We start from the raw sequence: 60,441 nt of genomic DNA on the forward strand, positions 1-60,441 counted from the left end.
CTTGTAGCTGCTTCAGAGGGTCGACAACGCCAGCAGCAGGATTGGCTTTTTGTTGACGAGCTTTCGCCAAGAACGCCAGTCTTTCTTCATTCGAAATGGTCCTCATTCTTTCTGAAAAATAAAGGAATCAGAAAAACACAGGCTCAGGGAAAGTCATCTTGGATTCCACGGTGACCCGAGACCCCTCTTCTTCACTAGACGAAGAAGCACGAAGCTCAGGAGGAACGTAGGTCTCCAGAAACGAAACGTAATCCTCATCGCCACTACCAGAATCGGAGGTATCCGAAGAAAGGACGATAACCTCCACCTTTTTGACATCCTTAGACCTTCGGGAGCGAGTGGAGTTGGAGGTAGACACCTCTACCCTTTTCTTCCTTCGCTGAGGCGGAGTGCTTCCGGCAACAGGTTTTTTCGCATTGTTATTTTCCATCATAAAGATTCAAAACAAGTTGATGAAAACTCGAGTTTTAGCAGGTGATATTTATAGCCAATATTCAACATTAACATCGTTATTAACGGCAACAATAAATGCGTGGACGGTCGTAACCATCAAGTTTTGACTGTCTCGATAAATACCACTTTTATGTTTCCAAGGAGTCAAAATTTGACCCATTTTAGCTATCGAAGATCGCAAAGGAAGGCGGTACTAAAGGGAACAGAAGAGCAACACATAAAGGAAGGAAATTGCTTAATATCCAAATTTGTCGCAAAGAAAATACAACGGAAGCAAAGAAACAGAATGAAAATAACAAAGATCCCAAAATACAGAAGCAAATTACAAATACTGGAAAGAAAAGTACAAAACGGAAAGATGAGCAAACAAAGGACTTCACGGCATAGTAGAGCTCCCCAATTCACCAGCATCGGCAACGGCGATACGGTGCATTTCCTCCAATGCCCGTTTCACCCTCTTCGCCTTCACCATATTTTCTTCAATGGGCTTCAGATCCTCTCTTAGTACGCTTTGTTTGTCCAGGAGGTCCACCAAAGAATGGCGCCGGGTAATCAACTTAGCAATGTCATCCCTAATCTCGCCTTGAAGAGCCCTCTTCCTCTTCACCAGCGGCTTCATCTCCTTATTCAGCATCGCCAGACGATCATCCACTCTGCGCTCCTCATTGAAGCATATCCCCAAGATTTCCTCCTGCACACCCATAGTCTCTTTAGTAATTTCTATCTGGCTGTCAACAGCTTCAGTGACTTCGGCGTGGCACTCCTTCACACCTTCCACAGCGATCACAAAGGATGCACTATCCTTCAGTTCCTTCTCCAGACGCAGCACACTGTCAAGAAAACGTTTCTCTTCCTTGGTCAACCTCCAGCAGTAATCATTAAGTTCTTTGACAAACTCCGAGAATTCACCAAAATCGTCCATTAAGTCCTCCGTACTCAGGTTCAACATACGGCGGAGCCGCTTAATGACGGGGGAAGCAGGGGACTGACCACATTCAAAGGGAAGGCTTTTAGGAGACATACTGCAGAAGGAAAACTTTCAAGAGAGCAGGTGAGAATGTGACGAGTTGACCCTATCAAATGCTCCATTTTATAGAGAAAATATCCCATCGTGGTATCGGTGAATGGAGAAGCGGTTGATAGATATGGTCTAGGAGCACAAGAACGTGTGCCAGAAAGTGGGGAGGAACGTGATGAAATTCTTCCCGCACTACAGGTTTTAGAGGGAAAATTCGAATCCTACTCAAGCACTTCATTCCTTTGGACCTCGTGCTTGGGGGGCTGTGGACTGGGCAATGGGCTTAAGAGAATATCCAGTAAGCCCAATTAGAGTAAAAAGAATGATAAGCCCAAATCAACTAAACCCTAGAGCGTCCAATAGGCGATTAGAAGCTAAGGCGTGACTGGCAACCTTAAAGCAACGCCAAAGAGGGCGAATCCAATGCTACGGTAAATATCTTCCCCTTCCTGGTATCAACCGCTAACTTAAGAAAGAAGAAATAAACTTCTAGTAACTGCCATAGCTTGGAAACCAAGGCTCTCATCCCTACTTTCACGCTGCATCACCGAAGAAGATGCTAAGGACCGGATTTTCAGGAACCCTTGCTTGGAGAAGAAGACTAGAAGCTCTATAAATAGCTCCATACTTTCATTTGTAAAGGGATCGAATTCTGACTTATAAAAACTCCCAGGGTTGTTGGGATTGAACTGAGTGTAATCACACCATTTGATCAATAATACAAACCCCCTTGTTTTTTACCAGAACAATAACATAGGTAATACTTTTGCTTTTCAATTTTCATTTAAGTTTTAAAAAAAAAAACAAAACTCAAAACACATGGAGAATAGGTTCATTTTATTAATGACAATGAATCTCTTCTCCGTGTATTTTTAGTTTTGTTTTTTTTTTCAAAACTTAAACTGAAAATTGAAAAAGCAAAACTTCAATTTGATGTGAAAACTAGCATGACCCTAGTTTTGGAAAATGCTAAACAGTGCCCCTGGGGCACTAGTTAAGGATACAAATATAGAAGTTTTATCTCGTAAATTGTGCATTCAATGTTTTAATGATGTGAAAAGTTATTCTCTCTCATCATTAACTTTATCATTTGTTTCCTTTTTTAGTATGCTTAACTAGTGCCCCAGGGACACTCTTTAGCATGACCCTTTAGTTTTTTAGTTCTTAAAACTACTCCATCTGGTTCTTTTTTTTTTTTGAAAGGTAAGAAATTCATTCAAAGAATAGGATTACACTTGGAAATATCAGTTTGGATATTTTTCAGGATACACAAGGGAAAGTTATTAAACCAAGTTTTATTGGGCTCAATAGAGGCCCAATTAGCTAAGGAGTGTGCAACAGAGTTTCCAGAGCGTTTTACCCAATTGATGCTGAGGTTAGGGTTCATATCGAGCAAAACACCACACCGGCGGACAATTCGACCCCAGTAGCAGCGATTATAATTTTGTTTCTTCACTGCTTCAACGATTGTGAGCGAGTCCATCTCAATGATCATCAGTGTATCCGCGAAGTGTTCAACAACATCCAAGGTTGTGTTTAGCCCTAAAGCTTCCCCTTCAATCACATCGCTTGAACCTCGAACCACTTTCGTCATGGCTCCAACGCACTTCCCCACCTCCGTCCGCAGGACAATCCCTAAACCCCAACGGCCATCATCACAAGGATGAGCATCCACGTTCAGCTTTAGGGCGCCATTGGTCGGAGGGGTCCAGTTAGTGTTAGTATCTACTAAGGGTATTTCCAAATAGGTTTTCTATAGAATGTTGAATGTATTTAGTTTATTTTTTAGTCCAAATACATTAATCATTCAATGAATATAAAAAGTTAACTTTTTCTTATATTAAAGATAAGATGTAGTAATAAATTGAAAACACTTTTGAAAAACACGTTTATAAAATTAAAGAACTAGGTTAATTTTGTCTATGATAGCATATTATTCCATTTTGGTGGTGCATATTATGACTTATGTATTATAAAAACTTCGGTGGCTATGAATCGAATTTTTTTTGCCTTGAAAAAAAAAATTGGTTTTTGTTAACCGAATTTTTCTTGAATTTGAACTAGAAAAAACTTCGGTTTCTGCGAACCGAAGTTTTTATCAAGGGCAAAATTGAAATATTTAGGGGTATAAAAAATACACAGAGGCCTAGAGAGAAAACATCGTGGACAATGGGTAGGGTTGGATGGTTTTAGCGCCACCCGGCCCAAGCTATAGGTGAACATAAATGACACATTTGACCCAATGTTTTTAGACGGTTTGGACGGGTCGAGCTTGAGTGGGTTGTGGGTGTGGCCAGATGGATAATCGGGTTACTGGGTTGGTCCTTTTTCAGGCCCAATAACATTATTTTTGCATTATTTTAAACAATTACATTTATTTATTTTGGACAAGGTTTGTACTAGATGTCTTATTTTCACATTTATCAACTTTAAATTTTGTCCCTGTAATTTGAGCGAATTTTAGTTCTTGTCCCTATTATTTGTGTGAATTTTGATTTTCGTCCCTGTAATTTGTCAATTCAATGCCCATTGAACACGTGACAGTGGTTCAGTCAACAGATTATGGTCATGTCAGTATTTTTGCATGACATGGTCACATTAAGGAATAAAACGAAAGTAATTTGGAATTACAAAGGCAAATTGAAAGGAATTTCTTTTAGGAACTAAAAATCAATTTCGCTAACATTACAAAGACCAAAAGTACATTTTACCCTAAAAAATATATTTATTTATAACACAAATTTTTTTATTTTATATATGTTAGATTTTCCTAAAAGCTTAAACCGTTAGGATAGAGCCACATCAATGGTTTTATATTATTTCTAACAATATATTTCAAACAAACGTGACACAACACACGAAACTACACAACTAGTGAATCGTGAGTCCCGGGTGGAGGCACCGGTATCCTACTAATTTGGAAATGAATTTTGTGCAGTGGACTGCATGCAGTCAGTAAATCCAGACCGTGTGATCAAGATCAGATGGCTCGGATTTTAAGATCAGATTTTAATTATAAAATTTGGATTGTATAATCTTAATCAGACGATTTACATGTGACCGACTGCAATGGAGTAAGTATATTCTTGACTGAACCCTGTCCTATTTGGATAAAAACATTCAACCATATTATCGATGGAGCTAAATTATAGGCTAGTACGATTTACTACTTGGACTAAAATTACAGTATAATAAGATGTGGTTATTTGATGTCATTGAAGTGAAGTACAATACATACTTTTGTTGTTGTATATGTGACGACAAGTGACAAGCATGAAGCAACTAAATTTATTGTACTGTATTTTAATACGTATTTGATGAAGTCACTGCAGTTACTAAAATTAGAAATGTTAAATTAGCTTGTTCATACAATACAAGTTAGCCTCATCAATTGGTATGACGGAAACCCCTCACTTTAAGGTATACACTAGTACACAGTTGAATGAAGTTTTGTCACTTTTTTGAAGCATTCAAAGTCAACTACGTAGGTGGAGATAAGGACATTGACAACCAGTAGTGTCCTATTCAGTATTCACAATGGCAATGGTAAGGTAGCTTTGAATACCAACACCTAACTAGTCTCTTAACTAAACTCACCAACCTACTTTGCATAGAGGATAAGAGGGAGTTCTAAACTTCTAGATGAGTTTTCTTTGTAGTAATCTATAAATTTATTAATTTTGATTCAATTGATTTTGTAAACTTAAGTTAATAATTTAGGTGTGAAAATTACATTTGAAAACAAAAGTTACAAATTTTAACTTAAGTAAAATTTTAAATTAGCTTAGTTATGCAAAATTCATTTTAATTAGAAACTCTCAATCATACTAAAATTTGAAATCATAAGTAGGGGTGGTCATATCCGAACCAACCCGCACCACGAACACCCCTAATCATAAGGGTGGTGGACCATTGTAATCACGTAAGTTAACTCGGCTCAGAACTATAGACTCGTTAAAGTTCAATATCTGAAGACAAGCCTCGCAATCTAAACTAATTAATAATCAATGACTCGGTTACCATTTGAAGGGAACACATGTTGCACATGTCATTACTCGTCAATACATGTTGGACTTCGGATATGGCAGTAGCAGCTATCGGGGATATATTCAAGCTATAGGTTCAGGGAAAAAAGTTAGACCACCTCTCTATAAATGGGACAACCATGATACACTGAAATGTAAGTTATTCATAACCCTAAAAAGATTGGTTCTTGCCCATTGCACCATTGCTAACAAGACTTAGCAATTCTCTACTTTAGTTCACTCACCTTAAACGCTCAAGGCCTTGATAATAACACATTGCTAGCCAAGTCCATCTTACTTCATACATCAAGTACATTTGACGCTCACTGTGGGGCTGCGGTAAAAACAATCTCTATGACAATTCCAAAACTCATTTATGTATTCACATGGCTTGTAGCCAGCAACTACCACTTGTCGACGACAACAATGAGGCCCTAGTTGAAATTCGAACTAACGCACAATAAATATGACGCCAAAACAACACCCTGCAAGCGCAAGTACACGCAATAGAGGAAGATCAAGGAAATGAGATGGAGGTAAAACTAAATGACCCTCAACCTATATCTAAAGAAATCTTAGACGCTCCAGTCCCAAAAAACTTCAACCATCCATCATTGGAATCATTTGATAGAAAACATGATCCTCGTGAACACCTCACATCATTTAACATCCAAATGGCCATCATCGACACCATGGAGTCATTGAAATGCAAACTCTTTGCAGGAACCCTGAAAAGAGCTGCCTTGAGGTGGGTATATGCATTTCCCTCAGCATTCAATGATATGTTTCACAAATTTCACTAGGAAGTTTGTGCACAAGTTATTGGCCCGCAAAGGTAACAACAACCAACGAATCATTAGTCCCTTAAGGCCACAATCCACATCATCAATAGTAATCGAGAGATGTTTGCAGGTACTTTTTAGAACGGAATAAGGCAGAACACTTCAACGAATCATTAGTCCATAAGCATGCGACCAACGTATAGGAGATAATGGCTTGTGCAAATACTACATCAAGGGAGAAGAAAGCAAGGCTAAAAAATGAGCTAGAACTTACAATTTCTGAACACGAAAAGAACTCACATTTACAAGGAGCTTTTGCACACCATAATGTTGCTCACATGCACATAATGTTGTAAGAACTCAAATTTAACACTTTCAATTAACAGGCAAAAAGGACTTTTTTTTTTTTTTCAAAACACCTAGCAATCAAACCAACACAAACACTAAGTGAAAATTGCGGGTTTGAACCTGCACCCCAACATATCCAAATGTCTCTGCAGCCATTTATCGTTTGAGTTGTACTTACAGGACAAGCGCATAGGACATTTGTCTTTAAAAATAAGAAAAAACATAATACTTATTTAAAAGAGTGAAGGGGGAAAAAAAAAGTAACTGCTAAGTCAACTATATTTACCCACACAAAAAACATTTCAAACAACTTGATGCATAATAAAAGTGTTATTTGGCAGGTTTAAATTTTGCACCATTTATTAATTCAAAACTAAACCAAACCTAAATATAGACACAAAACTCAATTCTACCACCACACCTACCACATGAATAAATTTTCAAACCATGTGATTCATCTTCTCAAAGAGATTTTATTGTATACCATCCAACATTGAATTCTCTAGTCACAGTCACTATATCATGGTTACTATTCTCTCCGCCGAATTTAACTATATCGAAACAACAAAATAAAACCTTCCAGTAACATGAAATCTGAACAAAATTTGAAAATTAAGTACCCAAACTAATGTATATAGCTTTTTCTCCAAGACAGGAGCAAAAGCACAACAAAGTATATATGTTTTCCGTCAAAACAATTCCCCTAAGAGGATGTATAAGAACAGAAATAACTTAAGCTACCTCACAAACATAGCCACCCACCAGGAAAATTGGTTTCACAGCTCCTTCTAGAACTAAACATCTTCTCTAGAGAAGATAGGTGTATCCAAGCGCCAACAGCAGCAGGACTAACAACGCAGCAACAGCGATCCATATCCAGTAATTGTTGGACTTTTTCCGCTTCAGAATTGCTTTTGGAATTGGCTCTGGAACCTTTCCTCGGATTCGGGACCTGACACTGCTCTCCCTTGTGACCTTTTCCTTCACTGGAGCCGGGGCCTCAACAACATCATTAACTTTTTCTGGTTCGGTTGCCTCGGCTTCTGCAGCTTCCTGTTCCTCCTGGGGAGTGTTAACAGCTCCTGACTTCTTCTTTGCTTTCTTCTCACGGTCCTAGAAAACAATTTCATATTTTGGAAATTCTATCTCAGTGGAATAAGAAAAGGGACTTGAGCTAGTAAGTAGTATACTGTAATGTCATGTTATGAGAGAAAAATATATAGGCTTTGTTTGGATAAAGAGCTTAGTTAAGCACTTACGGCATCACATATCATATAATGATGAGTCTAATGATAGTTGTTTTTTTAATCTTTTTCCTAATAGCATGAGAGAATCTAAATAAAAAATTAACCAAATTAACAATTAGAACCTTAAGTTTCTTCTCAGCTTCCTTTTGTGCTTTGAGAGCTGCTTTGGCTGCAGCTTTCTCTGCCAACTTCTTCTTCCTTTCCGCAGCCAGTTTTGCTTTCGCGATTTCCTCTTCTCTTTTAATCTCTTTCAGCTTTGCTGGATCGATTTCAGGCTCTTTCACAGCAGAGATATCCTTATGAGGATTTTCAAATTCATAATCATCATCAGTTGCTGCTAAATCCTTATTATCGGACTTAGTTTTCAAATCCCTCCCTTTAGTTTTGGTTTCTTTCTGAGTAGACAAAGTTTCCACTGGAGAAGCCTTAGGCTCCTCCTTTGGCTGTTTTGCGATGGCTTTTGGTAATGCCTCGGATTCAGCAGGTTTCGGTTCTGCCAGCAGTGGTTTTTCATCTGGGTTCCTAATGCGCCCATCCCTGCTCATTTGACGCATATCCAATGATGACAAAATTCTTTTCTCATAATCATCCCTAAATGCTTTGCCACCGTTCCAAAGTGACTTGAATTTATTCTCCTGCAATCAGAGGAAAATTAAAAAAATATTCAACCACAAGTCATATCACTATTGTTCCGTAATACACTATTCAGTATAAAGTGTTGTTTATTAGCAGCTATAGCGATGCTATAGCATTGTGGCGTAGCGGAATTCAAAAAATTGTTATTTTCCACAATCCGCGATTGAAAACACTGGTGTAATGCCATCAGTGACTATTCGATAGCTCCATCCAGAGAAGGAATATTTATGTGGACTAACTAACCTCTGTCTGGTTAAGTTCATCAAGAGCATTAACATCTTTCTTAGCAGCCAGTTCACGTGCCTTAGTCAGAAGTGCACGACTTTGGTAGAAATGAGAATTCTGAAAAAAAATATACCAATTCAAATTCAGAAAATTACTAGATAATTACATCAGCAACAGCATCAACCATATTTAGATAAAACTTTCATCAAGGACAAGGATAAAATTATACTTTGCCAGGTTCATGACAATAGATACAAATATGCAGCATGCTATACAAGATTCTTATCGCAATTTCAACTAAAAATCGTCACAAGTAGTTAAGATTAAACGTGGTACGATAATGGATGAAAATATGAAAACTTAAAAACAGACGGGAAGTCATTGAATGCCACGCTTTCAGATGAATGAAGATATAGAAGTGACATCCTCAATATTTTGCATTCCATCTTTCAAAAATTTATTCATGCGATGAAAATGAAAAATAAGGGTTTCACCATTTCCTATACATATATTTGAAAGCAAGAAGCATTTTCGTAGTTAATAGTGAACATAGAAAACGTTAACCGGAAAGAAAAAAATCACAAGCATGCACCCTTAGGTTGAAACAAAACTGTTTTTAATTTTAGCTGTCGATAATACTCCTTTGAGACTAGACACTAGACAAAGCTCATAGTTATAGCAAAACATACCCCTTCATCACGCTGTTTCCTCAGCTTCTGAATGCTCTCAAAAGCTTGTTCCCTCTTCTGAGTAACAGTTGTCAGTTCTTCCTGGAGAGTCTGGATATCAGTGTTTATGGCTTCTATAGCATCATCAATTTGCTTGATTTTGGACCGAAGCGCCTGTCTTTCCTTCTTCACTCCATCCAAATCCCCACCTATAAGCTGCAAGAAAATTAAACATCTCAAACACTTTCTAACTAACATTACAGATAGAAAAAAATTTAGAACTCTTAATAAGAAACCGAATAACGAACTTACAACAAAATATGTCTTACCTTAACTTGGTCTTGGATGTCATTTTTCTGCCCCATAGTATCCTGTAACTTGGTCCTCATTGCAGCATTAGCAATAACTTTGTCCCTTGTCCCCTCAAGCTGTTTGATTTCTCGGAGGATTTGCTTTTCCTCCGTCAATGGAATGCTCTCATGCTGAATGCGGTATTGCAAGCTATATATCTGAATCCATAGAAACATATCGGTGAATGGAGAATACAATTTGAGATTAAATACAACACAAGTAAATGAGAGCTTTGGATTAAAAATCAAGTAGGAGACTCGGGACATACCACATCATTAAGTTCCTCCTCAGATGAGCATAAACCGCCGCGACCGGCATTATTCGTATTACGCAGTTTTCCCAGTGCCTGCTGCAGAGGCTCAATCTCTTTCATTTTCTCATCAAAGATATTCTGATATTGCTTGTGGTCACCTCTTAGAACCTTAACCTGAGAAATCAACTCTGATCGTTCCGACTGCAATGAAGAGTGAAGACCAAATATGCAATTATGTTAGATGTATATTGAGAATATAAAACTTTCATAAAAAAAACTGCGGTTGCCATGTCGTGTGCAATACACATTAATTTTTTTATTGCATATCAGATGATTGTGATATATAACTTCGCCAGTCGACAAAAATATGCCTTTTACGAAGTCGACAAAATATGCCATTTACGATTTATGGTTCAATGTTGAGGAACCAAAGCAATGCCTTTAACACCGGAAGATTACATCCCAAGGGCAGTACAGGGTACGACAAAATGTTCCCTTTACGGTTTATGGTCAACACCTCGGGGCAAGAGGCACCAAACGAAGTATGACGACAACACTGAAACACAAATTATTTGGCTCATTCGCATAAATTTACAATATTAATTGACAATTCAAGCACAGTATTTATAGCACGAATAAAGTATTAACGGTTCCATTTAAAAAACACTGTCGTTTTATTAAAATATTCCGACTATCTTATATCTACATTAACATGATAACATGATACAATAACAACGATAACAGTAACAAGGAAAATGGTTTGACTTTTAGGGTTTTCTTTTACAGTTACGAATCCGACAAGCAACAATGATGAATTATCACCAACTCACCCGCTTTGCCTTCAGCGCTTCAGTGATCTTAAACCGAGCTTCATTTTTCTTGCTGATCTCTTTATCAAGCACATCAATCTTAGCTTTAATGGCTGGATCATCATAAGGCCTGAACCTGACAAACCAAAACGAATGAATCTGCTTAGGAGCAGGCCATTCTTCAGCAGCATTATTAGGGGTATTGGAATCAGCAACATCGTTGACTTCCCCTTTCGCAGATTCATCTCCATGTGAGCCAAATTTGATGGTCTCACCAGCTCCAAGGTCTTTCTCCACCTTTCCATTCTCATTTTCAAGTGCAACAGGTTTTCCTCCTTCAACACCATTCTCCGTTGGTCCTTGAACCATCTCGAAACCTACAATCTCAACCGCCATAACTCCAACTACAAAATCCAAATACCTGAATCCAAATAAATAAATAAAAACAAATATAATTATACGATATCAATGTATCAAAAATTCATCAACATGTATAATTCAATAGTTTGATCCACAATTACTCAAATACTAAATCATGAATCATAGATTAATTAAAATTTCATGAACATTAACAGTATACTATCATAATCAAACAACCAAAACACACATGCAGAAAAATCCAATAGTAAAAAACACAAACCATATACAAAACAAACCAATATAAACAATGATGAATGAACAATTGCATCAAATTGATCACAAACAACCAATCCAATCATAGCACATGACATGACAAAAAGAGATCTAAACTTAACCATCTTAATCTCAAACATGCAAAGAAAAAAAAAATCCCAAACATCACAATCCAAATAAAAAATTAATTAAAAAACCAATTTTTAGGGTAAAAATCACATCTTTATTCAATTATGATCAAACCCAACATGCAAAAAACAAATCTCAGAAAATTGAGACAGAGACATAAAAATCAAATTTTTTTAAAAGGGTATGATCTAAATAATGAATCACACCATCATTGATACATAAAACCAAAAACAAGTAATTACTTTGATTCAAAAAACCAGCTTAAGAAGCTTAAAAAACAGAGGAAAAACAGAGAGAATTCAAATGAATAGAATACCAGTGTATAGAGCTAAGAAGATTTGTAAAGAAGAAGACCCCTTTTGAAAAAGGGTCTCCAAATCCAATTCAGAGTTATAAAACAAAGTGAGATTGAAAAATGGGTCAGATCTCGTTATGTTTTCTTCTTCAATAGTTCCTCCACGTGCAGGTTTACTCAGAACCCGTTTTGCAGAGAGAGAGAGAGAGAGAGAAGATACAACGTTTTACAGTGTCTCTATTTATATAAATACTATATAAACAAAAAAAAGGATAAAGATTTTTTCAGGTTCGACAGTGGATTTCGCTACCTCGATTTCTTCGAAACAGTAAAAACGTAGGGCTAACGTTTTTTCTTTTTTTTTTTTTTTGGAACACAATGTAACACAAAATGTTTGTTATTTTGGAAAAAATGGTTTTATTCTGTTTTTATATGGATTTTCTTCATTTGGGTAAAAAGGTAAAATTGAATTAAGAAAGAAGGGTTCTGGGTTTTGCAAATTTTAGTTAATGTTAACTTTATCTTTGTATATATGTTTTGTTTTATTCTCTGAATGAATGATAAGCTTTGTTACTTTAAGTAGAAATTTTGCTGTTACTGTGGATTTTGTGTTATACCATTGACTTTTGGCAAATGCAATCGGTACAACAATGTTAAAATGGATATGTTTGAAAATGAAATGGATTTTTACTCCTTTTGGAAATAATTTGGTGAATTTTTAGTTCTTTAATTATAGGGTTGTCGAGATACGATTATTCGATTTGATATTTAGGAAGGTCGGAGACGATGAGTTCAGTTAGATAATTATAGGGTTTGGTAGAATGGATTATCTGGTTTGATGTTGATGAAGGTTGCGGACGATGTGTTCGGTGAGTCTATGCGAGTTGCTCAACGTTTTCAAACATTAGGTGGAATTTTAGGTATGTAGTTATAGGGTTGTCAAGTTTGATTATTCGATTAGATATTCAGAAAGGTCGAAGATGATGAGTTCAGCTAGATAATTATAGGGTTTGACAAAATCGACTATCTGGTTTGTTATCGAGAAAGGTTAGAGACAATGAGTTCAGTGAGTCTGTGTGAGTTGCTTGGCGTTTGGAAACATTATGTGAAATTTTAGGTATGGAGTTACAGGGTTGTCGAGATCTAATTCTACGATCTGATATTCATAAAGGTCAAAGGCGGTGAGTTCGGTTAGATAATTATAGGGTTTGACAGAACTGATTATCTAGTTTAATATTGAGAAAGGTCAGAGATGATGAGTTTGGCGAGTCTATATGTGAATTGCACGGTGTTAGTGTCGCTGTTGTTGCTCTTTTATGTTGGTTGGTCTTAGGGCTTATGTGGAGAAGCTGAAGTCTGACATATAGGTTAGAGTGTACTTAGTCTCGTAGTTCATCATATCCGACACAATAAATGTAACAAAAAAGAAAGAAATTGATTGTAAGCAAGTTGGTAATTATCTTGCTCTTTTTACATTGGTCTAGCGCTTATGTGGAGAAGATTAAGTCTGACATATATGTTAGAGTGTACTTAGACCCGTAGTTCAACATGTACTACATACTAAATGCAACAACAACAACAACAACAAAATTGATCGAAAAAATATTGGTCATTTTGTTGCTTTTTTACATTGATCGCATGTCTTATGTGGAAGTCTGACATGTAGGTTATAGTGTATTTAGACTCATAGTTCATCATGTTCGACATAATAAATGCAACAACAAAAATGATTGAAAACAAGTTGTCATTATAGTCCAAACCACCCGAAAATCTTATAGATTCGATTATTTGATATAATATTCATAAAGGTCGAAGACGGTGAGTTTGGCGAGTCTACGGAGTTGCTCCATATTGGTATCTTTATAGTCGCTCATTTTATGTTGGTCTATCAATGATTCAATTTGTTGACCTTGTCGCCTTTCATAACAACCTTGGTCGTAGGGCTAACGTGGAGAAGAGGAAAAATCTGAAACAGTATGAACTCACTACAAGAAAATTGTCACTTTGCGACACTTGCATTACGACCATTTGGCTGGAACCGTTGCAATGTGCTGAATTTTGAAATTTTGCAACAGTACATGCGACGGTTTTGTCAACCGTTGTAATGTTTTGGCTTAATTTGGGAATTCTGCGACAGTTAAGTTAACCGTTGCAATGTTTTGGCTTTTGCAAAAAAAGAAGAAAAAAAATCACTACCTAACACGATTTATCAAAACTAACTCACACTATCACAAATCCCTAAATCCCTAAAACATGATCTCCAGTGTCTTCAATCGTTCTCTTCACCGTAAATCCCTAAATCACTCTCGGCGATCTCGTTCTCTCCAACCTCTCCATCGATGTCTCCAAAGAGAAACCATTCTCTTTAACTTCATTATCGTTCCAATTCCAGAAATTGTTGCCGTGGAGAAATCGTTGCCGTCCTGATACACGTTCAGGTTTGTTTTCCCCTTCTTCTTCCTTCCCTTTGAGCATGCTTTCAAATCGTTGTTGGAACTGTTTCATCGTGGTCTTCTGTTGTGTTTTTTCTAGATTGTTTTTTTGCTTCTTAGGGACAATTTTTGTTGTAGTTTTGCTATGTTGTTGGTAGTTTTGTAGTTTGATTTATAGTTCTGCACTGGTGTGGTTCTTGTTGGGGTGTTTTGTGGTTTGGTGTTTTTGGATTTTGTTTAGTTATTGGCCACTTCTGTATCAATTTGTTTAAAGACTTGTTTCTTTGCATTTTGTATCTATTTTTGTTTCGGTGTTTTTTCTTTCTATTGTGAAGATATTAAACTCTATCCCGGTGACCTAAACTTTCACATTTTTATGGAAGATCTGAATTTCAGAATTTTGTTATTCAATTTTTGTGGTTCCATTGCTTAGGGTTCCAATTTTATAGATTGCCTTTTTGAATGATGAGTTGTTTTCTTCATTATGTGACAGAGAAAGTTAGGACTGGAGGGTTCAGCAAGGGTGCATCTATAACATAACATTATACTCTGCAGCTTGTTATCACATGGGAAGATTATATAGCTCATTATTTATCAATATTTTCAGGTTTGCACTACTTAATTGAAAGTTGAAATTATTGGTTAGGTGATTATGTAAGAAAACTCATTATTTTTTTTAAAGTAGAAAACTTATTGGTATTATTCTCTTATTTTTTTTATCTTATCAATTTAGAAGAAGCCTATTGAGGTTCTAGGAGTTATTGAGATTCATGTGTTTGAGAGTAACAACCGCTTGTTAGGAGGTGGTCAAAAATCTTCGGTTGTCATCCTCTCTAAAAGATTTATTCTCTTCCTTCAAGTTCAATGGAATGTTAAAATGCAAGTCTGATAGGTTGTTCTCAGAAGAAGTTTAGAGGTAATGACTCCACTTTAAGGCACACATTGCTTGCTATGTCCTTTGGTTCTAGATTAAACTTTTCTTGCTATTTTGCTAGTTGAAATTTCATGTGTTGTATTCTGAATGTGATGGCTTATAAGTGTTATAACATTTAGTTACTTTAGATAGGCTTAAGTGTTATAACATTTAATTACATAATTTCGGTATTACAATGGGCTAGTATTTCGGCATTACCACTCTATGTGTGCGCAAACACATAATTTTTTAAGCTTAAAGTTGAATTTCATTACATCTGAAACTGAATTTTCAAGTGTAAGTGTGTTGTATAAGTTCAATGAATATCTTATGTAAGTGTAAGTGTTGTAAGTGATCAACATACTATTCTTTTAATTTAAGACAGGCACTATCGATGGATCCTCTAATGTGGGCTGCATATGAGGAGTTGTGCATATTAGGTCTGTGAGATGAATTCACTTGATTCCCAAAGTTCATTGCACATACTTGATTAACCTATTGGGAACATGTTTAGTTTAGATGGGGGTTCTGTATTTCCCTTTTGGACAAGTACACAGGTAGTTTTTAGCTAGATAAGAAAACTGCTTAAAGCAAAGAAAACATGTTAAACTTTGTAGGATTTATTAGCATAATGCACAAATAGTTTAAACTGTTTGTTTTGGTGACTAAGTATTAGTCATGAGTTTAGTTTCACAACACCACCATAACCAGCCACACAATTATTCGAGACAGCCCCATTAGTATTTAGTTTCACATAATTCTTCTTCAGCAGCATCCACCCAATTAACGCAACAGTCTTCTCTCTCACCTCCATACTCGCGTTGATTTTCATGGCCTGCACATACTCCCTTACTACCTTTTGAATATGCAGAATCAGTCTCACAAAAGCCTTCTCATGTAATTCCTTGTTCTTCCAAGTCCACAAACAGTGGCATGTAGTAGCCCAAAAATTGCACCATCCTTCTTTATCATACCATTTAACATTATTATTCACATTGAACTCAATCCAACCATCTAAGTCTCCCATAAAAAATACGCCTCTGCATGCAACAGGGAGCACTTGCATCCACAATTCCTTCGCTACCGGACAATCTCTCAATGCATGTAATATTGTTTCTTCGATATCCCTACAATACAAACCCATTGCATGACACAATCCCATTACATTTTTTAGAGCATTTGTGAGCAGCCTGTTATGTTTCATTCTCCACACAAACATACGAACTCGTTCTAGCGCCTTAAGCTTTCATATTTTACTCCATATAGGATCTGCTTCTTTCTCTTTAAAACCACACAGGTTGTTGTACATTATGGCTACAGAGTAATCATTTTTCCTCCCTCCCACACCAATTCTCTCATCCCTTCCATTATCCACATGAGGGGGAATGTCTACTTCATGCTGCAAACAAAGACCTTCTTCAATCCAAGCATCATTCCAAGGCTTAATATCACACCCATCTCCAACACAATGCTCTATGACACCCATCATTCCAAGCCATGTGTAGTAATATTGTTGATGAATTTATTCTCTATGACAATTAAACCTTTTCTCCAATGTGCAGGCTAAAAAATATGCATACTGGAGTTATGAACTTGGATGGTTCTTTGTAAAATCCTATTGATTTTTTCAAGTATGTCCTTTACTTTCCAAGCATGGTTCGAGCATAGAGGTAAAAATCTCTCCTCTTTATCTCCTGCTATGTTCAGTTCATCGTCATTTCTATTTATATTTGATTGAATAGATTCTGGTATGACACACTACTGTGCTTACAAAAAAAATTTGCAATTTGAAAAGAGGCATGGGAGTTAATTGATTGCAGATTTGAAAAAATTTACCATTTAGGTTAGCTTTATAATCATGTCTTAGAAAAGAGATGCATTATGTTAAATACCATTATCTTGTGGAATTATGCCATGGACTAAGTCAATTTGTACAACTCAGTTCTCTTTTTTAAGTATCCTAATATATACTTATGTTTTTCCAGGTAACCGAATAAGAAGAGTCAAGTGATGGTAGGCGTTTCTAAGTCTAGTGCACACTAATTAAGGATTATGAAGCAACATCACATACTAGGGATATTTAGATATTTTTTGAACTTATTTTGACGTGTTGTTATGTTTAACCACTCTACTAATATTTATGTTTTGAACTACATTAGTTTCTTTCGTTTGGAACTTCAAGTACTTGAATTAAATTTTGATGTATGGATCTTGTCACTATTGAATGAATTATATAAATGAGATTAAGTTATTTATATTTATATATTTGTGCATTTTAATTTCTTTACTCATGTATGGATATTATAATTGTTCTTTAATAAGCCATCAAAATGACTAAAAAATGTTTTTTTTAGTGAATAAAAAATGTTTTAAATTAATTTTTTTTTTTAAAAAAAGTTTGCGACGGTTTTGTAACCGTTGCAACATTTGCTATCAAATTTAGTGTTGTGTGGGGAAAAACATAGCGACGGTTTGAAACTGTTGTAACAACGGTTTTTAAAACTGTCGCAGAGTTCTCTTGCGACACACAAATCAGCAACGGTTTGTCAACTGTCGCAAAGGTACAATTGCAACGGTTCCAACCGTTGCAAACTGCAATTTTAACCGTCGCAAAGTACTAATTTTCTTGTAGTGACTATGAAGTGTACTTAGACTCATAATATATTGTGACCAACAATATAAATGCAAAAAAAAAATGAAATAAATTGATTGAAAATAAGTTGGTCATTATAGTCCAAACTGCCCAAAAATTGTATAGATTTGATTGTTTGAGCTAATACTCATAAAGGTCGGAGACGGTAAGTTTGGCGAGTCTATGAAGTTGATCCATGTTGATATATATATATATATATAGGAGGGTTATATTGACTCCAAGAGTAAGTTATAAAAGCTACTCCAAATCATGACCTTTGTTTTTAATTTCAATTAATGGCTAAGATTGGTTCATAATAATTAGTTGGGTGAGACTTATTTTTTTTTCCCACTTCTACTTGCATATTACATGGAATCTCTTCAAAAACATTGACATCCATTACTAAAAACTTGTTTATTTCTTCAACAAAATCATTACAAATTAAATTATTAAATTAACCTATTGTTCGAATTTGTAAAAAAAGAAAACAAAAAATATTGAACTAATAACAATAAAAGAAAAATACGAGCAAAGAGAATATTGTAACAAAATAGCATACACCACAAAAAAAATGGTACACTTGTAAAATTGAAAAGAAAAGAAGCATGCCGTAAAAAATTGTATGAAAAGAAGCAGGATTGTCAAACGATTAGTGTTACACCATTTCAGAGTGTGTGGAATCCTTGTTTTCCCATGTGATCAACAAATAAGTCTCAATTGATGATTATAATTGATTCATTCTCTTCTATTTAAGGTATGTTTTGATAATTTTCCAATACAATAAAAAAATAAGTCTCACTTTGTGTTTTATGATCAATCAATCTTAGCCATTAATTGAAATTAAAATCAAAGGTCATGATTTGGAGTAGATTTTATAACTTACTCTTGGAGTCAATATAACTCTCCTTATATATATATATATATATATATATATATATATATAAACAACCAATATAAATCTTATAAAAAAAACCAATATAATTGTTAGTTTTTTAGATTAATAATTTTCTCTCTTTCATCTCGGGTGGAACTTGAAACCTCTAACTCATTTAAACTTTTAGCAAAAATCAGTTGAACTACTCATTCTGCCCCATGTTGATATCATTATAGGGTCTGTTTGGCAAGCCAAAAAAGCTAGTTTTTAGCTTTTGTTAGGCTTATAAGCTAAAAGACTTGTTTCAAGTAGCTTCTGAGCTTATAGCTTCTAGCTTTTCGTTTTTTCTTCCTCTTTTACCCTTGTTATTTTAACTAAAATCCATATTTACCCTTTATAATTTGTTATCATTAGAATTTAAAATAAAATAAGTAAATACATGTTTTAAGGTTGCTTCTTTTAAAATCACATGTATATAGTATGTTTTAATGTTGCCTTATTATCTATTATCAAATATGAAGGCTAAAGTATATTATTTATTTTTTTATCAATTCATAGGTTCGTACATTACTATATTTTTTTTTTTGAAACAACGTACCATACTATAATTAACCATTATACTATATTTTGTGAATATATTTTGTAGTTATTTTTTCATAAAGCACATCAACCGAAATGAAAATAATATTTTTTAAAAAAAATTCAGCATATAAAAATTAGTTTAATAATAATATTTGAAAGATATATTTATTGAATTAATAAACTTAAAATATTGTTCCAAAAAAATAAAATAAACTTAAAATATTAAATTCTAAATATCTTAAATAGTATTAATTTGATAAAAAAATTTTATTAAATTGAAGATGTCTTTTTATGTCATTTTACATTTATCAGACAGTTGAACCGCTAATTTTACTAAACATTTCAATCAGCTTATCAGCTATAACTATAAGCCATCAGCCATCAACTATCATCCATAAGCTATCAGCTAGCTTATCAGCCAAAAGTTATTTTTGCCAAACAGGGCCATAGTTGTTTCTTTTAGGTTGGTTTATCACTGGTTCAATTTTTGGGATTGTCGCCCATTAGAAAACCCTCAGTACTTGGTCACGGGCTTATGTGGAGAAGCAGTGGCGGATCCAAGACCTTAGACCAGGGGGTGCAAATATTTTAACATAATTAAAAATTATACTCCCTCCTATCCTTACCATAGGAGAAGTTTGACTTTCTAGATTCATTGTAAAACTAATGTATCTAGACTATAATATTGTCCAGATACATTAGTTTTACAATGAATCTAAAAAGGAAAATTTCTCTTATAATAAGGACCGGGGGTATTATATATATATGTAGTAATAGTATTGTCATTTTTTAAGATAGTTAGAGAAGTATTATCAATATAAACACTTGGTGATTAAAGTCATAATTTCTTGAGATAAAAAATAAAAAACAGAAGAATAAAGAGTGAAAGACTTATTTTATTCCCTTACAGTTTTTTGACGGTTCAATTTAATCACTAACAAAAATAGAATTCAGATTACCTTAACATTTTTATAAAAAAGATAAATTACTTCCTTTTTTTTTGGTACAATATAAATTAGTTATTTTATTATAACAAACTAGGAATTAGTTTGTCCATAATATTAAAATGTCCGAGATTATTTGAGTTTTATTTTTGTTATGAATTTATTCGCCATAAAATTAGTGGAAACATCTATTTTTATTACTCCCTTCGGTCCTAAATATAAGAGAAAATCAACTTTTTAGATACATTGAGAATCCAATGTATTTAGTCTAAGTCCAAATACATTATATTCTCAATGAAACTAAAACGTAGATCTTCTCTTATATTTAGGACTAGAGAGAGTAACTTTGCCGGATCGCCTCCTAAGTCATTTTGTCATTAGGAATTACGAGTAAACTACTACTTTGTACTATAATATATATCACTTTGGTTAAATTACACAAATTAAGAAATGTAATTAATGTTGTATGGGAAAAAAATTATGAGTTACAGTAGTTTACAAAATTGTCCTTCATTAATAGTATAATAAAGATAAATTGAAGAATTGAACTAAGAGAGTGTAATAAATAGTTAAGGATATAATAGGAAAAATAACATTAAATATTTTATTGATAATATAAAGTGATTTATAATTTGATACAAATTTTTTTCTAAAAGTGATATATGATTTAGTACGGAAGGAATAATAATTATTTAATTATAAAATGGAAAAGGACTACTAGCTAGTAATAGTACCGACCAGAGACTGCTAATATTCTTTGTGGAAAAAAGTCAAATCTGGGAAAACGAAAAAGAACTCTAATCAAAGTAGAAAAGTAAAAATTCGTAAAAAAAAAAAAGTGTAGAAAAACTTAAAAAGTGATTCAACAATATGATGTGTCACATAGAATACATGAAGTGAGAAGATTTTGGGGTCTAGTTATAAAATCATTGGGTCAAAGGTGCAACGTAAAAAATTCAGGGTGGTCAAAATCTAAAACTATAGGATTATTGGTGCAATCTGGCAAGTGGATCAGTCTATCGTCGAGTAATAATTCACACTCCAAAGTGGAATGAGTTTGTATCCACATGGGATCGTGTCAAAACTACTTGTTTCAGTTAGAAATTTAAACAATAAAAGTAAAAGACTTTCGAATTCGCTTTGGGTTTTGAAAGAGTTTTTGACAAGAAAAAGTAAATAGTAATTAAAAGTAAAAGGGTGAGTTTTGAATGAGAACGAGTGGTTAAGTACTTTCGAATCACTTACTTTTGCTCATGGAGAAAATATAATTGAGAGGAAAGAACTCACTTTGTGTAACAAGCAAGTTCTTCGACGGAGATTAAGGGTCTATTTGGAGCACAATACTACTATACAGGGCCGGCCCTGTGGGTGTGCAAGGTGAGCCACTGCACAGGGCCTCAAACATTTAGGGTTTCTAATTGTTTATATCGGTCTATTAAAAAATTTATATATGTAAAAAAATTAATGACTTTATTACTACTAAAAATATTTTATAACACAAAAAATAAAATATTTAATAAATACACTCTTAATTTTATAAATAACTTGCGGTTGATTGTAAAAAAAGAAGCAACATTACAAGAAAGTTTTTTTCCCCAAGAAAATGTAAAGTTGATAATGATATTAGATTGAAAATGTATTTTAATGTCATTGATTAAAATATGTCGCTTTTAGATGTTATTTACTATTATGACTATTTTTTATGTTATTTACAATTTAAATAGAGAATGACTTTTAAAAAAAAATTATATTTTTATTAAAGATCCATTTAAAATTTTCAAACAGGGCCTCCAAATACTCGGGACCGGCCCTGCTACTATATGATAGAGATATGATATGATAAGAAGCTGGATAAGGATATGTTTATGATAGTGACAAGATAAACACATATTCTATCATGTATTTGGTGCACACATGATATGAAAGAAGATATCATGATTTTATCTTATTTTATTGGCAAAATTACACTGCAGGTCCTTTATCTTGTTTTTTTGTAACACTTTGGTCCTTTATCTTTTTTTTGTAACATTTTGGTCCTTTATCTTTTACAATATTTGTAACACTTTGGTCTTTTATCTTTTTTATTTGTAATATTTTAGTCATTTTTTTTGTAACACTTTGGTCCTTATCTTATTTATTTATAAAAAATAAAGGACCTAAATGTTACAAATAAAAAATAATAAAGGACCATAGTGTTACAAAAAAAAAAGATAAAGGACCAAAGTGTTACAAAAAAATAAGATAAATGACCTGCAGTGTAATTTTGCGTATTTTATTTTATCTTTGATTTTTTTAATTCTATTAAAATGATATGATATTTTATAATTGATCGGTTTATTTTTAGCAAAAATACGGGTAACGGGTATGAGTACTTAAGAGATATAATTTTTTTAGATCAACAATATATTGATTTAAATGGTAAGAGATTCAGATCATTTAAACAAGTGATCAAAAATTTCATCATTGACTTTTTCTCATGGGTACGTGACTCATGTGTTTTTAAGGCCAAGTTGCATGACCTCATAGTTATAATTGAATATGTCAATACTTGGCGGTGAATATGGATATTTAGGGCAAATTGTATTAATGTTAGTAAAATCCACACACATATAAGAGCTATTTTGACTAAATGACATTATTCACTTATCTTACTTTGACCGTATTTTTTTAATAATATATAGATATAAATATTAGCATATAAGATTTTGTTTGATTTGTTTTGATGAATATTTTAAAAATATCAAGTTTTTATAATTTTTACTAATAAACAATTAAAAATATTAATGATCAAAATTGTGCATTGACATACGTGCAGTAGCCAAACTAGTTCTCATATTTTGGGATGGAGGGAATATTTTATATCCATCACCACATTGACTAGCCATGTGAGGGGTACTTGATCTATGTAATAAAACCTAATGATGACGAATCCTAGTTCTTGTTATCTCTATGCTTCTCTCTATACTTGATCTGTGATATAATTCTGAAATATCTTTCTAAAATATAACTCTACAATATAACACTAAAATATAATTTCTAAAATATAACCCAAAAATATATTTTCTAAAATATAATTCCAAAATATATTTCTAAAAGATATTCCTAGAATATCTCACCTTTTGATATATTTTCAAAAATTTTTTTTATAAAAATCCTTTTTGTTTCTAATGTTTTACTAACTTACGCCCCCTCTATTTCAATTGGGCTCATTTGCACACACCTTACCTAATTGGGCTCACTTCCCACACCTCCACTTAAATCACTAATTTCCTTTACTCATACTACACTCCACCGTATTTATTGATACCCCCCGTTTCTCATTTAAATTCTATTTTTCTCCTATTTCTTCTATTCTAAATTCTAATTACTAATTTAAATGAGCTCTATTTTATGGTTATCTTCCAATTTTAATACCTTTACCCCACCAATTATTTAATTAACACATAAACATCCTAAAATTAAATATATTATAATAAAATAACTATTTATAAATTTGGGGGCGTTACATGTACCCTATCAAAGGATCATTGGATATTTGGGCTCGCTGAAATCATAATGGATCGGTTCCATTCTTGAATTATGGGTCTCACGTAGTCCACATGGTAACTCTCGACATCCAAGTTGCACCCTCAATCTCATCTATAGATCTCCCACCTACGTTGCCTGGGTGCGAGTACGGTACCGATACACAATACGGGTACCGGTACAGAGCACGTCATTTTTAGAAAAACTAATGTATGTGTATTAGCATAAATTAAGGTACGTGTCCGATACTTGTACGGGTACATACCCGATACTGGTACTCTCCCCCAAATGGAATATCAGTGCATCATAATCTCCCACACCAATCAGGCTCAATTTCAGACATGTATGTTACGACCCGCTTAGACCCATCACACCTGGTTTCCTATATGATCATGACATATAATTTAGGATGCTCTCCTCTGAGTTGACTCATGCCATTTTTAAATAGACAACCGAGATTAGACATTCAAAGTCACTACTTAGATGACTCTCACCAACATATAATCAATAGCTTAGTAACACTGCCTTTCAAATGACTTATCACAATTGTAGTAAAACAAAAATAATTCAAAAAAAATTGTAGTATTAATTTTGTAATGAATTACTTTATTCCATATTAAATTAAATACAAGTTAAAGTCAAACCGTATTTATAACTAATTTAAACTTAATACAAGTTGACTTTTAGTCGTATTTAAAATTGGAGTAGTATTTTATTCTCTACAAAAAAAAAATTGGAGTAGTATTGATTGTAAAAAAAAAAGAAAATGCTAAAGAGTGTCCCGGGACACTGATTAAGCATTTAAAAATAGAAATTCTGTATTAAAATACGTGCATTCAATACCTCAAAAGTATCAAAAGTTATCTTTTTAATATTAATTTTATTTTTTATTTCCTTTTTGGCATGCTTAACAAGTGTCCGGAGCACTCTTTAGCATGACAAAAAAATTAGTGTAGTATATTTTTGAAACAAATCGGAGTAGTTATGGAAAATTAAAATTAACATAAATTTCATCAATAAATATTGTTGGAAAATAAAATGTCACGCCACATAGCATTGGTAATTAGCAAGTTAAAGTTCCTAAATAAATGGAACCACATTGTCTAGTACTACACGTTCAATACATTACATTACATTACATAACATAACATTAACATAATCTACAACAACAAGAAACTCCTTTTCCTTCTTTTAATAATAAATTTCTGATGTATCATGATTCATGATGTTGTTGTGTATGTAACTTGTGTTGTTTTCCACTTCTATACATTAGAGTTAGACCCTTTTTCTCTCTCTCTCTCTCCTACAATTTCTTTGTTCTTTTCAAACGTGGACGCTTCTTCCATCACAAAAACAGGTTTTTCTTTCATCTCTATATACTCTAAATTCATCATCACATCACTTAGATTAATTATGATTATTGATTATGAATTATGATTATGATTAATTAAGAATCCAACATATATATTTCTTGTCACCTTAATTCTCATCTTGTTCACATGCAAGGTTAGATTATTTCCATTCTTTTTCATTCTATTTTTGTTTTCAATGTTTAAGAAACATTCTTTGTTTTCTCCTTTTTAAGTTTTTAATTATTTTCTTTCCTTTTCAAGCGTTTATTGTTTGAACACATCTATACATAAAAATTTATAGAATTTTTTTTCAGCTTAAATAAATTTTCTTTGATGCCAATTTAACTATAATGTTTTTTCTTCCTAGATCATTGTATTTTGTAATTATTATATTTAATTTGATAGGCCATTAGTTGGTCACTTTCATCGATTATTTTTATGCTATGGTTTGTTTATATGGTTATTTATTGATCATTTAATTTTCAGTTTTTTGTTGATTTGTAACCCAATTTTATTTAGAAACTGAAATTGATTAGTATATATATAACTAATATCACTTGAAAAAAATTTGACTACAACTTATTGAAAATTTTAATGTTTTTTTATGTTGATTCAACAGAAAATAGTCAAAGGCTAAAAGATTATTGAGAATTTTGAAGATATATATGAAAAGGGTCAATTTTGGAGGTAACAACAATTGTGTTTGTTGTGTTTTTGATGTTTGAATGATTCATGGAATGTAGAATTAATCCATGAAGATGATGATGGGAATCTTAAACTTCGAAAAGAAATGGATATTACCTCTTTTTGTTACTTCTGCTTTTTGTATGCTTTTTCTAGCAACAACCTTTAACATGGGACTTGTTTCATCAATTCATTCAATAAATTCACTTTTCTTTTTTCTACCATCACACACAAATAGAAACCAAACATCTTCACTTGTTTTTGTTGAGAGAAAGATTACACCTGTTCCGGCTCCCGCTAAGCCTCCTCCTCCGACCCCTCCAACCCCTCGTTTTGCTTATTTGATTTCGGGTTCTAAAGGCGATTTGGAAAAGCTTTGGAGAACTCTTCATGCACTTTACCATCCGTTGAATCATTATGTTGTTCATTTGGACCTTGAATCGCCGTTGGAAGAACGGTTGGAACTTGCTTCTAGGATTGAAAAACAGCATATTTTCAAAGAGGTTGGGAATGTTTATGTAATCCCAAAGTCTAATATGGTTACTTATCGTGGACCGACGATGGTTGCTAATACGCTACATGCTTGTGCTATTTTGCTCAAGAGAACTAAAGATTGGGATTGGTTTATTAATCTTAGTGCTTCTGATTATCCTCTTGTCACTCAAGATGGTTAGTTTTTTCGATCTTGTATACGAACGATTCTTTTGTTTAGTATTTTGTTCTGATTCTTAGTTTTCGGCTAAATGATTCTTATGTATATAATTGTGCAGATCTGTTATATGCTTTCACAAATTTAGATAGAAACCTTAACTTCATCGAGCACACAAGTCGGTTAGGATGGAAGCTGTAAGTTTTTGCTTCTATGTTCTTCGAGACATAAACAACTTGTTGACATGTAAATCTTGAATTATTTTGTGTCGTCTAGGATAAGATATGATATATGGATGTGTAGATAATGATGAAATGAACTGTATACCGTGCAGGGATAAACGGGCGATGCCGATAATAGTAGATCCCGGACTTTACCAGTCAACCAAGCAGGATGTATTTTGGGCCAATCCTAAGAGACCTTTGCCGACGGCGTTTAAGTTATTCACCGGTTGGTTTCCCCCCTTCACACCTTTATTTCTGTCCATATAATAATGAGTTTAATTTTGTTACACGGTAAATCACAATCTATCGCATTTATGACTTTCCGAAGTAGTTGCGATTATAGTCAAATGTTTTTAATGATCCTATGATTATGATTGATTGACGGTGTAAAAATCCCGACACTGAATCCTATAATCTTTTTGAATGTTACTTATGCAAATTTGGAGAACAATGATATAAGAGCATCAAACCAGTTATGTTGTAGTTTGTAGAAACTACTTTTCTGATACTTCAAACTCAATAAGTTATCTGTTTCTTTTATTGTCTTCTAGGAAACAGGTTCTTAAGCCATAAGTCAAACAATGACCCTTTTAAGGTCTGTTGGAATTGATTTATTCGAGCTTAGTACTGGCTTAAGCACTTGTGCTACTGATTTGAAGAGCTTACTTATGACATGTCCATATAAGCTGTTTTCATCTTATTTTCATAAGCTCTCAAGGATAGTTTATGAAAACAATTTATAGGTTATATGAAAAGATTTTGACTTTATTTTTTCTTTTGTTATAGACATAGTTTAGACATAAGTGCTTATGATAAATACTTATTCTATAAGTGCTTAATTAAGCTTCTTATTTTTGTTTGTTTGGATTGCCTTATTTGAGCTTATCTACCGGCATAAGTTTTGTGAGACTATTTGGGAGAACTTATAAAATCAGCTTATGACATTTTCGATAAGTTTTTTTCCAACTATTTTCATAAGTTCTCCAAGATAGTTTACGAAGACAACCTATAACATATATAAAAACAATTTTTATTTTATCTCTTGCTATAGAAATAGCTTATGTATGCTAATACATAAATGCTTATCATGAAAATCACTTGTGCTATATGCTGCAAATAAGTTGTTTATTCAAATAGGTTAGAGTAATCACATTTGCTTTTCAACGATTTTTTTGTTGAATTATTGTAGCTTAATTGCAGGTTCAGCATGGATGGTTTTATCGCATGACTTTGTCGAGTTTGTTGTTTGGGGTTGGGATAATCTACCAAGAACCCTTCTCATGTACTACACAAATTTTCTCTCTTCCCCCGAAGGCTACTTTCAAACCGTCGCGTGTAATATTCCCGAATTATCTAAAACCGTTGTTAATAGTGACTTACATTATATTTCATGGGACGTCCCTCCTAAACAACACCCTCACGTCCTTAACATAAACGACACAGACAAAATGATTGCGAGCGGTGCCGCCTTCGCTAGAAAATTCAAACAAGACGATCCCGCCATGGATTTGATTGATAAAAAGTTTCTTCGTAAGAGACATGGACTATTCACTTTTGGTGGTTGGTGTTCCGGTAAACCAAAATGTACCGAGGTTGGGAACATTTATAAACTCAAACCCGGTCCGGGGGCTCAAAGGCTTCAACAACTTCTAGCCGGACTAACATCGAAAGCTAAATCTGGTGAGGATCAGTGTAAATAGATCCTATTGGGAAATTTCATGATTGGAGATTATTCAAGGTTATTTTTATAGCCAAAGATTCATGCACCTAGTTGGAATGAGGTTGAAGTGCAATTGCATTTCATTCATAATATATAAGCTTGATGTTCATTAAAAAAGGCATTGATTTAGCTATAGGTTATAGTTGCTTCCATATAAAAGTACCTATGATGGTTTAAGGGTCATATTTTATTTTTGTAGGTCCTTTGACATAGAGGTTACATCATTTTTTGGAAGCATCATGGTCAAGGAATTTTATAGTTCTTTTTTGTTGTATAATTTTTGTTACTTTATACATCATGTTTCATGATCTTTATGCATTCTTACATATAAGTGAATTTTGAAGCATTGTATTTTAGGCTCAAATAGAGCCAGAAACTATGCAAGATATTTCTTAAATTGTCACTCGAGTGTGTTCACTGTTCGGTTTAGATTTGTTTTGAGTATAAATAGCATTGGACTAAAGAATAAAATAGTACTATGTGGTTTGATTCGATTTGGATTAATTCTTTGAATAAAAAATCTAACCATATGGTTTGTTTCCTTCTATTCTATGGTTTAGTGGCCATGATCGTTCATTATCAACAATCCAAGGAATCTCAATCAATCCTGAGGAGATTATGCGGTCGTTAAATAATCATGTATGACTTTTTTTTCTTAAGCAATAATGATGTATGACTATTATTCATGCTCTAGCATTTATCTTTAACATTTTTTTTTTTTTTTCAAGTGGTTAGAAATTTTACCCACATAAATAAATGGGGTGTCCGAGATTTAAATCTAGCCTCTGCATATAAAATATGATGTCTCTGCCAACTGACCTAAGTTTATCGGGACTATTTAATATGATTTTATTATTGAATAATTTTTTTTTGGCTTAATTAGTAAATGGTGCCTTAAAGACATTTTTGGTTTCACATTGGTCCCTTACAGAAAAAAAGTCTGAATAGGTCCCTTAAAAAAAATTGTTCGAATAGGTCCCTTAAAGACATATCCGTTAATCAATTTGGTCCTATGCAGACCTTTTTTTAGCGACCAAACTGATTAACGAAGATGTTTTAAGAGACCTATTCAGACCATTTTTTCTTTAAGGGACCTATTCAGACTTTTTTTTAAGGACCAATCTGAAACCAACAATGTCTTTAAGGGACCATTTTAGTAATTAAGCCTTTTTTATTTTGACAAAAATATTGAATAATTAAAAGTAAGAAGGTGAGAAGGTAGACCAGTAGCGATATAACCATCAGATATTGTTTGTCCTAGTTTTTTTTATTCTTTTTTCTTAGAAGTAAGAAGGTAGACCAAACAACAACTATTAAAAGCTTCAGTAAGAAGAAAAAAAAAAACAGCTTATATATTTTAAGAAAAATTATAATATATTGTCAAATATATCTTTTGATTATATTATAACAATAAAAAAAATAACTTTTAACCTTTTTTTTTAAATAAAGTAAGATTTACCAAACAACTTTAATTTTTGTTTTAAAGTTATTATTTTCAGCTTTGGTTAAAATAACTTCTACATCTAAAAAAAGAAACTGGATCAAACGATACCTAACTATTAGACTATTATACTCAAAAGAGTGCCTAAAAAATTATGTTCTCTTGTGAAAATTGATTTCACTTCTAAAATTAAATTTTGCTTCCTGCAAGTTTGGGTGTGTGACATAGTAGTAGGTTTTTGTAAAAGGGTAAAAAAAGCCTCTGTTAACCCTTCACTTCCTCAAATGAAAGGGTTGACTAATCTTAGAATCCAAACATAGGAATGATTTAAATTTTATAAATACAATACAACTAGTAGTTCTTTATAATTGTATCTTCATTGCTTTCATAAAATTAAAAATAAAATATTGCACGAACATTTCACATTGTGCACCAATGGTTCCAAGAAAAACAGTACAACACATCAGCGAATATTGCACGAACATTTCACATCGGTCAACTCGTTCCCCGCAATCCCACGTATAAAAGTCAAATAATACTTTACACCAACCCACGTTTTTTTTCCGGTTTAGTGCTAAGAGTCTATTTGGTAAAAATAAATTATAAGATACCTGATAGCTGAAAAGCTAGTAAAAGCTAATAGTTGAAAAATTAGCTACTTATAAAATGACATAATTGATATTTGGTAGTTTCTTTTTTAGAGTGGGTAGTTATTAAATTAAAGAGTAAAAAAAGAATAAAGTGTAAAAAGCTATAAGCTCAAACGCTACTTGAAATAGCATCTGAAAAAAAACTATAAGCTAGTAAAAAAAGTTTGTTACCAAACACCTCTAATTTTTTTAAACAAACTTATAAGCTCATATAATAAGCTATAAGCTAGTTATTTGTGTTACAAACACACCCTAAAATTTGTATCTTTAAGATGAATAAATGAAATGTCTAGGTTCTGAACCCAACCCATAAATATAAAATGCGATGTCCCTTACCAACTGAGTTAAGCTTACAGACATTCACATATTTTTTTTCTAAAAAAGTAGTAATAATTAAATATGATATTTGCAATTATAATGTTTATTTTTTTGGTTCATGCAAGTTTTTTTGTTTGGATCTCTTTAAAAAAAGTTTTTTTGTTTGAGCTTAGTTTCTCTAAATTCAAAAACAATTGTTTTGAGGCCTAGTTGAATTAATTTGTTTGAGCTTAGTTTCTCTAAATTCAAAAGCAATTGTTTTGAGGGCTAATTGAATTAACTTATTTTTAGTTTATAAAAAATAATTTATGCAAATAAAAAGTATAAATTAAGATCAAGTCCTCCACAAATTCTTTTTTTGCCAAATAGCCTGATGGTTAAAAATTTCACCCTTAAGGTGGATAAATAGGATGACTGAAGTTCAAACTCCAACCTCCTATATATATATATATATATATATATATATATATATATATATATATATAATACAATGTCATGTCAACTCAGTTAAGCTCAAGGGACCGAATGATGACCAATATATTACATGGTAACAAAACATTCAATAATCAAAGCTTGCCACAGTAAAAGCAACATTTATAACTAGATATCATCGAATTTTATACATAAAAATGAGTAGCTTTCCATGTAGTGAAATGTGAAATGAATATGTAAAATAAAAATATGGATCAAAGCCATAAATAAAATCTTACATAGATTTTGACCTCTTTTACATTTTTCCATGTGCCACTTTATCTACAACACTTTGTTTTTCTGTTTTTTCTTATCAAATCTTACTCTTCTCTTTTACCTGTTTCCGCTATAATCTAACAATAATAATGCAAAAATTTGTTATGTTACAACTTGCAAGTAATAATGAAGGAACTTACTTGTATATCTCTCTCTCTATATAACACTTGAATATGTCCTCTCACTCACACCAAACTATATATGAATCATTTTTTGATTGTTGTGTAGAGGCGGCTAACTCAAACCATCTCGAGAATCTTGACATTTCCCGTGGAATTTGCGGCGATTAAGGTTGGCGACTGACCTCGCCAACAAACTGAGGAAACAAACTGCGCGGCATCGTCCACTTCGTGACCAGAAATTGGATCTGTGTTTTGAAACTTGAATTGCAATGCTGGCATAGGGAAGGCCTTGTGGTATATGAACACCTAATCCACATAGAGATAACTTCAATGGTACTATAAAATAAATTCGGAAAAAAAGTTTATATAGAAGGATATTTGAAATATACCTCGTTTGTCTCTGAACCAGTAGCGATATAACCATCAGATACCGATAATCCCACGAAGTTCTGCGACAAAAGAAACATGCTTTATTGTAACATATACTACATAAGTCGTGGAATTAGTCTCTAGCAAATGCGAAGTAAGAGCTATGAAGTATTTACACTGCCACAAACACTAGACACGACACCGAAAGAAAAGTTACATGTTATTGTGTATGTACCTTAACATTTGTGTGACCAGTGAACGATTGAATCGGTGAGTCAATAACCCGAGATGAACAAGTAGACAAATCCCAAAGCTTCAAAGTATTGTCCGTGGATGCTGAGACAAGGTTGACATTGTCTACAAACTTGATGTAGCTCACGGTCTTATTATGTCCAACCAAAGTACAAAGCGGCACTCTTAAGTTGCGTAGATCATAGTAATATATCCGGTGATCTGCCGAACCAAACGCAAGATAACGAGCAGAATCGAGAGGAAACTGAACGCAGCATACATTCGCCTTTGTTTTGATGGTACCGACACTAACTCCCTGCAATAACAGCCCAGGTGAGAGAAACAACTCATCATACATCCAGCACAAAAATATACAAAACATGCAATATAACTGCAGTACGTTTAGTTTTCAAAGCTTGACATCCACCAAGTGCAAAAATGGAATTTTGCCTGATTGATACTCCATAGCTTAACGGAACCGTCGTCGCTTCCACTCGCCAACATTGTCGGATCTGCTGATGAGAAATCAATGGACCACACTCGCCGCTCGTGCTCCCTCATTTCAGATAGTACTTGACTTCTCGTAACATCCCATAACTGAACAAGATAACAAGTTACAACACTTGTTAGAACAAATACAAAAAAAAACACAGAGAACACGTGATATTTGATCATGGACGGAGTTCGGCTATTTGTGTCTTCGTCTGCAACTGCAGTACCTTTCTATTATCACTGAATACTACGGTTCGGTTTACAATATTACCCTCGCTTGAGCAACCTATCCACTTATCAGTAAACTATGACGCATACCCAATAATATTATAGTTATAGAAATCGGAAAACAACTTATTAGTGGCATTTGACTTACCTGTACAACACCTTCGAAGTTACTTGAAGCAATTTGACTTTTGATGTATGTATTCCAACATAAACTGCTCAACTTTGACCTGCAAGCCATCTCCACTACCGGATAGTGGATATCACGATCCTCATTTATGATTGTATCACATTCAAATATTTTGATTTTCTTATTCACACCGGCGGTAGCAAAAAATTCTCCGTCACGATCGAAACTTAGCGAGCATACTAGGTTGGAAGAATGCAAAAGATCTCCTTGCTTCAAGTCAGCTTTTACTTTGAGCTTACTGAAAGACAAGTACTTGCACAAACCCTCGAGAAATGGATTTATCCAAGCACTTGCGCTGTCTCTTCCTTGCTCTTTCAACGCCAAGTTATTAATGAAACTTCTTTCGTTCAAGACGACAGACCCTCTCCCATCATTTGGTGCTATAGGTGAATGTCTAATTGACGGTCTCCCCGAGGAATAGGTTGGTTTGCATCGTGTTAAAAAGTATGCTGACTCAAGTTTCTTGAAGTTTTTCATTAGCCGTGAACTTTTTGAAAGAAAACTTCCCTGACTTTTCTGATCATTCTCCATGTTATCATCACATTCATCAATATGCATCCCTTGTCTGACTCGTTTTCTAGTTCCTAAACAAGTGGAATCCTCGCCATCAACAACTGTCGTGGACGGAAAAGTTGACGTCAAACAATCATCACTCCCTCGTTCAGCACCGGAAATCTCTTTAAATCTTGTTTGCTTCTTGGTCACTTCTTCGATATCTGAACACAGAAAAGAGATAGTGTGTTGCAACCTTTCAGCAACTTCCTGTTTTCTTTGTTTAAGTAATGAAAGGAATTCGAGTAACAACTCCTGATCTTCTATCTTTTGTCTAAGCTCTATTGCTGCTTCACGTTCTTCCATATCATCACGCTGTTCATTAAGGAACTCGCTCTGCAACAACTCGCTGATACACAAGAAATAGCTTATACATAAGCACTTATTTAGAAATAGCTAATCAATCAGGGTTTTGTTGCTTAACTTCTATATGAAGAAACTTATAAGTTTAATATGATAGGTCACTAATTGAAATAAAAAGTTGAATAAAACTAGGCAAAATTCCTGAGTTTAGTAAACAAATGGTTCCAAACACCTTTGAAACAAAGACACGGGCACAACACTGATACTAACACATTGACATCGGTAATCATTCGAGAAAATTGATCAAAACTCATGATTCAACAAAGAAAGACAAGTCCATAACTCACCAAACAAATGGTTCAAGTTTATCTTATATAAATAATTGAACCGAACTAATTCGTTTCTCAAGAATTCAATGTGAAACAGCTTGTAAGGATCTAATTTGAAAAAAAAAAATGCGAATTAAAAGCAAAAAAGAAAACAATCCTTTCAAACGTATACTCGATATGTAGAATTCATGTGATGACGATAAATTACCCTAGTGTTGGACGACTGCTAGGGTCAGGATGTAGTAACCATAAGCAAAATGAAGCTTCCTTAGGCCACTTTAGAAGTAACTGTGGAGGAAGAACTCTATGTCTAAGACTAGACATTGTTCTACTTTTCTCGTCTCTTGAGCTCGGTGGACAGAATAGCTGTTCAAATGTAGAGTAACCAAGTTAGGCTACATTGAAACAATGTTAAGGTCTCTTCAAACACTACATGCTTCATAACAAAGTAATGAAGATAAAACATACAAAATAAGCCTATTTGGATAAACAGCTTAATTAAGCACTTATAAGATAAGTGCTTACTTATAAGATAAGTGCTTACTATATAAGTGCTTATGTATAAGCTATTTCTATAACAAAAGATAAAATAAAGTCAAACTGTTTTTATATAAATTGTTTTTTCATAAGCTATCCTAGAGAGCTTATGAAAATAACTTATGAATGTGTCATAAGTTGTTTCCATAAGCTCTCTCAAACAGTCCTACATGTGCTTATGCCGGTAGATAAACTCAAATAAATCAAATATAAGAACTTATGAATTGAATAAATTGTGTTACGAACCTCGAAAAGAAGAATCCCCAATCTGTAAACATCCGAAGCACATGAACTAGGAGTACCTGCAACCTCTTCAGGACTAGTGTACCAACTCATCTCCATTAGAAGTATCTGTTTCATCGGAAACGATTGCTTCTTTCCTTCCACTTCTTCATCCTTCCTCATATCTTTCATTTTATTTTCTTCCGTTTCTCCTATTAACGACGCACGAGCTGCATAGACAGCACTTGACAGCATGCAACTAGAATCAGACCGAGCATCGGTTGTAATCTTCGCAGCAGGCATAAAATCTTCACTTCCTAAACTCTGCTGATGATGCATATCATGAGGACAGTGAGATGTCGGAGTTTTAACCTCAACAACTTGGTCATTGTTCATTCCATCTCCTAAAGAATCTGAACCAGTATCCGAACAAGAAGCTGATTCGATAAACGAGATATGGTTGAAAGACGACATGACAAAGCAAGAAGGCCTCACATTATGAACTACAACACCTTGACAATGTGCCGCATTAACAATCTCTACTATTTGCCTAAATATATGCAAGCATTCGAAGAAATCTACCGAACGATCGGGTTTATCCAACCATTGCCTCAAACTAATATCACCCCATTCTACTGAACCAAAGAAAGGGTCATTCTCATTCTCAACTTCATCCTCACAAAATCCACCTAAGTTTTTGTTTTGATCACCTTGCAAACCATGAATCCAATCTCTTTCCTTTCTAAACCTAGAATCTTGCGAACCCTCGCCCGAAAAAGGGTTTTCCCTTTGGTTCCTATCTGAGACTCCAGAACTATTCAAAGCCCTAGAACTCTCAGAATGACCCTCCATCTTTATCCACTTAGAGTAATTGCACTTGCATGTATAAAAAACACAACAAATCCAACAAATAGAAAACTATTCAAACTTGCTTCACACTCATCCAATTCCATCATCACCATGTTAACACAAAACTCATTTCATTGGTCACAGAAAAACCAACAAAAAACCAATATCAAGATCAATCTCTCAGCTTTCAACTTTCACCTTTCAAAAACTAAACTTGATCACAATTTTCACAACTTCATGCCAAAGTTAACCTGAATTCACAAACTTTTTTTCAGAATGCATTTTATTTTATCCTATAAATAGAAAAGTAATTCAAAATTAAAAAAACAAAAAAGGGTAGCTTAAAAAACAAATCTTTCATCAAGACAAAGATGAAATTGAGAAGACCCAACAATCTTCATCAAGACAAAGATGAAATTAAAAAAACAATCTTTTCAACTTCAAAAGTAAAACATAAGTAGGAAAATAAAAAAACAACACATACCCTCTTCCAAAAAAAGGACTAAACTTTATCCAAATTGATCAGAAATTTTCACCACCACCCATCATCAAAGTTAATAAATGAGCAGATAAAAACATGTAGAGAGAGAGAGACAAAGAGAAAGTGGCAGAGAGAGAGATAAGAGATGTTTTACCAGTGACACCATAAGAGGAGAGGATCTCTTGTTCCTGTTTCTGCTTAGGCCAACCTTAACACAGAACCACACAACAAAAGTTTAGTTCCACAACTGAACCACCACAGCCTCATAAATTTAACATTTTTAAAAATGAAAAATAAAACAAAAACATAAAATATAATATAAAATGAAACGGAAGTACAAAACAAAACAAAAAAATAATAATAGTGAAGATATTTAATATAATATTTTATTTTAGTTAGAATAAAAAGATTGTTAGAGAATTATTCTAAAAGGAAACTTTCTATATTTTTCACACCTATTGCTTTTGTTTCCGTATTGGGTATATAATATCCATCAATTTGAATATTTGTTATTTTATTTTACTTTTCTTGACCCTTTTGGAGAACCTCTTGTTTCCACTTCTTCTTCGTTATCTTCCCGCTTTTTTATTACTATTTATTACAAAACTACGTGGCTCCATTGTGACCTTAAGTAAGGTGAATGAATGAGATTACTTTTTTTTTTCTTGACCTTAAGTAATGAGATTATATTTAATAAAGAATGATATTTTCCTAATCCCTAAGTATGTATAAGTAAGTCATAGAAACATCACATTATTTTAGCATAAGTCAGTCAAGTTTGAATTCTGGAATTTAGACTAATTTTTTAGTTGATAGGCTACTTGATAAAATGCCTAAAAAACTTAACCATTTTTTTCTATGTACTATAAAATATTTTTTGCGCGCAACTGCAAAAATTAATTTCTCTGATCGGATAAAATCGTAAAAGATGGCAAAACTTTCCCACAAGAGAATTTAACTAGTTCACACTAATTTCTCGAGCTAACTAGTTAACACAAACTAAAAATATATATAAACAAAAGAAAGAATTGTATTTTTATAAAAGTACATGGATTGAGTGCGGTTGTCTAGGGTGCAATCAAGCTGCAGTCAACAAATTAGAGTCGTTTGGTCAAAATCAGACTCAAATTTTAATGGAGTTTTGATTTTTACAAATATAAAAAATCTAACTTTGACATGAATTGTTTGATCTCAGTTTCAATCTCGTTGATTGCTTGCGGTCATGAGTGCTTGCAACAACTAATTTGAATTCTATCACATATATTCATTTAGAGCATCTCCAATATATGTATCTAAGAGAGTTTCATATAATGATGACATATTTCTTTTCTTTTTATTTTTCCCATTGGAGTAACTATGATATGGCAAGATGAATGCCAACAAAATGATTCAAATACGTTATTTAAACTACCGTATAATTAGTTAATGTTGACTTATTTAAGTGGACTAATTTAAATAATTTTGTATAGAACTATGAGTTGCTTAAGGGTTGTATATATAATTTGGTATCATTGGAGCAAAATGTATATGAATAGTATAAGTATAATATGGTATTTTAAGAACCATTTTAAGTATAATATTGTATTGAAAATTGAAACTCAGTTATTTTAGAACAATTTTTTTACAAATAGATAAGTTATTTTGGACCACCTAGAGAGTAATTTAAAAAATGTGGACCTTGTTTGATTTTTAAGAAGAAAAAATAATAAGAAAATATGCATAATACACACATAAACATTGTGCGTACTACCTAACTTTTTTAATAACTGTGTACTGTGCGGTGGTATCTCTGTTTTGAAAACATATACCACTGAAGTATGAAAAATCTATTTAGGGGTTAGCAAAGTATGGTCTTAAAAAGTAACAAGTACTAATTAGTTGTTCATTATTTTAAATTATCATCTTAATCTTAACAATATTCGACAACTTGGAGACAAAAGTTTCTTAATTTCAGGAGTACTAATTAGTTGTGTTAATGTGAATCCTTTGGGTGAAAAGTTGATGATGCTTTGGGTAAGAAATATTTGAAACATATATTGTGTGCTTTTGTAGTGGTTTTACTCCATTAAGTGATTTTTGCCTCCTCCCGATCGTAATTGCGGAGATTAAATCGTGGTCCTCCATACAAAGTTCAGCGTCAATCATCACTGAATCAACTAACTATCGGTATTTGTGTTCATTTTTGTATCTACTTGTAATATTTTTTAAGATTCCACAGAGATTGCATGATCATTACAATTTTGTTCGGAAAATCTCATGCACGTGATCGAATAAAATATTATTCCACACATCGAAGGGTCTTTGATGAATAAACCGTAGAGAAAATTTTAAAACAACACACAAAGTTTTATTTGGTGCCTCTTTGGTTACAAGAATTTGTAATCCAATCCATGTATGCATCTGGACAAGTTCAAATTAGTAAAGGTGGACTTTAGACCTCAAAAATAAAAATTAGTTAAACAAAAGAACAAATTTCTTCAAGTAATAAATATAGTTTATGTTTGTGGAGATTGTGTCTTAAAATTAGGGTTTTCAACATCTGGAGCATGTGATTGATACGAATTAGGAGGCTATGTGCTTCGAACTATATAGGCCAAAATTTCGAGGCCTGCCATTTGCGACATTAGTTGATTTGAATCATGGTAATAGAACAAAACATGAAGATTGATTTTCCATTAAAGGGAGAGAGAAAATAAGAATACAATGTGAATATGAGAGAGAAAAGTGTCAAAAAGTTACGTAAAAAAATTGTTCAAATACAAATGTTCTTTCTGTAAAAATAAAGTTGGAAAATCAGATTTTACTATAACCAAAAAGATGGAACAAGAACCAAAGATAGGGTTGTAGTGTTGAAAGCATCTTGTACAACACATTATAAACACTTTGGGTAGATATAAATCATATTAGAGGAAGGATTCAAGTTCTCTCTCATGTACAATTGTTGGATTTTCTTTGAGGTCGAAATAAAGGAAAATGCTATAAATTAGGGTTTATTCTTGCTGAGCTCTTGAAATTAATAATTTTTTAACTTTAACCCATTTGGGGTTGGTCTAGTGGTGTTGACTTGAATCCTTGGAGTATGCTCCTCTCAAGGTCTCAGGTTTGATTCCTTCTAGTGCCATTTTCGGTGGGCTAAGTCCATACAGAGCAAAAAAAAAAAAACTCTGGCTTTAAATATGGCCCCCACAAGTGGGCGGTGAGATTTGTCCCCTTTGATTAGTCGATCATAGAACGGATACTAAGTTTTCAAAAATAAATAAATAATTTTTTAACTTTTTTTATATATCTTGTAAATATTCATTGATATATAGTGAATAAGAGAGTTGATCTCTCCTCTGTAAAAAAAAAAAAAAAAAAAAGAGTTGATCTCTCCCCTAGACATATCTAGGTTGAATTAATTAAACAATTTTGGTGTGTTTGTCCATCTACTCTCTTTATCTTTGTTCTTTGAATTGATTAATTATTTGTTTGTTCTACACATATGGTATAATGTCAAGAGTCTCAAATTGATCTTTGTTCAGTCAGTTTTGTTTATCAAGATATAAATTTTTAGAGACCGTGGACGGATCCAGGAATTTTAGTAAGTGGGGTCAAAATGATAACGTAAAAAAATATAAATTGTTATTTGTATAATTTTAACATTTTCTTATACAAAATTACTTATTTTGGTTTATTAGTCAATACTCATAAGATACTCATTAGTATTATAAATTAGTCTTAACTATATAAAAACGATAATACCAAATATATGGGGTCACATTGCATAAATAATACTAGTATTAACTAAAAATATAATAGGCAAGTGGGGTCGGCTGACCCCACCGCCCCCACACTAAATCCGTCCCTGTTAGAGACTCATATTAGCCCATATAAAATTGTTCATGACCAATTTTTCACAATCGTCGACCCGAGATCGATGAGACTCACACTCAACCGGATACTTCCATGTGTTGGTGGTTATGCCTAAGTCGGATCACGTAATGGTGCTCAGTCCTACCCTCATGCCTCTCTATTTGCATTTTTTATTGTTTGGGTTGCTTTTTTGTTTATGGGTTTTGTACTCAAGTGAATCTTATAGGCTTCATATTTTGAAAATTTTCTTTTAGCACTTCTTTAGTCTTCTCATGCGCTCAGCAAAATTCTAAAATTATTCATATCCAGCTGCTTAATTAGCTTAACATGTCTCAACTAATATAAGACTTAATAGATAAGAGAGAGAGAGAGATACAACTTAAGATTCACTTTGGTGACTAGAGGGAGAGGGAGGGGTTTGGATTACACGCTGTTACTGCGTGACGCAATAACTATTTCTGCTCATCCGATCAAATTTGATGGATGAGATTAAATAAAGTAAAATCCGACTACTAAGACAAGAACCGCTAGATCAAAAATTTGTGGCAGAAATCTCTTATTACGTGAAGCAGTTACAACAGTGGATCTATGTCCAAGAGGGAGTACGTGTACGGTACAAACAATGATGTGTTGTGAGTAAATGTGTTATGAATAGTTGGAAAAGATGAGTATCCGTGTTTTGATTCAGACCACAACGTTAAAATTGAGGAGAAGTGTGTGATGTTATGCGACAGACAACAAAACCTATAATAATAAACTCTAATAAATGCATCTCCCTTTGCTTCTCTTTTAAATGCTTTCTTGTTTTGTTTTTTTATTGATTTCTCCATACTTGTGTTGGTTTGTAGTAGGGATGTTCGCGGTTCGGTTTGGATCGGTTTTGAGGCAAAAACTTATCCGATCCAAAAATAAATTCATTTACGGTTTGGTTCGGTTTTGGATGACAAATAAACAAAATCTGATCCAATCCGATCCAATATTATGCGGTTTAATTTGGATCGGTTTTTGGATATCCAAATTATAAATTGTAATTTTTTTTAATAAATATAAATATTATAAAAAATGCTACAAAATAATAGTTTGACATTTTTGACAAAATAAATATTAAGTTTGATGTAAAATATAACATATAATATATTAAAAATTAATATTTTGGAATGACAATTACCAAATATATTCGAAACATATAAAAAGTAAAAAAAAAATAGATTAAATTAAACTAACATACAGTATTAACAAAATTTAAAATGAATAAAAAAGGTTAATGCAATATATATATTTATACTAATAAAAAGATAAATAAATATTAAAATATATGTATGCGGTTTGATTCGGATTGGATCGGTTTTAAGAAATCAATCTGATCCGATCCAGCGATTTTCACAAAAGAACATCCAAACACATCCAAAAAACTTCGGTTTTTTGCGGTTTTTGGTTTTTTTGAATCGGTTATCGGTTTTTATTTGAATTGGTTTGGATTTGAGCAGCGCTAGTTTGTAGGACCTCTTAATCCAAAAACGAAGGGGACCTAAAGTGTGGTTGCTATTTCTCTCACCTTTATTATGCTACTATTTTTATTGCATGAATGGTTCAATATGTTGGGAGCACCATAAATAACCCGGCACAATCTATGGTCATTATTTCTTTATTTAATATATGTATACATACAAGATAAACTATGGTCATTATTGAAGCAAATTTGTGTATGGATGCTCTTGTGGATATATGTTCGTGTCCGACTCAAATTAGACACTAAATAACAACTGATGCGATTGGAACCGGTGTTCCGAGACTAGTTTTAATGTAACCTTTTCTTTTCTTTGGCCTTAGGCCCTCCCTTCTATAAAAAAATAAATTGCGGTCATTATTTAATTATGTAGCAATATCACTCATTATCATATGATAAAATGTTAGTGTAACCCAAAAAAAAAATGTTAGATGGTTGCTTGTCGTTTCTCTTAATTGATCAAGATCTTTTTTTATATCTTTCCATCTATTGAGGGGTATCTTTATGTAGTGTGCAAATCTTACAAGGAAGATATCTATTGGTAGTCCAAATTTTATCGAAAGATATCTTTTGATATAGTGTAAATATTACTAGGAGATATCTCTTTTCTAGTGTGAGCAATATTGTGGACAAAGAGCAACCATCAAAATGTTATATTGACATTTGATAGGTTCAGGTGCAGATTCAAGTCTGCAATTCCTCACTTCTCAGCATTATGTGAGTTTTGTCGATAGACTCTTTATAACTAAAAAGAAAAATATCGTTCATGAAAGTTGGAACATCCCAAATCTCATTTTAAAATACTAAATACAATACGGGTGTTTAAAACATAAATATGTAACATAATGAAATCGAATTAAACTTTATTTTTAAAAGTGAAGCTTATAGTTATAGGATGCCACATTTGACACTTTCATAAAACACTAATCATAAAAGTCTTAACTAGAATATTTTGAAATTAGTCCCCGTGCATATAGTTTAATAGACAGAGATATTGCAAATTATTGTAGAGATCGGGGTTCGAATCCTGGTACTCCTATTTATTCACCTTAAAAGCTGAAATTCTAATCACTAGGCAACTTAAAAAATATATTTTGAAATCAAATAGTATCGCCTAAATCAGAGCAATATAAATCATGGATGAACATGTTATCATGCATTGTCATGTGAAACATAGCATAGTATCATGTTCATACCAGTCCTAGGATGGCAAGTTCGGATCCATATTGACTTATAGAGGCACTTAGACAATTAGCATATATGTGAGGTACACATAGGAAAATAGGAACCATTTTAGAACATATTGGATATACTTATAATAAGCATGCAATGCAAGACATCTCTAAACATATTATTCCCCTAGAAACATAGAACAATAGACATGGAATATGGTATTTGCAAAGCAAGACATACAAAACTTGTATTCACCTAATCCTAAGCTAATAAAATGTTATATTTTTTTAAGAACATATAGAGGTGGCTAAAAAAGTACACACAAGATATCTAGAAATATGTTTTTTCTTCGATATCACACATAGTTGCTCACACTCAATCATGTGACACACAATTCATGACGTAGAAAATACATTTTGATAACACGTTCACATATTTGATAGATTTCTACCACAGATAACTCACCGTTAATAAGGTTAATTTAGGATTTTAAAATAGAATTGAGGATAATTTAGGAAGTGTAATAAAATTGTAAATATCAAATCTTTCCTTCTCTCCCCTCCCCTCCAAATCCCCTCAATTTGGGGGAAAGCAAAAAGCGGTATTTGGAGGGATTTTGCTCCCCTCCCCTCTCCTCCTCTCCCCTCTTAAAAATTGAACCAAACGCAATCTTTTTAAAATATTCTCTCACCTCACTTTCCCTCCCCTCCAAAACCTCCGAACCAAACCTTATAATATTAGAACATAATTATTAATCTTGATCATAGAACATAATTGACTGCCTTTAATAGAATTTCACCTTCCAACAACATTTTTTACATCTACTATAAATTATAATGTTGGTAGGTAAGATGCAAAAAATGATGAATTAAGAATCATCAATAATAGCCACACAATTTGGACCTAAATAATTGAGCCAATTTTAAACTCATAAAGATTGCTAAAGAAATTCGAAAATTTCTCAACGCACCTCAACATTTCTCCCGCACTCCTTAACGCACCTAAAAAAATTCGGAAAATACGTTCCGAACTATTTTTTAGTGTAAAATTTACACTAAAAAAAATTCGGAAAACGTTTTCCGAATTTTTTGGGGAGTGGGGGAGAAAGTGGGTGGGTGCGTTGAGAAATTTTCAAGAAATTCAATAAGATGTAATAGAAGTTACTGTCACATATCATAGTAAATATCTTGCAAATTTGGTCCTCCAGATAATATTAGATTTTATATTAGAGATCTACTGCAAATACTTGAACCAGAAAATGAAACACATAATTGCATTCATCTGTAAGCTTTGAATTTTTTCATTATTCCTCTTCAGTAATTTAAATTACCACCTTTGTCCCTAAATAAAAAAATTTAAAAAAAAAAATTGAACTAAAAAAAAGTAATTTGTACATTAAATTTAACAGTAGTGTACATATTCTCTTTCCAGAATTATCCTTCAACTATTAAGAGAGAAAAATGATTGATCTTTTAATTCTCTTCATTTTATTAGGGATATTTTTGTAAAAAAGTCTTATATATAGGAACGGAAAGAAATGCCATAATGAATATACACATACTTAACCATCTTCCCAATAATAATTAATTACTTTTATCATAAGTTAAACATAAGGAAGACATTGTCCCCCAAGTATTCAGCAGCTCAAGGTTGTTAAAAGCTTTACAAGAGGCCATACAAATTGCATCTGTAAGTGGAAATAAAATAGATGTGATAATCTATGGAGTTACCTAACATGGCCAAGGGGAACATTGATCTGAGGAATAATTACAAGGCAAAAGAGAAAAAATAAAAATGTATTCTTATCTTAATCTTAATGATGCTTTTTATCTGCATCGGATTCTACAACTCAACGACCAGAAACAAATAATGAATTGCTTAATTGGTCAGCTTGGAGTCTTCGCATTTTTGCCTTGTCTAGACGTGCTCTTCTGACCGCTTCTTGAATTTGGCGGTCGTGGTCTTTCAACATCTGATCCATGTTGCTTGATGGAACAAGTAACGGACCAGAATAATGAATTTTATAACCCTTTGATCCATAACCAACCTGCAGCATTGTTACGAAAAAAGGAGCAAACATTGAGACCAAACTTAAAGCAAAATAACAAATTTAAATTCCACTAGCATGTTTGAGACTGAATGTGTCTTTTACAAGACAGTTTGGTCCTTGCATGTGTCTTTTGATGTGTCTTCGGTTAGCTTGGTTCATAAAACTGATACTAACAGAAGACACACTCGGGGATGTTTTTATAATCTCAATACATTCAAGGACTATAGTCAGTAGTACTTCACACATTTAGGGATCAAACTGACGATTTACTCAAAATGTTTTTACAGTTTTCTATACAAATACAAAATCCTATACAGTACAACAAATGAAAATAGAAAACGTTTTCTTAAACAAAAGAGACCCTACACAACAAAATATACAAACAAGGTGAATATATAATATTATACTCCCTCAATGACATTTTATAAGCAAAATTCACCAGATACATTAATTATGCAATGAACCTAGAAAGGGGAAATTTGCTTATAAAATGTCACGGAGGGAGTATATGTTAAAACGTAGAAGGTAGGAATGGAGAAAGTCAAAATACTTACAAGATTTGGGTCTTTATTACTGCCTTTCGCTTCTTCCTTTTGAGAAGCATGTACATGATGCTTCTGATTTTGATTTTGTTGCATCAATGATTCAGATGCCTCCTTGAAGGAACCTGGGAACCTAGTAATTAGTTTTGGAGCCTCCACTTGTGATGATCCAGCACTTTCTCTGCGGTCGTCGGACAGCATACTCCTCCTGGCTGCAACTAAGCCAGAGACTGTAGATAAGTCACCGCCCATTGAAACCTTTGAAGCATCATCCTGGTTCTTCCCGGCTTTCGCCCATGCAGCACGGTGAGTCAGTGGACCTGAATGAGAGGCTCTTTTATGTTGATTTGCCTGGGGATCCACGGTTGCTTCTGCGGCTTGTGATGGTCTAGGGGGTTCAATGGGAAAACCAGAAGCAACTTCTTCAGGATGAGGGTTAAACTTCTCACTCCTGCTTTGCGAATAGTTCTGACCTTGTCTCTTCTGTATAAAAATGTTATGTTTTCGATGTTAGAGAAACGGTTGTAAAAAAAATGAATGATTAAGTGTATGTTTAGATTGGCTTATTTAAGTTTATTTACAGACATAAACACTTGTGAGACTGTTTGGGAGACCTTATAAAACAACTTATGCCATGTCGATAAGTTGTTTTCAGAAGCTTATTTCCACGAGCTCTACAGGATAGCTTGTGAAAACTACTTATAGCTTATATGAAAACAGTTTGACTTTATCTTATTTTTATTAATAGAAATGGCTTATACATTAACGCTTATTTAAGCTGTTTATCTAAACAGGATGCAAAAGGGATAAAGGGATTCCGAAAGAGAAACTTAAAGAAATTTAGTAATCATCAAGAAAATAATATAAATACTCAGCCAAAGAGGAAAGCCATAACAAGTTTCCAGATATGGCAGCACTCGATAGAAAAGTGTATAGCAGCTTTTCACCTTGTCCGTTGGTGACTATTGAACAGATTTAGTAAGTTGTAGAATAGAAAGAGATGCTTCAAATAATCTTCCGTCTAGAATAATTTATATTTATAAATGCCCAGGAAAACTGTCCGTCTATGTGTTCAGTTTAACTTTAAGACACATCCCTTCTAAGGAGTTAAGTACTCATCGATTATTTTAAGATACCTTTCGCATATTTAATTAATCCACGAAGGAAGAATGCATCAAAAATATATATTATGAACTTGAAAGTTGAAAGACGAATTCATCTTAGAGTTTATCTAAAAGACGTATACACTTGAAAGGTTGATTGTTCTCAACAAACAGAACAAAGACACACCACATAACCAAGTTGAGGTTAGTATTGGAATTAACAATGATTTTACCTGCATTGACACAACCAGTTCAGCATTGGCATCAGGTGCAGGAATAGCTCGAGATTCTCTTACACCTCTTCTCTCGGGATCATGTCTCTGGCCCTTGCTTCCTGTTGCTCCTTGTCTGCAAACATTAAACCAAAACCATAAATAAAATTCTTACACTAAACTTTACAAGCCAGCGCTCGAGAACAAGAAGTACAAGAACCTAAGATAACATTACAGTAGAACTGACAAGCATCAGTTAGATTTTCAGAACCAGATATAATTTGGCTCGATTTATTGATAACATGTACACACCCATGTCATGAATCATATGGAACGTAATAAAAAAAAAAACTGTCCCCCACTATATACTCCCTCCGGTCCTTAATATAAGAGAAAATTTGAGAATCTAATGTATCTGGTCTATACATTAGATTCTCAATGAATCTAAAAAGTAAATTTTATCTTATATTAAGGACCAGAGGGAGTATTATTAACGTGTTGAGAAAACACTGTATGACATAAATGAAATTATTTTGACAATATTTTTTTAAAATTGATTACATAATTTAAAAGATTTTTTAAAATCAAAACAAAGGAACCATACATTAGCAATATTGAAAATACATAACTACAATATCCCACCAAACATTAACACATACCTTCTAGCTTCTTCATCCCGTACTTTAGCATCAAATTCTTTGCTAGGAGGATACTTTGGCAAGCTTGAAGGATCACAAGGTAAAGGCTTTGTTGAGAAGAACTGAATTGCAAGTAAAACAAAAAGAGATGGTCATCAGCAATCCATATTGACTGAAGTTTGAAAGCAATATTCTACAACTAAACAAGCAGTACATAGAAATACGGAATATACCAACCAATAAGTGACGATACAGGAGCATGGATTTGTTTGAGTTTAATGACTACGCATTGACATTGTAAAATGTTTTACACAAACGTCAAATAATATCTCATCATGTAGCCACTTTGTTATATCACTTTCTAAAATATCTCAACAAATGTTTAATTATTTACCTGATGAGATATGATCGCATGATTATGTATAACTTTTTTACAGTCAGTGCATAGTCATTAAACTCTTTGTTCTCTATAAGTTATAACATAAGATTATATATGCACTAATATGACATCAAAACAATCTAGAGGTACACTTCCAGAGGAACCTAAAACCTACATTTGTAAAATAATTAAATCGATGTTTTTCAGACACCAACATCTACTGTCCATATGTACAGTTTCAATGGGAGAAGAGACTTAACAATAAAAAGGACACATAAGAGAATTTCACACCTCACTTATCAAAGCAGATGCTGAAGTTCCACGATCAGCAGGGTCTATGGACAAAAGTGTCTCTATCAGTTCTATTGCAGGTGCAGGAAAGTCTTTGAATGTTTCAGCAACACAACGCCTATAAGGTTGTTGAGGCTTAAATATCGTTGCATGAGGCAATTTTGATTTTCTCCAATAGTCCTCTGAAGGCGAACCACAAAGTTTAAAAATTTTATGTAATTGCTCCACCTACAAAACAAAGTTATAGTTTCAAACCATTTCTTTATAGAACCAAGCTTCATGCACAAGGCCATAAAAGAACAAGTAGTATATTGTAGATAACATAATGTTAATCATATATTAGCGTATTTCAAACAACTACCAATAGTTTCTGGTTAACACGACCTAATTGGTGTTTGACAAATTTCGTAAAGCCGGCATGTAATACACTAGTCATGAATCTAAATTATACTCTTACAATTTTTGAAGAATAGATATTCACAATGTACCATAGTCAATTTTAACAGATGAAAATAAGAAAATGATAAAATGCGACATTTGAATGGGAACATCTAAGCATGCATACCTCAGTTCTACCAGGCATAATAGGCTTGCCAGCATACAGCTCAGCAAGTATGCAACCTGTACTCCATAAATCTACAGCAGTGCCATAGTAAGTAGCTCCAAGTAAAAGTTCAGGTGGCCTATACCAAAGAGTGACAACTCGGCTTGTCAGCGGCTGATTTTGATTAGGATCAAAAAAGCTTGCCAAACCAAAATCTGCAATTTTTAATACTCCATTATTGTCAATCAAAAGATTGGAACCCTTAATGTCACGGTGCAGTACACCACGGCTGTGGCAATGATCAAGGCCACGTAAAAGTTGCTGCATGTAACATTTAACCTGCCAAGTTCCAATAACACATTAAATCTGTTTGAAATTATAATATGACTTGTAGGCTTCAGAAATAAAATAAAATGGTTGAATATTACATTGAAGAAAACTTAGTTGCGGCATTTCCCTCAAAATTTTGATAGGCTACATTTCCAGTAAAATGAACAGAGACAAATGACTTCTGAAATTACCTGTGATTCTGTAAACTTGAGTCCGGGATGTGATGCAAGCCCGGCCAAGTCATGCTCCATGTACTCAAAAACAAGGTATAAACTGCACGACATCCTTGATGTAACCAAGCCTTCAAGTTTTATGACATTTGGATGATCAAGCCTACGTAGAATGTGAATTTCCCTTGCCATGAAGCGAACACTCTCAGGCTCAAGATTATCAAACCTCACTTTTTTCAAAGCAACAATCTTTCTTTGTTCAAGATCACGAGCTCTATAAACATTACTATAAGTTCCCTGGCCAATCTATACATCAAAGAGAGGAAATATTAATACCATTCATGACAACGGCATCCAGAAGGTAACTTTCACATCGACGTAACAATAAATCAAGGAGAAAATGTAACTGTAGGACAGTGTTATTAAATAACAGATATAGAGCAGCAGAATTTGAACAAATCCCTATTGTTCCGCGATAGGCTATTTATTACGAAGGGTTGTCAAATAGCGGCAAATAGCACGGTAGTGTAGCGGAATTAAAACAAATCTCTATTTTCTACAATTTGTGATTGACCATACTACTGTAAAATATCCAAAAGCTACAAGTAGACAAGTCCTATATTAGTATATTCTCATCATTAGCATTTCAAAATCAATTGCTGCTGCGGGCATAAGTATATTTACAATCTAGATAATCGAATTGAATGAAAAAAGGAGGCAAAGAGATTAGGAAAGGTATTAATTAAAGAAAAAGTTTTTTTGTAACATTTAACTCAAAACACTACTGCCAATTGCAAATGTAACAAGAAAGCAAGGGAAAAATAGATTATCAGTATCAAACCAAAAAGCATTTTCAAAATGTAATTAAGTATAGCCACAGAAATAGAAAGAATCATACTTTATCCAACTTCTCAAAAGAATCCGCGCGTCGTGGAAGCCATCCCTTGATTGCTTCACCAGCAACAGCTGCCAGCCATGACGGCCATCCAGCCGCAACATGTTCCCCTTCCATAGCCTTGGGAACACTACCAATCCCCGGATGTTGAGGAACAACATGCTCCATTTTCTCCCTTTTCCTTTCAAAATTATCACCATGAACTCTAACAGAACCATTCCCTTGCTTATCAATCAACGCCGTTCTTGCATCATTGTTATTATCACTTCTTTCCTTCACCCTATATGCTTCCTCCCTCCTCGACGAAGCTCCTCTAGACACACGCGAATCGAGCACAGACTTGTTCGATAATCGCTCTCTCGGACTCTCCTTACTATCCTCAATTGCAGAAGGCTTGCAACACATGCAACCCATTATGCACACAACAAATCACTCCTTCCCACAAAACCAATCTCCAAATTATCAATGTTCACCCTTCAATAACATTTCCATTTTCCTATCCTATTATCCTCTTCTACAGTGCTCATAAGTCATAACTATAAATAACCACCAAACTCAAACTCAGCAACACCTCTTCTTAAATCTCACACAAATAACTACAATAGCAACCAAATATTTACCACCCCATCTCAAATTTGGTCACAAATCATCAAACAAAAGAAAAAACCCAATTAGATGCAAAACCTAACCAACAATAAAACCCTCAAATTGAACAAATCAAACCACATAAATCTTAAAAATCATTACTTTACTCTACCCACTTGAAGCAACAAACACAAAAACTTAAAATGAGAGTTATTTAAACAGTATAACAAATTCAGATATGAAAAACTAATCAAGAAAGTACCAAATACTTGAAATTTACAACAAGCCAGATCCTCCTCGGAACCAATTAAAAATGGCAATTTTGAAGACTCTACGAGTTGAATAAAGAACTAAAGAAGATTTTGGCTAGACCCAGATGGAAAAAATGAAAAAGGGTATTGTTAAAAGTTGGAAAAAGATGAAGGTTTTGAAGAAGGAAAGCATGGATCTAGGGCAAACAGTGTTGAGAGAAACGTGGGAGTGTGTTTTGGAAGATGAACAAATGAAACTAACGTAGTAATAAAAAAAAAACAATAGATTAATGTATATTTTTTTTTTTGGTAAGGAGATTAATGTGTATTTTAATTATTTAGAGATTATTATGTAATGTAAAAAATAAAAAAATAAAATAAAATGAATATTTAATGTTGTCGCGGCGCATATTTATGTTGCTGAGAGAGTGTGTCCCCTGCAGTGCAGCTTTCTGTGAACACAGCACATCAACACGTTCTTCTTCTTCCTATTACCACATCTTCACGCGCCAAAATTCTACTAACGGTCTTGCTAAACGGTGTACTCGGAGCACTCTTTATGTATTTCATTTAAATATAATAATTTATCTAAAAATAAAACATTTCATTTTTCAATGCGTTGATTTTACACATTTTCATATTTTAATAAAAACTTATTTAAGATACTTAAAGAGTATCTCAGAACCACTATTTAGCATTTTTCTTCTACAAATACTCTTTTCGGTCATTATTTTTAGGTAAACAATTGTTTTTTTAGATTAATTGAACGAATAGTATATTTTATTTATAATATAAATTAAATATATCAAATACTTTTTTCAGTCATTATTTTTAGGAAAATTTTTTTTTTTTTAGATTAATTGAACGAATAGTATATTTTATTTATAATATAAATTAAATATATCAGTTATTTAATAAATATGTTTTTTTGTTAAGTAGTTTAGTGACTAGAAAATTCATCTTAAAGGTGAATAGTTTGATGTCATTGTCAACTGAGCTAAATTCACATGACAATAAACAAGATTTAATAACCTTCATTTCACTTTCTTACATAAATATCTTCATATGCAAAAATCAGTAATTGAACTTCTGATAATTCACTTAAATGACATATATAAACAAAAATTTATTTTTTAGACACTTTAAATAACTAAAATATTTGATCTAAAATATTGACCAAATAACCATAACGTGGAAATTTTTATTATATATATGAAACTAAAGTGAATAATTATAATTATGTGTCTTGTTTGGTGTCACGTGCTTGAAAGGGTGCGTGCAAATTGATTTTTTTTTTTCGTAAGAAAGTGAAATGAAGGTTGTTTAGGTCATTGAAAGTCGTTGCTTTTTCCACTGCTCTAACCTCAGAACACTTTTCATAAAATTTGTTAGGCTTAAATGCAGTTTTGCCCCCCCTGTTTTGATTAAATCGGAATTTTACCCCCCCTGTTTTTAAACGCGGACTTTTACCCCCCCTGTTTTATAATTTGTTTGATTTTGCCCCCCCTAAAATTCTGCTTTCGAGTCACAACTTTAAAGCTTCGCACACAACTCAATTTTGATCAATAATTTACCAAAATGATACCGAAATGACCGTAATCGAGTTATATTTCCACATAATCAAACCCCACTGAATTTGGAGTTACAAAGAGAGATTAATTACCGTTTTAGTGAAGGTATGTCCCCCAAAATTCTGCAAAAAATCTGCTTTCGAGTCACAACTTCAAAGCTTCGCATACAACTCAATTTGGATCCATAATTCACCAAACGGCTACCGAAATGACCGTAATCGAGTTATCTTTCCACATAATGAAACCCCACTGAATTTGGAGTTACAAAGAGAGATTAATTACCGTTTTAGTGAAGGTATGTCCCCAAAATTCTGCAAAAAATCTGCTTTCGAGTCACAACTTCAAAGCTTCGCATACAACTCAATTTGGATCCATAATTCACCAAATGGCTACCGAAATGGCCGTAATCGAGTTAGCTTTCCACATAATCAAACCCCACTAAATTTGGAGTTACAGAGAGAGATTAATTACCGTTTTAGTGAAGGTCTGTCCAATTACTAATTCTGCAGAAATCTACTTGTGATCTTCAAATTCAACATCGTCTACCGAACACATCGTAACTCCAAATTCGACGAAATTGAAATGCCAACAAGGGTAATTTCGTTAGATTTCCATACATGGGGGGGTAAAACTGCATTTAAGCCAATTTGTTATTTGTTGGGTTGACGCAGTTACTATAAAACCACTCACACAGTAAAACTACTACACTAAGTACAATTGTGGGTCCCACTCATCCCTTATAACACGTTTGACCCTTGGATTTTCCATCATCACACGGTCAAGATTCTCTTTGTGATCAATTTTATTTGTTTTCTATTGATATTATGATATAAGTTTTTAATTAAAAAATATATATATATTCTTTTTTTAAGTAGTTTAATGACTAGAAAATTCACCTTAAAGGTGAATAAGTGGAATGTCCCGAGTTCAAACCCGGACTCTTGCACATATAGTGTGATGTCCCTACCAATTGAGTTAAGCTCACGGGGACTCTATCTTTTTATACTTAGACGAAATGGTAAGATATTAAAAACTAACACATACAAAATGAAGAGACTGAAATTTAAACCTTAATTATAATGTCTGGGCTAACAATTTCGACATTTGAACTAAAATTTGTGGATAAAAATATATATTCTTTGATCGTTTCTGCTTAACAATTCCATTGAGATGTCATTTTCTCTTTTGGGGCATCACACCCAACTTATATAGTAACTTGTTTGTTTCCTATTTTCACCATTTATTTTGGTTTCTGTGATGGAAGTTATTAAAAAAAATTATTATTGCTCAATAAAAGTTAAGGAAAAGAAACATGGCACATGTGTTCTGAAAAACTAACACTGCTATGGAAATTTAATTTTTATTTGACAGTTTTTAAATGCATTGTATTATTCATTAAAAAAATGCATTATTATTTGTCCACCATTCCTTTCCTAGTTTACAATTTTACTCCATCCGTTTACAATATTTCTTTTTTGGTCAATTTATTTTACTCTTTCTGTTTTAAAATAATATTACTTTAACAATTATTTAAAAAATAAATATAATTTTTCATTTTTAATACATTGTTTATTTTTTTCCAATCGTAGTCTTCTATGTACATTCACTCTCAACAATTTCTTCTACGACATTTACAATTAATGATTTTTAATGCAAGTTTATGATTAGATGGAATGGATTAAACATAGGATTGGAGTTTTATTTTTCACCCATATCCTACAGATCGGAGCGGGTACGAGGATTAGGGTTGGGAACAGGCCAGGTCAGGTCTTGACAGGCCTGAGCCTGGCCTACGATTTTTTTTCAGGCCTGAGCCTGGTCTGTGGCCTTTCAAATGTTATTTTTTTTGGCCTGGCCTGAGCCTTTTAAAAGTCTGGCCGGGCCTTGTAGCCTGTTTAAAAGCTTGTGTTACATTAAAGCTTCTCTATATAGTTTTTTTAAATAGGCTAAACAGGCCTTAAAAAGTTCACATTTAAATTTTTATAATTTCTACAACATTAAGAAAAAGCTAATAATATGATTAACACAATAATTAAAAACTAATAAAATAACAAATACGATTACGAAAAGTCGCAATAATTAAAAGCTAATAATATTTATATAAATAATATTTTTTTATAAGATATAAATAATAATATTATATAAATAATTATTATTATAAACAGGCCGACCTATCAGGCTTCGTAGGCCTTTTTAGAAGCCTAAGTCTGGCCTATTTATGTAAACAGGCCGTTTTCAAAGCCTAAGCCTGACATTTTTAATAACCAGGCCAGGCCAGGCTTATACAGGCCAGGGCGAAGACCCCTGTAGGCCGCCTGGCCTATTCCCAACTCTAACGAGGATATTCAAATCTCATCGGATTTGAGGATGGTGAAAACAAAAATCATCCATGCCGCATTCTCATGCATAAGTAAACTATCTTTTTTTTAAGACTTGATATCGGATCCAATGAAGATTAATCTGAGGGACACCAGTGATCAGTCCCACCGTTCACTAGTCAGGGGGGTCATTCAAAGCTAGAGTTTTTGCTCTATATGGACTGACCTAGCACGGGAAGTGACATCAAAAGGATTTAAACCTAAGACCTTGAGATGAGGATACTCCAAGGTATAAGTCTTCGTCACAAGAGCAACACATGTGTTCGCTATAAACTATCTTATCAGCTAAACAAAATTGTAGTGTTTTTTTTCTTGAAGAGAAAAACATATACTTAACGTGGTCTAACCGATTCACAAATATACCTTTTTGGTTTTCTGTATAATCGGTCTTCTCGCACACTCTCTAATAATTAATTCCTTTACATATAGTAGTTGAGTGGGTCTTAAGAAATTTCAACACACTTCCATTTTTTTTCTTTTGGATGAGAATTACAAGTTGCCAAAAAAAATTATGAGAATTACGAAAATGAATTAGGTGTAGTTGATTTTTTGGTGCAGTCGTTTTATAGCTAGTCGTCAAGTCGACTATCGAATAGTTTAAACAAATGCAATAAATAAATACATTTTAAAATCATGACCGTTTTATATTGACCGGACGACAATAAATAACGCAACTGCACGACTGCATCGAAAAACCGACTACATGAAATCCGGGTCCATAACACATTGCCAAATTGAACTAAGATTAATCAAATACACTCAGAATCAGGGACGGATCCAGGAATCAATAAAACGGGGGGCCGGAATAATTAAATAATAAATATTAAATAAATCATAATTATAATAATACTTAAATATATTCAATAAAAAATACATTACATTGTTTATCTAAATTGTACACGATATTGCTCTATATCATAAAATTCATCAACAACTGAATCTGTATTAATTAGTTTGAAATTCATTTTCTATCTTGTTTCTCAACCTAATTTTCACAATCTTCATAGCAGAAAATAATCTCTCACTTATAGCAAACAATTAGAACTAACTTAATCAAATTTCGACTTTAATAGTGTCTAATACATATTATCAAAATATTTTAAAGTAGTAAATTGTTACAATCCTGAATAAGTTATATTCGACTATCTCATCAACAAGAAATATTCGTGATACTACTAAACACGATGAATTAAATGTTAGGAATTGTTTGGTATTTCTCAAAATATGCTAGTATTTGACAATTTGCTATAGATCTTGTAAAACGGAATAAACTTGAATTTTTCATTGAATCGATTTTTATTTTTCTGGCCTATTCATTGAAATATACAACTAACTAACTAACCAGACAACAAAATCAGTGAAAAGTGACTACACAACATGAAATCCAATGGTGAGAACCCAATAAAGACACATGAATGAATGTGATCCAAATAAATCCTTCTAAGAAATAATAATCAAATAACACAAGAAAGGATATGGACATTGTGAATGTGAACTTCCTGTGCCATGACCCACCTTATAATAGCTGTCTATGGACATTTAATAATGAATAGTTTTCTAAATAATCATTCATAGGTGAAATTTATGTCTTTGCATTATGCCATTGAGACGAATGTAGATTCACCGCAGCGAAAACACGCAATTTCACACTGTATTTAATTTTAATCACTAATTTATGATTAGACGGCTAAATTTAAATTTCAGCTTTATACTGTGAAAATGATCTCAACCATCGATCACAAATCGGACGGTTCAGATTTATTACAGCATCATGGTGTAAGTGCAGTTAATCTCTTTTCCATTGAGACATATAACGAGTAAGGTGGGGTCTTATTTGAAGTCATAGACTTTTAAGCATGGTTTATGGGTCCACTATGCTAGCTTTGTATATTTTTGTGTCTTCATGGGGTCTAACATTTGATTGTGTCTTTTATATTTTACTAAAATCATAAACCTCATGGTTTTGTACATAACGTAATGGACAATGCCTACTTTGTTTTAATTATAATTATTATAGATACAAAAAGTCAAATACTCATAACCAAAAGGGTATTATGGGGCATGCCTGCTTTGCTTGAGTTAAACCAATTTTTTATATGATTTTTTGTGTTTTTGGTATTACGGAATTTGGTGGGATATAATTTTAGAGAGAAAACTGTCCCCAAGTATAGGGTTATATGAAGAAAACTAAAATTCTTGTTTTATTCATCATACTTATGGCTCTATATATAAAGCTACATAAAAAAAACACTAATCCTATAATAAATTCTAAACAAATCTTAAATATTCTAAACTAAAATATAAATCATAAACCCTAATATTATATTATTTCAAATATAAATCTAAACTATATTTAAATATAAAATCTTCCAAAAAAAATATTTAGGCATTATTCTCAACCTTTCTCAATTTCTTATTATATTATTATTTCTTATTATATTATTATATGTACTATATCAGTTTGTCTCTATCATTTGTTACCATTTTATTTAGGGATGGCCCTTGTTCTACTTCTATTTGGGATGCCTTTCCATTTTATTCCACATCTTTATGTTCAACTACTCAATTTACCCATTGGTGGTTTACCATAAATGCCACTTTTTTCAGTGGAGTTTTGTTTAGGGTAACTTTTTGGTTTATTTAAAGGGTTTAATGGATTTTTATCTAAAAAATAATAGTTTAATATGAATCAATTAATGTTTGTCAAAAAAAAAATATGAATCAATTAATCTTTCACATAATATCATAAGAGTGAAGTGTAGTAGGTGATTTAGCGAAATATATGATTGATATTGAATGACAATGTAAAATAATTTTACATTGTCAATACATGTTCCATTTTCTCTTATGTAAAAAGTCTATGAATTGGTTTTTAATAATTATTACATGAAGATCAATTGGCATGAATCCATATCTCTGTTTACACTTTTTTCCGAGGTTTTTGAATCATCGCATTTGCATAAGTCGTTATGTCATGTATTATGAGTTTATCTTTTAGGAAATACTATTAAAGTCAATGTATGTGACAACTCCCTCAAAAATCATGGTATATTTAACTTTGGAAGTATCATGCGCAACAATATGAGTGACTGTCTATTCGGATTTTTTAGATTTTTTGGGATTGCTACTAGTTTACAAACCGAACTTTATGCCATTTACAACAATCTTTGCTTAAGAATGGTTCAAGGGTTCAACAATATAGTTCTTGAATCAAATTCTACAATTGTTATTGGTTTGGTGGCACATGGTGCCTCTCCACTCCATCCATATGCTCCTTAACAAGAAAGTTAGACAATCCCAAAACTTGGATTGGACTATTATTTTCCATGATACTCTTAGATAAGGCAATGCATGTGAAGATTGACTTGTCATGGTATGTAGCTCCAAGTAAAAGTTCAAGTTCTCAAGTTCAAGATTATCAAACCTCACTTTTTTTAAAGCAACAACCTTTCTTTGTTGAAGATCACGAGCTCTATAAATATTAGGCTTAGTATATTTAGAGAATCTATATATATAATTCCTAAATAGTTCTCCTACTACTTCTATAAACCCTAATCCACTCAAACCAATGAAATCACTCTACAATGCCACATCAACCACTTACATCCAATCAAATCACTCCACAATACCACATATTACTTACATAATTATCAATAAAAATTATCATCCCTATATACTTTTCATATGTCTACATTTATATTTTATTTTTATAACATTTACATTCCAATGACTTTTCAATATAACTCACTCAAGCCTTTAATCAGCATTCAAGATGCATCATTTAATCATGATCATTCTACTTTTCATATACCACTTATACGTTATTCTTTTTCATGTACACATTGGATATGAATGCTTCACACTATAAATATGTGAAGAGCAATTTTGTTCTTCTTTGTGTGTTTACAATCACTTCTTGATTCTTAAAATATATTTGTATGTTGTTTAAAATTGCTCTTACAAAGCAAATGTTGAAAGTTTTTGGTTGGTACCTAAACTAATTCGGAGAAAAGAACATATCTCAAGTTTATGATATTATATTCGATATAAATTATGTAAATTTTTATTTTGTTATTATTTTGTGCATAACTTTTTGTCAAATCTTTATATACTCCATGCTAATAACCTTTTGTTTGATCTTTGTTTGTATAGGGTACAGTGTTGGTTGATTGACGGACTATTTGTTGGTGATTTTAGTATGAAAATTCATTGTCTATTTTTTTATATACTCCATGCTAATAACCTTTTTTGGTTGACTTTAAGCGATATTAGTTCTGGTATATTACTTGTATTTTCATAATTTCTTTAATTAAAATTTGCAATATTTAAATTTCTAAATTAAAACTAAACCTCTCAAATTTAGATTAAGTTCAAAATTAAATTTTCAATCAAGAATATTGAATGTTTCCCCTTGAAAAAAATAAATTAAGTTTCCGATGGAGCATTCAATATTTAAGTTTCCGTTAAAAAAAATGATATTTCACATTTTATAGTTCAGTTAAAGAAATTGATTTTACCTGGGTTTTATTGTTATTAATATTATTTTGCATATCTTATGTATCAACTTGACATTTTGGATGTAATGCAATACTTTTTTATATGAAATGCAATATTAAAAAAAGTGGTAAATAAATACAAAGTCGTTTTAATTAGATTAATTATATTTATAGTACACTACTAGAAATCTCTTGTAAATTTAACTATCATTGAAGTACTTGACTGAAAAATAATTAGGTGATGCTTCTTTGTTGCTTAAAGCAGCATTTCTAAGCACATTCCTCTTCTTTCCACTTTGTGGTCAACTTGTTCTAATATCCTTTCCTTAAAACACAATTCACTTGCCACTATATTACAATAATAAATTCATGTTGGGTAAGTTTTTGCCTTTGGCGAGGGACCTGCTACCTCCCTCCCCTACAATTTGACTATCCACACCCCTCAAAATATCCAAAATTAAATCCTCTAAAAAAACTAAGAGGACAGATTCTTGATAGAATAAGAGACTAAAAAACAAAGTGGAGTGAGTCAATTTCAAGAGTTAAAGATATCTTTAAGTACTAATGTGAGGAGAAATTGAGATTAAATTTTACATGTATTTCATTTCATGTAAGTCACTTACTATACACATTCTTGGAGTTAGAGAATTTTTGATGGTCTAATATTTGATTAGACGGTTTAAAAAATAAGCAAATTTTATTTTTATTTTTTTAAACTAAAATCACCAAACAAGAGATATGGACTATCCGATCTTCATAAGATAATCACATATTTCTCTAACCGTGTGATGTGAATGCATGCGGTCAATGACTACAAGATGAAGGAATCTGATTCATATTTGTTAAATTAATAGTTGAAATAAATAAGTTCGGACATCCATGATTCAAACCCCACCCTTGTCATTCCAAAAATGAAATATAATAGCCAACAACAACTCGTATAGTTTGTAAACAAACAACTCATATCCAATAAAGACACGAGTTAAATTTCCACCATCGGCATGAAAATTTTG

General features: G+C 32.9%; 4 protein-coding genes and 1 long non-coding RNA gene across 9 annotated transcripts; 2 read left to right on the plus strand and 3 right to left on the minus strand.

The window, feature by feature from the left end:
- Window positions 1-7,209: 7,209 nt before the first annotated feature.
- LOC123895158 (proton pump-interactor 1) lies at window positions 7,210-12,404 on the minus strand. Its single transcript, XM_045945383.1, has 8 exons — window positions 11,894-12,404; window positions 10,837-11,236; window positions 10,022-10,207; window positions 9,732-9,911; window positions 9,424-9,618; window positions 8,753-8,851; window positions 7,996-8,508; window positions 7,210-7,739 (listed from the first exon to the last, which is right to left on the minus strand). Exons 2-8 carry the CDS (start codon window positions 11,209-11,211, stop codon window positions 7,434-7,436), a joined length of 1,854 nt encoding a protein of 617 aa, XP_045801339.1. The 5' UTR covers window positions 11,212-11,236; window positions 11,894-12,404; the 3' UTR covers window positions 7,210-7,433.
- Window positions 12,405-13,861: 1,457 nt separating this feature from the next.
- LOC123895159 lies at window positions 13,862-17,496 on the plus strand. 2 transcript variants are annotated; one of them, XR_006804109.1, is made up of 5 exons: window positions 13,862-14,310; window positions 14,798-14,911; window positions 15,041-15,220; window positions 16,780-16,887; window positions 17,203-17,496. It is a non-coding gene; the product is annotated as an uncharacterized LOC123895159 (long non-coding RNA). The 2 variants fall into 2 exon arrangements; XR_006804108.1 differs by having other exon boundaries at window positions 15,038-15,220; window positions 17,203-17,495.
- A 7,326-nt stretch (window positions 17,497-24,822) lies between these two features.
- LOC123895160 (beta-glucuronosyltransferase GlcAT14B) lies at window positions 24,823-28,809 on the plus strand. Its single transcript, XM_045945385.1, has 5 exons — window positions 24,823-25,131; window positions 25,746-26,479; window positions 26,581-26,656; window positions 26,794-26,909; window positions 27,884-28,809. The coding sequence occupies exons 2-5, from the start codon at window positions 25,879-25,881 to the stop codon at window positions 28,381-28,383; spliced, it is 1,293 nt and encodes a 430-aa protein (XP_045801341.1). The 5' UTR covers window positions 24,823-25,131; window positions 25,746-25,878; the 3' UTR covers window positions 28,384-28,809.
- Window positions 28,810-31,458: 2,649 nt separating this feature from the next.
- Window positions 31,459-37,058, minus strand: LOC123895161 (protein SPA1-RELATED 3). Of its 4 annotated transcripts, XM_045945386.1 has the most exons (9): window positions 36,917-37,058; window positions 36,616-36,669; window positions 35,156-36,231; window positions 34,581-34,738; window positions 33,150-34,089; window positions 32,732-32,878; window positions 32,286-32,597; window positions 32,071-32,130; window positions 31,459-31,987 (listed from the first exon to the last, which is right to left on the minus strand). In XM_045945386.1, exons 3-9 carry the CDS (start codon window positions 35,981-35,983, stop codon window positions 31,799-31,801), a joined length of 2,634 nt encoding a protein of 877 aa, XP_045801342.1. In that variant the 5' UTR covers window positions 35,984-36,231; window positions 36,616-36,669; window positions 36,917-37,058; the 3' UTR covers window positions 31,459-31,798. The 4 variants fall into 4 exon arrangements, with proteins under 4 accessions (XP_045801342.1, XP_045801344.1, XP_045801343.1 ...); XM_045945388.1 differs by having other exon boundaries at window positions 36,616-36,918; XM_045945387.1 differs by lacking the exon at window positions 36,917-37,058 and having other exon boundaries at window positions 36,465-36,748.
- A 7,505-nt stretch (window positions 37,059-44,563) lies between these two features.
- LOC123895162 (probable serine/threonine-protein kinase At1g54610) lies at window positions 44,564-51,440 on the minus strand. The gene is made up of 8 exons (XM_045945390.1): window positions 50,151-51,440; window positions 49,274-49,558; window positions 48,774-49,091; window positions 48,209-48,436; window positions 47,560-47,660; window positions 46,922-47,036; window positions 45,598-46,068; window positions 44,564-45,040 (listed from the first exon to the last, which is right to left on the minus strand). The coding sequence occupies exons 1-8, from the start codon at window positions 50,559-50,561 to the stop codon at window positions 44,843-44,845; spliced, it is 2,127 nt and encodes a 708-aa protein (XP_045801346.1). The 5' UTR covers window positions 50,562-51,440; the 3' UTR covers window positions 44,564-44,842.
- Window positions 51,441-60,441: the final 9,001 nt, after the last annotated feature.

The sequence above is a fragment of the Trifolium pratense genome, linkage group LG7 (assembly GCF_020283565.1).
Source record: "Trifolium pratense cultivar HEN17-A07 linkage group LG7, ARS_RC_1.1, whole genome shotgun sequence".
Classification (NCBI taxonomy): Eukaryota; Viridiplantae; Streptophyta; class Magnoliopsida; order Fabales; family Fabaceae; genus Trifolium; species Trifolium pratense.

What these genes read in the sequence shown, in the direction of transcription:
- LOC123895158 (XM_045945383.1), bottom strand. Translation starts at nt 11,211, where the DNA reads ATGGCGGTTGAGATTGTAGGTTTCGAGATGGTTCAAGGACCAACGGAG. An exon ending in AGGAGGAACTTAATGATGTG is followed by an intron (nt 9,912 to 10,021) that starts GTATGTCCCGAG and finishes CTATGGATTCAG; the next exon opens with ATATATAGCTTGCAATACCG. An exon ending in ATGAACTTAACCAGACAGAG is followed by an intron (nt 8,509 to 8,752) that starts GTTAGTTAGTCC and finishes CTCTGATTGCAG; the next exon opens with GAGAATAAATTCAAGTCACT.
- LOC123895160 (XM_045945385.1), top strand. Translation starts at nt 25,879, where the DNA reads ATGAAGATGATGATGGGAATCTTAAACTTCGAAAAGAAATGGATATTA. An exon ending in AGTCGGTTAGGATGGAAGCT is followed by an intron (nt 26,657 to 26,793) that starts GTAAGTTTTTGC and finishes TATACCGTGCAG; the next exon opens with GGATAAACGGGCGATGCCGA. An exon ending in GGCGTTTAAGTTATTCACCG is followed by an intron (nt 26,910 to 27,883) that starts GTTGGTTTCCCC and finishes GCTTAATTGCAG; the next exon opens with GTTCAGCATGGATGGTTTTA.
- LOC123895161 (XM_045945386.1), bottom strand. Translation starts at nt 35,983, where the DNA reads ATGGAGGGTCATTCTGAGAGTTCTAGGGCTTTGAATAGTTCTGGAGTC. An exon ending in ACTTCGAAGGTGTTGTACAG is followed by an intron (nt 32,879 to 33,149) that starts GTAAGTCAAATG and finishes TATCTTGTTCAG; the next exon opens with TTATGGGATGTTACGAGAAG. An exon ending in CTGGTCACACAAATGTTAAG is followed by an intron (nt 32,131 to 32,285) that starts GTACATACACAA and finishes CTTTTGTCGCAG; the next exon opens with AACTTCGTGGGATTATCGGT.
- LOC123895162 (XM_045945390.1), bottom strand. Translation starts at nt 50,561, where the DNA reads ATGGGTTGCATGTGTTGCAAGCCTTCTGCAATTGAGGATAGTAAGGAG. An exon ending in CTTTTGAGAAGTTGGATAAA is followed by an intron (nt 49,559 to 50,150) that starts GTATGATTCTTT and finishes TTTGATGTATAG; the next exon opens with ATTGGCCAGGGAACTTATAG. An exon ending in CGGGATGAAGAAGCTAGAAG is followed by an intron (nt 47,037 to 47,559) that starts GTATGTGTTAAT and finishes TAATGTTTGCAG; the next exon opens with ACAAGGAGCAACAGGAAGCA.